This window comes from Amblyomma americanum, chromosome 7, assembly GCF_052857255.1.
Source record: "Amblyomma americanum isolate KBUSLIRL-KWMA chromosome 7, ASM5285725v1, whole genome shotgun sequence".
Taxonomy (NCBI): domain Eukaryota; kingdom Metazoa; phylum Arthropoda; class Arachnida; order Ixodida; family Ixodidae; genus Amblyomma; species Amblyomma americanum.
In genome coordinates, this window is record NC_135503.1 from 108638379 (window position 1) to 108700333 (window position 61955).

The 61955-nt window shown below is 48.6% G+C and overlaps 1 protein-coding gene across 1 annotated transcript; it reads left to right on the top strand.

The window, feature by feature from the left end:
* Positions 1-31273: 31273 nt before the first annotated feature.
* Positions 31274-37180, top strand: LOC144097996 (palmitoyltransferase ZDHHC20-B-like). The gene is made up of 4 exons (XM_077630571.1): positions 31274-31487; positions 33205-33418; positions 34192-34549; positions 36741-37180. Exons 1-4 carry the CDS (start codon positions 31274-31276, stop codon positions 37008-37010), a joined length of 1056 nt encoding a protein of 351 aa, XP_077486697.1. The 3' UTR covers positions 37011-37180.
* Positions 37181-61955: the final 24775 nt, after the last annotated feature.

The window sequence follows — 61955 nt, forward strand, 5'->3', positions numbered from 1 at the left end:
CCGGAATAGGGTGGCCCCAGCTGGCATATGACAGGGTTAATTGAAGGATATGGGAGATGCTTTTGTCCTGCATTGGCCGTAGTGAGGCTGATGATGGTGATAAATATGAAGATACTCTGGATTTAGTCCAAAACAACCGCGAATATACTTTGTGAAAATGTAATCTGTATTTATTCATATGTCGTATGAGAAAATTTGTTATTACTGTACTCTTTTTTTGCATTCATTCATTATTGATAAACATTCTGTTATCTTATTTCTGTTGTGTTGCTCTCATGCATACGCTGTATAATTTCTTTTGTATTTATTTATTGATGACCACTTCTGTATTGTTCATTAATTGTTATTTCGTTCTGTCTGCTGCTGCCATGTAATGGTTTCCTGGGCCTTCGTCAAACTGTTCGTACAACTTTTAGCCCAGGTGGCCATCCAGATACTTGCTGGAGAATAAAATATGATTTGATTTGATTTGATTTGATGTTAGTTACAACCGTTGTTTGTGTCCCTACATGCCGTGCAATAACTCCTAGGCCAAGTAACTGCGCAGAGAACATGACGGGCAGTCTGTTAGAAGAAGGCACAATGCAAGTAGACGAAGCTTGACGAGATAGTGGAAGCACTCGGTCTACCCAAAGCTTTTCAAAGGAAGTTCGAGCCGCGTCTCAAAATGTACCTCGGCACCACTTATTCCAACTATCCTTTTGTGTCATGGCATTTCTGGTTTCCGCATTTTGCTATTTTTCTCTTGTGACCGATTGGAACTCGTGCTCAAAATCCAGTAAGATACTCACTGAGAGATGATGACCTCTTTACATTAAAACCGATTGTCAGGAAAATATTTCGGCGTGATTTAATCTTTTTTTATTTTCCTGAAACCTCCCAATCTGCGCTTGTTAACTGCATCATTTGGTAGGTGGTATAAATGATTACTCATAGACAGCAACTCAAATGTAGTGTCTTTTTTGGATCTCTGGGTGATGAAAAGGTTCGTGAAACACACTGAGGACTTGACTCAGCTATATGTGAATACATTACTAATTTTCAACTGATTAGCGCCCCAATAAAACAAAAAGAAACATTCCATTATGCTTTATTACGTTAGTGAATATATAGCGCATGTAGGGTGTCGTCACTAGCATCCGCAGTGAATAAAGAGTAGCAAGCTGCTCATGCCTCGTATTCCTTCGTAGCGTGCTGCTTGTTTTGCACTTAATATTTTTATGAAACCAAGCTATCATAACTAACTATTCCAGTGAGGGAAAAGCTTTCGAAGAACGGAGCAAGAGGAAAGTCCTCCGATTTAACTTCCCCTAGCGCAAGGTGAGTGGTGTCATAAGAACAAGAAGGTGAGCTGCGTAAAAGGAAAAAAAAAAACGGACACGTTGAGTGTGCGTGCAAAGAGAGAGCGAGAGAAGAAAAAGTGGTATAGAAACCAGCTAGGTGGGACCCTGGCAATAAAAGCGACCCTCGCGCCCCCTCGCATCCTCTCACAAATCAGCGGGTCAATATTGCTTAGCCGCGAGTGCAGGGAAAGGCAAAGAGCTCGGGCCGGGAGTGGAGGAGGAGTTTGAATGGACGGCCGCTGAGCGCCTGACATCGATTGAGGGTGGGCTTTCCGGTCCTTTCACCGAGGCGTCTCCGTGATCCGGTGCGGCAGTAGGCACGTGGGGGATCGACTTCACCGTCCAGAGCAGAGAAGGGGAGAATACGTTTCTGCGCGTGTGGCGCGAAGCGAAGGAGGGGAGCGGGTATAAGAGCGTGAGGCTTGAAGGGGGGGGCTCACGTTGTCAGCAGGGGTGCCCTTTTGGCGGTGTGTTCATAAAGCGCGAAAATTAATCGGCTTGGTCTTCCTACACAACCGCTTCTCCCCCATGATCGGTGGGCGTGTTGAGGGGAGAGCTAGTCGAGGGAACAAAAAAAAACAAAGAAATATATACGAGACGAAAAGGGATTCCGGTCGTTGATGTGAAGCACAGACCTCGGCTGCAGGGAACCACGGTTATGTGTGTGTGTGCCATTGAACGGGCAGAAAATGAAATCCTTTAAACTGTTCGTATACAAAGTGGTCGCTCTGCGCTTTGCGGAAACCTTAGTAAGAAAATACACACAACCAAATGAAAGGAACAGGAAAAATTCATTAGTGCTAGAGCACCTGACTATGAATTTCTATTCTGAATAGTAGGTACGTGGAATTTGATAGTATGTACGTGGAACCGCCTGAAAAATGCTACCCTTCACAGCCGGTATAAGGCCACTAAAAATTTTTGATATCACACACCGTTCAACTGAGCGCACACCACGATTAATAATGACGTAAAGTGTGTTATTCAATTTTGCTTAGAGATTCAAAATGGAACAAATCAGGAGGTCCAATTACCTGATGCTTGGTCGGCTACTTATAATAGACGAATAGATTCCGGCCACGCACATTTCGGTTTCTTAAGCCTGTTTCACATGCAAGCGATAACGGACGCTATTCCTGCCGCCGCGGCGGAAAAAAGTTCTTTCGGGCCGTAACGGCGGCTGGCGCCGCCAGAGCGACGACGTTCCAAAGACTTGAAATTTTTTTTCGCCGCGACACACCCTTCAATCGCTCAATTCGCCCTCTCGCTTGCATGTGAACTAGCTTTCATAGCGGCTAGGGCTTGTTCAGGCGCAAACCTGTCCGTCTTATAATGGGAGACAAAGACGTTCTTTAAAGCGCACTTCCCAGCTTTTGCCTCACCATAAGCCCTGTACAGGTGCGGACAAAAGTAAACGGAGGACACTATACTGCGTGCTAACATTTTTCAAACTTTACTTCATTAAAAATTAATAACGGAGGGAGAAACAGAGGACAGGGAAAGGCCTTCGCATTTCCGCTCATCAGCAGACTTAAGTGCAAACGAATTTTTACATAGCCCCCGAATATTTCCGACGCGCGTTGCGCATAACTACAGCTACTATGACGCGGACGGCTTTTCGGCCGAACGAGCCGTATACGCTGTCGCGTAAAACTGTGAGATGTGGTATCTGCAGTCTGGTCGCGGAAACGAGATGAAGAAACATATAATGTTTCTTCATCGCTGATAGGGAAGTCTTGATCGCACTTAGAACGTAATAGTGTGCTGCATTTACTTATTACATCCGCACTTGTACGCTGCTCCGCATTACAGTGGTAAAATATAAAGTGATAAACACACAAAAACCGCTCTCCCACTATATTCGCTCTACACTCGCGAACCCACACTAGCGATCTGTGCCCGTTCGCTTCGAATAGTGAATCCTTTATGGCGAAATAAAAAATCAAAGGAAAGAACTTTTTTTCAGGCGATTTCTAAGCAACTAAACACGATCGTTAATTTCTGATACGGCGTTGGCCCGCTTAAGTAGTCAGCGGATTATTTCACCTTTCGGTGAGAGTCCACTACATAAGTGTCGATTTGCAAGAAATTCAATAAGGCTTTAAAAATAAGGAAGAACGGCATTAAGTTCATTAACGAGACATTGCAGCGCGACTTAGTAGAGCCCCACGGGTGACACGCGGAAGGCTCTGTTTTGGAAACAACAGGTGGCATGTGGTTGCCTTTTCTCCCTCTATCTATAAAATTATTTTTATCTTAATAACTACAGAACCATGTCCGCCTTTGATAAAGGCCTGTATAGCAGAAAAATGAAACGAATATTTCTGATGATGAAGAATTCTTCCGTGCATAGCTTGATTTTGATTAGTGTCTACTTCTTTCATTTCTTTCCACCTGGAGAGGGCAATTCATACCGCACACCGATAGGCTTATCGCGTTCTACAAGAAAGAAAAAATCGCCGACAGTTTATTTTACATTTAGCGTAGAAACGGCTGTTACAACTTTTATGAGCGGAATTCGGATTCATCGTCCGTTTTTATCGGAGTAATGAATCGGACACGTAGCAGGTGCAGCAGCGGGTTGAGTCTTCTCTTTAAAGGCTCTCAGTATATATCCAGATGCATCAGTTTTGGTATTCCAGGCCGAGCTGGCGGAAGTCGACCGCGCTTCCCTGTAAGTGAAATAAACACATTGTACGCAAAACGTGCATCATTACCATTATGCGGAACCAGCCTGCATATATGCATGGTTCACCCGTATCTGCGGCTTCCTTTTTTAATACTAATATAATAGTCCCACTTCTTTCCCGGTGAGGGGCCAGGCGCAGTCCCAGCAGGGATCCACATCATGCTGTCTGGAGCACGTTGGTTGTGAGCACCCGTGACACGTCCGACACGTGCGCGCGGCGACTGGAGCCGCTGCTGGAGCCCGGTCATGACGAACACGTGTCAGCCTTACCGTGCGTGTGAATGAAGAACGTCCGTCCGAACGACATGCGCGGGAGGTCCTCTCTGCTTGCAGTAAAGTGCACGCTGTATAGCGGGAAGTATGTTTCGACTCAGTGGAAACCTCAGCAGTCATACAGGCATTGCGTAATCAGGGGGTAGAAGAGCCTTATGTCAAAATACTGGAAGATATATATAGCAACTGCACAGCTACTATAGTCCTCCATAAAGTCAGCAATAAAATTCCAATAAGGAAGGGCGTCAGGCAAGGAGACACGATCTCGCCAATGCTGTTCACCGCATGTTTGCAGGAGGTATTTCGAGGCCTGAATTGGGAACAGTTGGGAATAAGAATAAATGGAGAATACCTAAATAATCTGAGATTTGCTGATGACATTGCCTTGCTGAGTCACTCAGGAGGTGAACTGCAAATCATGATCAACGAGTTAGACAGGCAGAGCAGATCGATGGGTCTAAAAATTAACATGCAGAAAACCAAGGTAATGTTCAACAGCCTAGCAAGGGAACAACAGTTCACAATTGGCAGCGAGAGCCTAGAAATTGTGCCGGAATACGTCTACTTAGGGCAGGTAGTGACAGCTGATCCGGATCATGAGAGGGAGATAACTAGAAGGATAAGAATGGGGTGGAGCGCATATGGCAAATTCTCGCAGATCATGAGTGGCAGTTTACCAATTTCCCTCAAGAGGAAAGTGTACAACAGCATAATCTTACCGGTACTCACCTATGGGGCAGAAACGTGGAGGCTAACGAAAAGAGTTCAGCTTAAGTTAAGGACAACGCAGCGAGCCATGGAAAGAAAAATGATAGGTGTAACGTTAAGAGATCGGAAGCGGGCAGAGTGGGTGAGGGAACAAACACGGGTTAATGACATCCTAGTCGAAATCAAGAGAAAGAAATGGGCTTGGGCAGGGCATGTAATGCGAAGGCAAGATAACCGCTGGTCTTTGAGGGTAACGGAGTGGGTTCCAAGAGAAAGTAAGCGTAGCAGGGGGCGGCAGAAGGTTAGATGGGCGGATGAGATTAAGAAGTTTGCAGGCAAAGGGTGGATGCAGCTGGCAAAGGATAGGGTTAATTGGAGAGACATGGGAGAGGCCTTTGCCCTGCAGTGGGTGTAGTAGGGCTGATGATGATGATGATGATGATGATGCACTGTTTGTGCCGCACGTGGCTGTCGGCGGTCCTGACACTCAGTGGTACTAGTCCAGTTTCTTTGGACCCACATGGCCAAAAAGCTGAACGCAATAAACAGTAATCGAAGGCAGACAAATAGAATTCATTGCTATAGTCACTGAGGTCTGCAGGCTAAACCTTCGGAGCATAACAGGGAAGGGCTGAGCGAGCTCAACGCGACCCATTGGAGTATAACAGCTCCAAACGAACCAAGCAAAACCATTAACGACCAATGACGCGCTCATGTACTTTGAGAAGGCTTTAATTATACATAAGCGCTAATATTGCCAGGTGGCGTTCGTGGCGCTCGGAAAGAAGACGACGCTCGTGGTGCTCTCGTTTTGAAAGACGTTGAAGTTCGCCGTCTCGCCAACTGAAGGACGTGCTGCCGAGCCCTGCCTTCTAACAGGTCCTCTCTTGTCACCAACACCGTGACAAATCTGGTGGAGGTGCGGGGTATCGATCTCATGTCCCGTACCCCAACCGTTAGTCGGAGCTCCAGTCCAATTCCCGTCACGACGCCTGTTCACCGTACTCGCCGCCGGATTCGAGGCTTACCCCCCGAGCCTGTTCCATCCGGTATGTCCACGGAGCAACCTGCCTTGAGCATCCCAATGCCTGGGGCGTCGACACCCTACTTCACGCTCCAGAACCCCCGCATCCCGAAGTCCTTCCACGGCGACATCTTTGAAGACGTGGAAGACTGGTTGCAGCACTACGAGCGCGTTGCCGCATTCAACCAGTGGGATGACGCCGCCCAGCTCCGGAACGTCTACTTTAGCCTGGAGGACGGCGCTCGGATTTGGTTCGAGAACCGCGAAGATCAGCTGGTCTCTTGGAGTGAGTTCCGGCGTCGGCTCCTAGACACATACGGCAGCTCGGATCGTCGCGAACGGGCAGAACGCGCTCTGCAATCTCGCGTTCAGCTGCCCAATGAAAATGTTGCAGCGTATGTCGAGGACATGACGCGCCTTTTCAGACGCGCGGACCCTGCAATGCCCGAGGACAAAAAACTGCGCCATCTCATGCGTGGCGTCAAGGAGCAACTTTTTGCCGGCCTTGTCCGCAGCCCTCCGAAGACTGTCGCCGAGTTCCTCACTGAGTCTTCCACGATCGAGAGGGTGCTTCAGCAAAGAGCATCCGCGTACGATCGACCCGTATCCGCCGCCTCCGTTTCCAGCGAGTTACCGTTCCACGGCACCGATGGCTCCCGGATACGCGATCTCATACGGTCGATTGTGCACGAAGAAATCCGGCACCTGTACGGGGCCCCTACCACAGCTCAAAGCTCCATGGCGACCTTTGTCCGCGAGGAGGTGCAGCAAGTGCTCCGGCCGTCCTTACCTGCCGGTGAGGCTCGTCCATCCCCTCCTCCTTTCGCGCCTGACCGTCGTCTCACCTACGCCGAAGCCCTGCAGTCCCCTGCTCCAGCACCGGCGTCCTTCGTTCCGGCTCCTGCTGAAGTGCCGGGGCCGTCTGCACCCGTGCTGCAGTACGTGGAAGCTCCCCGACCGTCCGCGCGCAAAGCCGACGTGTGGCGCACATCCGACAGACGCCCCCTATGCTTTCACTGCGGGGAACCAGGTCACCTGTATCGGCACTGCCCCTACCGCCGTCTGGGCCTCGAAGGGTTTCCCCCCGATTCTCCTCGACCCCGCTATGGCGAACGACCCAGGGCCGTCGCGGATTTTCTTGAAGACCAACGTTGGCAACAGTCTCGTCGCCAGCGGGCTCGATCCCCATCGCCCGGGAGTCGTCCTTCACCTTCTACCGCGAGTTTTTCCCGGGCGGCGCAAGGCCGGTCGCCCAGCCCACGGCGGGAAAACTGCAACCAGCGACCTTAGGGGGTGGGCTCGCTGGACGTCGTTCTGAGGGGGACCCCCCATCGCCGCGGGCACGACATGCCGACGCCTCGCGGGTTCCGAAGTCCGCGGTCACCATTCACTCCGACACAGCGACACTCCCTCGACATAACGACGCTTCGACGGTTCCGAGGTCCGCAGTACCCGTTCGCTTCGACACATCGACACTGACACATGACGGCGCCTCACCGATTCAGACGCCCGCATTCTCCGATACTTCCGACGCACTGACCCCATTAGAAAGCACACGCCACGCCGACGAACTACCGGTGGCACAGCCTGCAGACAACGACGCCTGTGCCCGATCATCCTCTCCGGAGCCTGCATCTCGTGAGCGGCTTTCCTTAGACATACCTGTGATGCTGGATGGTCGCCACGTTCGAGCGTTATTAGATACTGGTGCTGATTATTCGATTTTAAGCAGCCAGCTCGCCGCCGTCCTCAAAAAGGTTCTCACGCCATGGGCTGGCACACACGTTCGCACTGCGGGCGGTCATTTGATTGCACCTCTCGGCATGTGCACCGCCCGAGTTCAAATCCGGGAGTCCACATTTGTCGTCTGCTGTCTTGTTCTGAATAACTGTTCGCGCGACCTCATCTTAGGTGTCGACTTTCTGCGTGAATATGGGGCGATTATTGACCTACGCGATAACAAGGTCACGTTTTCAACTGAGAGTGCTGTCGCCCTCCCCAACGCGCCGCGACCAAGCCAGACACTTCGAGTTTCTACGGACACAGTCACCCTGCCGCCCCGAACCAGCGCCTTCATTACGGTTGAGTGCGAATCATTTCAAGACGGTGACGCCATCGCCGAAACCAACCTGTCATTACTGTTGACGCAAGGCGTGTGCGTGGCCCGCAGTCTGATCCATCTTCACAGTGGCCAGTCACAGGTACTTGCTACCAATTTTTCGCACGAGCATCGGCATCTTTTTCGCGGCACTTCCGTAGCCTTTATCGAACGCATCTCCGATGTTTCCGAGTGCTTCTCCTCAGAACCAGTGCAGCCTCCTTTTCCCCTCGAGAGCCTCGATGTCAACTCCGCGCTGTCAACCAGCCAACGGGAGCAGCTGTGTGCACTATTGCTCGAATTCAGACAGTGTTTCGCCTCCTCGTCGAAAGTGCGTCAAACTACCATAGCCAAGCACCACATCGTGACGTACGATGACGTACACCCGATCCGTCAACACCCCTATCGGGTATCGTCTACAGAGCGCGAAGTCATTAAGTCCCAAGTTAAGGAGATGCTCGAAGATGACGTTATTCAGCCTTCCAACAGCCCATGGTCCTCGCCGGTCGTCCTCGTTAAAAAGAAAGACGGCACCCTCCGTTTCTGCGTCGATTACCGGAAGCTGAATGCAGTCACGAAGAAGGACGTTTACCCATTGCCACGTATTGACGACTCTCTCGACCGCCTTCGGCGCGCTCGTTATTTTTCGTCCATCGACCTAAAAAGTGGCTACTGGCAAATTGAGGTCGATGAGCGGGATCGTGAGAAGACGGCCTTTGTCACTCCCGACGGCCTTTATGAATTTAAAGTTCTACCTTTCGGTCTTTGTTCTGCGCCTGCCACATTTCAGCGGATGATGGACACTGTCCTTTCTGGTCTTAAATGGCAGTGTTGCCTAGTCTATCTCGACGACGTGGTGGTTTTCGCCGACTCATTTAGTCAACACCTTGATCGCCTGCGGACGGTCCTCGAAGCCCTTCGTTCAGCTAACCTGACATTGAAACCCCAAAAATGCCACTTCGGTTACCAGGAGCTGAAATTTCTCGGCCATGTCGTCAGCGCCGCCGGCGTGAAGCCCGACCCCGACAAGCTGGCCGCGGTTGCGGAATTTCCACTGCCACGTGACAAGAAAGCTGTTCGGCGCTTCCTAGGGCTCTGCAGTTACTATCGGCGTTTTATCGAAAATTTCGCTGACCTCGCAGAACCGCTGACTCGCCTCACCCGTGACACCACACCTTTTGTTTGGTCCCACGAGCAAGAAATGGCTTTCGCCGAGCTCCGCCTGCGACTTCAAACGCCGCCCGTTCTTGCCCATTTTGATGAGCGAGGTGACACTGAGATACACACCGACGCCAGCAACATCGGCCTCGGCGCGGTTCTCGTGCAACGCCAGGATGGCGTTGAACGAGTCATCGCTTATGCAAGCCGCGCTCTGTCACGCGCAGAGATGAACTATTCGACGACAGAAAAAGAATGCCTCGCCATTATTTGGGCTGCTGCGAAATTTCGCCCCTATCTTTATGGACGCCCTTTCAAAGTGGTTACTGATCACCACTCCTTGTGTTGGTTGACCAACCTGCGTGACCCGTCTGGACGCCTGGCGCGATGGAGCCTTCGCCTGCAGGAGTTTGACCTCACCATTGTTTATAAGTCCGGACATAAGCATGAAGACGCCGACACCCTCTCTCGTGCGCCTGTCGAACTCGCAACCCCCGACACGGACGACGACATCAGTTTCCTTGGGGCTATCAATTCTTCTGATTTCTCAACCCAACAACGCGCCGATCCAGTGCTACGACCCCTCATCGATTATTTGGAAGGCCAGCCAGCCACCGTTCCTAAATGTTTTTCTCGACACCTGTCGTCGTTTTCCCTGCAACGAGGCGTGCTCTATAAGAAGAACCCTGGTTCCAGTTCGCGCGCGTATCTCCTCGTCGTGCCGACAACACTTCAGGAGGAAATACTTTCTGCGTGCCATGACGAACCAACCTCTGGCCATTTAGGATACTCTCGCACGCTTTCCAGAATCCGCCAGCTGTTCTACTGGCCCAAACTCGCCACTGTTGTCAAACGCTATGTGCAGAGCTGTCGGCAATGTCAGCGCCGTAAGGCCCCGACCGCCAAGCCTCCGGGACTCCTCCAACCTATTGCACCACCACGCGCCCCATTCGATCAGGTCGGCATTGACCTTCTCGGTCCGTTCCCTTTGTCCTCGGGTGGCAACCGGTACATCATCATTGCCACAGACTACCTCACTCGATACGCCGAGGCCAAAGCCTTACCCCGTGGCACAGCATCCGAGGTTGCGGATTTCTTCGTGCATCAGATCGTACTTCGGCACGGCGCCCCGACCTACGTCATTACCGACCGAGGAACCTCATTTACTTCCCAGATGATGGCCGAAATTTTTCAGCTAAGCGGGACGACCCACCGGAAAACTACTGCTTACCACCCGCAGGCAAATGGGCTGACAGAGCGGCTTAATAAGACTATGGCGGACATGCTGGCGATGTACGTCGATGTACAACACAGGAATTGGGATACGATCGTACCGTACGTGACATTCGCCTACAACACAGCAGTTCAAGAGACGACCCGTTTCACACCGTTCCGCCTCCTCTACGGCAGGGAAGTTCAGACGATGCTCGACGCAATGCTCCCTTGCGCAACCGATGACCATCTTTCTGCTGACGCTGAGGAGTTTACCCACGAAGCCGAGCAGGCTCGTCAGCTAGCCCGTATTCACATCACCCAGCAACAAGACAAAGACTCGCGGCGATACAACCTCCGGCACAGACAAGTCTCCTACCATCCCGGCGACCAGGTTTGGGTATGGATACCTGTTCGACGACGCGGCTTGTCCGAAAAACTCATTTGCCGCTATTTCGGTCCCTACAAAGTCTTGCGGCGCGTCAGCGACGTTAATTACGAGGTAGAACCGGACGCTGAACTTTCCCAGCAGAGAACCCGTCGAAAGCCCCGTCCAGAGATCGTCCATGTTTTGCGCCTGAAGCCGTATTTGGCACGGGGACCCACCCAGAATCTTCGTGCCTCTCTTGTGTGATTAATTGTGCTTGTGTGTGCTTGTGTGTGTGCTTGTGTTCGCGCGCTCTTCTGCGCGTGTTTTTTTTTTTTTTTAAGAGGGGAGGAATGCCAGGTGGCGTTCGTGGCGCTCGGAAAGAAGACGACGCTCGTGGTGCTCTCGTTTTGAAAGACGTTGAAGTTCGCCGTCTCGCCAACTGAAGGACGTGCTGCCGAGCCCTGCCTTCTAACAGGTCCTCTCTTGTCACCAACACCGTGACAATATAATACTACTATACAACTATCAGTGTCCATGTCCAACATTCTTGGACAAAAATTTTGAATATTGGATAACTATAAGTCACTCTTATAGAAATATTGAAGGTATTGATCCATTCTTCCGCTCTGTAACAAAATATTTCTTTTAAAGTTTTTCTGGCACTCACAGCGAGAAGTAAAGACTCACTTAGAAAACTAACCGGGGAATGCTTTTGACAATAGCAAAAATGTCAAGAGCAAAAAAATGCGAGCCTGGCGACGGGAGATCTGCGTATATATTGTTTGTAATGTTGAAGTGAAATCTTGCAATGTATGAAAAACTGCGTTCATGACTTCCTTCCTGTTCAAAAATGCTTTTGTCCCGAATCTTTGGGTATGCTTAAAGTCAGACGTGCCGTTTGAATTGAGTACAACCTTTCTGTGGGCTACATGGGGTATGATGAAAAAATGAGCGTTCCAAACTAGAACACTGACAGAATAAATGAAATGCAAACGGCATCGTTTGCATGCCAGTTGCATCCAAATAGCATGCAAATAGCATGCAAACGGTGGGTCTTGCCGGCACTTACAACGTCCTTCACTATATGGGCTCGTACATTGCTTGGTGTTCGTATATTATGACTCGGGTGACTAAGCTAAGCATCACCAGAAAAATACAAATAGTCTTCAAGACTATATCATGATCTGTCTTCAATATTTGATGCACAATCACGCGGCCTCATGTCGAATCTTAGGCAGGCCTGGGAGGCGGATGCTGCGACTGAATGCCCTCTCCTGACACTCAGGTAAGAAATGCCTAGTCACACCACCCATTCCACCTACCCTGACGTACAGTGACACCAAAAGGGCTCCAGATCAACCCTCCTCGACTTCAATGGCAAGATGTCTTTAGATATTGAACTGCCCATTGGCTCTTGAAAACTTCATAACATTGGCATCATTTGGCGCAGACAACTAAGTATTGTTTAATCAATATAAGTTTTGTTACATATTTCCCAGTCTGGTGGAGTACACACTTTACTCTGCGACGTGAAATAGTACTTAAAGATTCAAATTCGCCCAGATTAACGGTTGGACTATGATATGAACCTGCGAAAAAAACGAGATCACCTGCGAAGGGGCACAAATTACAAAGCTAGACAAACAGCTGGTGATGTATGTCAAAAAGCGATAACCCGGTTACCCCAGAATGCATGCGTGACATGCACAGGCGGGAAAAAGGAGTATAAAGCGATCCGCTGGGCACATAACGGCGCCGCATCAATCATGCATGGAACCTATTCTTCAGAAAAAGTGATTGTTAACCGCAAAGCTTGAGTGACTGGTGTCAATTCCTTGTGTCATGATGTAAAAAAGCCTCTACTTCTCATACCCGTGAATTTTTATCCCTTAACACGGAGAGTAACGTTGTCAAAGGCTGGCAGGCACCCGCACTTGTGGCAGCGTCTGCGGGCGGTAGATATTCGCATCAGAAGAGTTTTGAAGGGAAGTGTGATGCCGACTAAATTATTCCGGAGCCCTCCACTACGGCACTTCTGTCTTCCTTTCTTCTTTCACTCCCTCCTTTATCCCTTCCATTACGGCGCGGTTCAGGTGTCCAACGATATATGAGACAGATACTGCGCCATTTCCTTTCCCCCAAAACCAAGTATTATTATTATTATCATGTGTGATGCATTTGGCAAGCCGCTTGGTGGGCTTTGCTGTACGAGAATTAAAAATTTCGTCCCTGTTTTCTTTGTAACCCGGGTCCAGAATCCCGAATCCTTGCAGGGCGATGAAGAGCTATAATCTTGTACAATTCTGTTCATAAAGATTCATTACTATATGGGAAGGGGCAACATACCCCAGTAGGGAAGCCGCCTATATCTAAAATTTCAAGCATGTTCGTTTTTATGCTGAACGCGTTCCTATTCATTATTTCTAGCAGCAAAAACTCAACTAACTCCACTCAAAACTTCCTTGGGGCCACTTACATCCCTCTGGTGGAGTGCCCGATGTTCAAAACTGCCGCACACTGCATGGAGCCAACTGGGTATAGGAATAGTTCGTGGTGAATGTCTCAAGCGAATTTATCACGACAAAAGAAAAGAATCTAAACCGAATGGCACGGTCACCAGACGTTTTGTTCGCAAATTTTAACAGACCAAATCAAGCACAAAGAAACATCAGAGAAACAAAAACAACGGCTTGAGGCCGACCATTAGGTCGAAGCTTTAAAATTATATAACCTACGCGGGTACCATAAGCATACCTGACTTCGCGACGTACCCGCCCACCGTTGACGCGTATCGAAGAAAGCTCAGTGTGATTGAGAAAATTTGACACCGCAGAGGAACTATACTGCTAAGCCTGCAAATTCTGCTTATCGGAAATGGTGTTCAGGTAAATGGTTCCCTGTAAGCCTACAGTAACGGACAATTTTTCACAAAAGAAAAACAGTACCCCAGCGCGACCCTTTCAGCTGTTGTGCAAGTGAGAGGGAATTTAAGACGGCCGAAGCACTAACTGCATCGTTTTGCTTGAGGAACACTTGCAATAGCTAGACTGCTTACATTTGGACATGATCAAAACGTACAGCGTTAAGTGCTCATCACTCTTCCTGCCAAGTTGTTTCCATGGCTGCAGAATGAGTTTTCTTTGGCTAAAGAGAGTGCCTTCGAGACAACACCAGAGATTGACCCGTGAAGTTCTGTCAAGCACTGTCTCTCCTTGGTGCGTCCTTTTTTTTAAGCAGTGACGTTGAAAGAAGCCGCAAAATTGCCAACGCGATAACGTCGACGGGAACTGCCCCACCGCTGCGGGATGGCCCGAAAACCACCCCGCCGAGCATATGCCGCACACAGCATTTATTGCACTCACGGCGCGTTCAAGTGCGCGGAAATCCCCCGAACACGCCCCTCAGGCTCGTATCTGCAATGAGGGGACTTACAAATGCCAATAAAAAGGATAACACCCCATCGTCGCCCGACGCAGGTTGTCGATTCGTGCCGCTCCGAGCACCGACCCACCCGTCTCCGACGGAGCTTCGGGGACTGCGTGATGGCGCATCGCGAGAGGAGCTGAATAGGCAGAGCGGAAGCCAAGCGCAAGTTGAGGGAAAAACAGGGAGCGCAGCGCGAATTCGGGACACGGGCGCATCGAGGGGGAGAGGAGCAGGAAAGGAAAACGTGCGGCTTGTTGCCGATTCGGCAGGGTAGCGCCACCTGTGTACCGCTTCCCCAAACATTATTCACTGCCGGGTGGTGACGCGACAGATTACGCTGGGCCGTGAACGACTGCACCCCTCGCAAAGTCTGCAAGCCACCCCTCTGAAATTTGTCACGCTTCGCGCAGTTAGCGTCACCGGAAGTTGGCACACGTGTGGGTTCAAATAGGCGAGCTCAACTCCTCGTCACACTCGGCGATGATATAAACCGTAAGCTTTGAAACTCGGCAACGCTTGGTGCAGCTTATTGCAGGTGTTATTAACATGGCAATATTAATTATTATATTTGCTAGTGGTATCTTGGCTTGGGGGCGATCAGTGGCGAAGCATTGTCCAATCTCGATCACCTTAGTTTGTTCAACGAACAAACTCGCTGCACGAGCGGAAGCTTTGTATTGAGCCCCTCAAAACGCGGCTGCCGCGGCTGAAAATCGAAGCGACGATATCTTATTCAGCAACAGAATGCTACAGAGCCTCTCTATTCTGAATCACAACGATATGCATGACTGCAAAACGCGAATGGCTGGACAGTGGATTCTAACGCACCAAAAGATGCACTGTGCTCTTCGAGGCACTCTGGTGTCGAAGGATACGGAGTACTGTCGGGTTCGGCTATATGGGTTGCTTTACCGCGTACCAAAATCTTAGTAGGGTTTTTTTTTTCTTCCGTCTAAATATAGTCGACGTTGCCCGAATCGTGCCCGCTGTTGTAACTTCAGCAACCGAATGTTATAGCCACACAGCCTCAGAGGCAGGTACTGATATAGTAGAAAATAAAGTGTGTATTACTGCTCCATCTCCACTATAGTGCAGTTGCCCAGGTTCCTCCTCGTCGTCGTCGGCTAGTCTGCATGCCCATGTCATTGCATAAGGGCTGACAGTTACGTGCACATATGTACAAAGTTCTCGTCTTGGGCGCACGGCCATTATAACTTCGTCTCCAACCTCCAGCGAACGCAAACTTGAACAACGCAATTCAAACCGGAGGCCCTAAACTAGACCTCAATGCGGACTACACTTCCCCACAGCCAACAATACGCACAATCGCTAATGCACATGCGTGGCGTCATCATAGTGCTAAGAATACCGCGAATTAGCTATAGTTCTGATCAGTCATTGTGGGCTTCAGGGTGTAATTCTGTCATTCTTTTTTTTTTTGCCACTCCTGATACTGATACCTCTTCCTCGAGCGCACACTTCCATCCCGTATTTTTCTTCCGGTAGTTGGTGTCCATTTAAAGTGCATGTTGCGGGGCGCAGACATACACATATGAGACATGTAAAAATGATCACTCTCGGTAACAGTGGGCAGACTATTCAGAAGGAAGAGCGCCTTAGTGAACAGCTCGTGTAAGAACCTGCTACATGACTACACTTAAATCGTGACTTATAGAGCGCAAAGAAAGCAGCCAGGCATAAAATGTCCTACATTTTCTTTTCAACTAAACATTTAGGTGTATTCCATTCCACAGACATCGAAAACCACTGTGCTGTGCGTATCGTGAAGCGCAGCAAAGTAATTCTTTTCTCAGAAGTGAATAGGTTTGGGCACATTAGTTATTCATGACTACACGGAAAATATTGCACAGAAGCACAATCTGTTTCCGTTTAACAGAGAATTCTCCTCTGTGCACCTTTGAACCTCTGTGCACCTTTAATAAATTACCGTCTATATCAAGGAATGGTCAACCAGACCAAATTACGGCTGTAGAAGGCTTTATTTAAAGCAGCTGCACACAACGGTGCTCATGCGAAGCGATGTACAATAGGCTTGCTTGCAGCAGCGCTGCCGCTCAGTGAATGCGTAAAACTTTATTAAATTTCAGGCCCCCGTTCCGGCAAGATCTTTTGTGAGATCCGATCCGTGCCCATAATTGCCAGGTAGATGGTCAATGAGCCCCTGGATGATGCTGGAGCTGGGTTCCTCATGGAGCTGCGCTGTTCCTGAGGAGCTCAACAGCAGCTGCCTTCAAAGGGGCGTTGGTGCCCAAGATGCGAGGAGATGTGGGAATGAATGAATTAACACTGATAGAAGGTCACGAAATAGTTTTAAGTAAATCATAAAGAAAGGAACGGATGAAGCCGCAGCCTCAATCGTGCGCCTCGTGAAACAGCCCGTGAAGAGAGTGCTGGTAGTCACGGGCAATTCATCCAAATATTTGCTTGCGAAAACTGATTGCATAACATGATGACCCCTTATAGATCTTCGCTGTCTTCCTGCAAGGTCTCAAAGCCTTTTACCACGGGCCTTCACCGCGGACCATGCACGCACTCCGAACCGCTCTGGTGCAGCTCACAGCCGCCACTATCCTTTCCAGAACGGCCAAAACGCAGGCGTACATCGTTTGACGATTATGTTTCCACATACAAACGAACAGAACGTTTAGGTTCTCTTCTGCTACATAATTTTCACAGTTTTCCAGAAAAACGTCGTAGGTGCATAGCGAACCTGCTGATGGCGACGTCTTGGTTGCGCAGACAAACTTTTAGCCTGGCCGAGACTACGGGTTTTTCAATTTCAACTCATAAAAAGTTCATGCGCAGCGAGTCCGAGGTGATTTCTGCGTCTGCATGCGTCCGCAAGTCGCACGTTCTGCTGGCTGGAGTGCACTTTTAATTACCTGTCATTCTCTGAAACCCGAGCGCCGCGACCGAGGTGCCTTTGGGTGCATGTCCATAAGAACTCTGCTATGAAACTATCGTGCTCACCTGCTGGTCAGACCCCTCACCCCTACCCTGGCACCGACTTCCTTCGGCGGAAATATTGCTCTCTCCCTCTCTCGCTCGCCACAATACTTGCCACCGTACGCGCAGCGCGGCGAATTTGCTAGAAGCACGGCTGAGCAGTCGGCGCAATACTCGCATGCGCGACTCGCAGCACGAATGGAAGCAAGAGCTCCGGTTCGTTGGGGGATGGGGACGTAGCATTCATCACTTTCGTCGCACCACGTATATACTGTACGCCCTGTATATTGCGCAGCGCTCCTTTCTTGCTCCCCCCGGACCTCTGCACCAAACATGCTGGAACGCCGTCTCGCCCGCGTCCACGGAGTGATCGGAGGAGTATGGGGAGTATAGGGAGGGTTCGGGGAAAACGGGAACTGAGCGGGGGAGGCATGAGTGCTTTGCCGCATGGTTGGGCGCCGAGTGCGATCGAAAAGCGGCGCCGGCTCGACTCGCACACGGGAGCAGCGAGGAAGTGGGGATGGTGGGATGCCTAAGCGACGAGAACTCTTGGTTATGGAGTCAATGTGGCGTGCGATACTCGTCATGGCCCGCGCCATATATGCATCACCTGCCAGCCCCGACAGAGGCAGCGAAGGGGCTGCTCGCGGGAGCAGAATAAGAGGAGGAACCCGCCTTTTCATGCTTTTATGCTTTCCGGGTGATATTCTTTACTAATCTGTGTTTCTTTCGGAACGTGCGGGCGTTTCGGCTCCCGCACCTGCGGGATTTATATGGTTGTTTTATCGAAACTTCGCTTATTGTGTTTGTTTTGGGCATCTTTGGGTATGTGAACTTGTCTTGGCTATTTTCTTTGCCCTCTTACCGAGGCTCTTTCTATTATTTTTGCATTCTTGTTACTTTATTTCTGTGCAGGAACATTTTCTTAAATTTATATGTACTTACTCAAGCCTTTTTCCCCCCTTGATCATTTTTAATAAATGTTTGATGGCGCGCCTGAAAGCAAGCAGTCGCACACAAACTTTAGTCTATGTCGCTGACGGGCTGAACTGCATTAACCGGCATTAAGCAATCTGAAACCTAAAGAGGTTCAGTAGGGATGTGCGAATATTCATAATTTTCGAATAGCGAATCGAATATCCTACTTGGTTCGCTGAACAAATCAAACAGATCATCTGAAAATTTTTAGAAACAAATCAATTCCGATGACAAGTTTTCGAATAGTTTTCGAAAAATTGGCATCAAGTTCAAATAATCAACCCCATAGATTTTTTTTTCTACAACGATCTCACAAACAGAGCCCATGACTTCGCATAGCTTGCAGCCGCCATCAATTTATGAAGAGAGGAGGGTTCAGCTCCACGATGATGATGATGATGATGATGATGCATTCATGCCCAATAACGAAGGTTTTGTTGGCGCTGGAGTCCACACGAAACGCTTTTTTGAGACGCTCACTAAAGTTTTTATATTCCTGGATGGGTGAAAGAGGTGCGTTTCGTTTGGATACCAGGACACTGTGGTATTTTACTAATTGAAGCAGCAGACTTTTTGGCAAAATCAGCTGTAAATGCACGTGTTGCGTGTAGCGTGCCTAATTTTGTTTTTTCGGAATGACTCAATTTCAGCGTTTTCAGTTTATAACCGCCACGTGCAACGATCTCTTACTCTCTACTGTTGGCTACGAACATCTCATATACCCATGGAAGGCTCGGGCGTGTAAAACCCGGCAGTGTGAAATAGCGATGACAATCATGTGGTGCAGGATTCCCCGTTTAAATCTTTACTTATGTAGATGCGTGTTCAGTCCCACAAACCTTTTTGCGGCTTGTGGGGAAGTCGAAACATTAGAGCATTTCCTACTCTCTTGCGGGAGGTTTGCACATCAGAGCAGAGCACACCTAGAAATTCCCATTACAAAGTTGGGTCTCACTTTGTCGGTTCCCCTCCTCCTCTCTTACGGCGCGAGCGCCAATGGTTTTGCATTGCATCAAGTTTGCGAATACCTTTACAATTATATAACAGCTACCGGCCGATTCCCTTGCTAATTGTTTCCAAAATTTCCGCATTTAAAAAAGCGTTTGGGTATTTTCATATATTTAATTCTCAGATATTCTCTCCCGATATTTTGTTTTTGTCTTTTTCATTACTCCGAAATTTTATCAAAGGCACAATCATTAGCTTGGCACCAGTTTACCCTATTCTATGGGGTCTCTCCCACTGAACCCTGGCCAATCCTCAGTCGTGGGTATGTGTTATGTGACGAAGACAACAACAACAACATCGAAGGCTATACCTCCATCCCCCGTCTCTCTCCACTGAGGTTTATCTCCAGTTTCTTCGTTGTCGTCATGGGTAGCAAAAGGTAATTTTTCTATCGGTACGACGCGAGGGTCATTGTTATTAAGTGACTTATTGTTGCGTCACCACCAGTGAGGAACAGTGTTGCGTTTTTCGACAGTTTTGCTTTAATTCCATGAAGTATAGCGCCGCCGCTAGCGCTTCGTTGTCTCGCATGAATATTCGTTTTTATGAATATTCGAACAAGCAGAGGACAATCACACAATTAGTCGATTCGGTCCTTTCAGTATCCTGTTCTTATTCGATTTGAATTTTGACTGCACTGTTCGTATCCGATAACAGAGAAAGACTATTCATAGCCACTTTTGTTTCGAAAAAGTATGTTAGCACACCCCCACACTTTGCGCATTCTGTTTCCTGCACAGCCAAGTCCAAGCGTCGTATATCATAGCTGTTCCTGCAAACACCTTTGAGAGCGTGCAGACTTTGCGCCCGACTTCCTCACAGCTCTCTTTCAAGGACTTGCAAAGTGCCTTCAATGCATGCCTGATATTTGCCACCAGATTTCTGATGAACGCTCCATTTCTTTAAGCTTCAGATCGATCTTCCTTCATGACATCTCTGATGCGAGGCGATATTAGATTGCGATGGAATAAGAATATCAGTTCTCGTGCAGGAAGGTTTCCTTTACTTCAGTGCTTCTACAGGCAAAGCGTTGGATTGCACATCCCTTCGCAAAGAGTGACTCGCAGCATGCGAGGGCGGACTGAACGCTTGTTTCATACACAAGGGCAGTTTCTGAATCATGGCGCCAGCGTTTGAACGGTTAGGGCGCAGAGGGCGGCGCCCAGATTTCTGCGGTGTTCGACTGATGGGCTGTGGGGCTGCATACGGTTTCTCGTACTTTTCTCCAAATCTGCTGGCTGTCTTTGCGTAAGCCGAGGTTGGGAAAAGAAGGACAGCTTCTGAGATGTGCAAAAGTAGCTCACACAGTCTGTTTCCTGTTCTTACTTATAAAAATAAACAGTGACAAAATCGAGCTCAAAGATATTGATCACAGATATAACTTTCGTTTGTATCGAACAGTGAGAACATCCCCGTGAAAATCCTGAGCAAAAACGCAGCGCTATTGCACGCATTTATCCAGTTTGCGTTCAGTGGAACAATCGATATAGACCGTTGTTGTGGCGAGGAGGAAAACAGCTCTGAACTCGGCGCACGCAGCGCCAATGCTCCTCTCTGGCGTGTACGGGCAGCTGCGGCTCCAAGCCATGGTAAGCAGAATACGTATGTGCTACGCAGTCTGTTGTGCGACGAAGTAGCTGTAAAGCATCTTGAATAGAGACGTACACTCGTCTGGCTGGCACTGTGATGTTCTCGTCTGCAGCAGCAACTGTGAAAAGCGGAAAGAATCACGTGCAGAACGATTTGAAGTGATACAACAGCAGTGGTACGCGTGTATGTGCAAGCTGTTTCATCCGGAACTAATTCCTTCGGACGAAAACGATCGGCTTCTTTCGACTGCTAGCTATGTCGAATTATGGCAACCAACTATCCCAATTAAGAGTCTTGGCGAATTGCTAGCGCCAACCGAAACGGCTTCAGCCTATCGGCCGCGTCTCGCGTGAGCTCTTAATAGTTCGTTGGCAGCAAATGGATGGTCAGAAACTTAATAGCCATGCTTATAATTCTTGTTATGAGCGGAAGTTCCTCTCGGAGGCAAAAGTATGTGGGGTACCGGTTTGGGAAAAAAAATTATTTCAACGAGTTCCCCTGAAATTTATTAGGTATGACGGTGCATGCATTTACATCTGGTAGTAGCAATATTAAATTAATTGGTTGTTAATTTATTTGGTAGCAAGGCAGCGCTACAATAACTATTACACGCACCCTGTGAACTTATGGTGGCGTATGTACGGATGAATGTGAACGATAGCCATTCCTAGAAATACACGAATTTTTCGGCCTCAAACGAGCTAAAAAATAACCGCTCATAAAGACCACTTTCAGTCATGTCTTAATTGGCAAGAGATGTATCAAGAGGACTTCACATCGTAGGTACCCGAACAATGTGCTGAGTGTATGCATAATCTGTGTTAAATAAATGTAGTGTGGCTAAAATTGAATGGAAAACAGAGATAAAGAAATCAACTTCGCTAGATTCCAACTGCCCACACCGTTCTTCTAGTAGGGGAAACAAATTCACTTCGAATTGCTACTGTAGTACGTGCTGTATCGAACTACAATTGAAGCATAAGCCGATGTACAGCACAACTGCGCACAGGACACCATGAACACAGAGCCCAAAATGGTTGCATAACGTTCTGGAGAGCAAACACCCTCAGTTCCTCATTTCGCCTTTCTTTTAGCTGGAACGCAAGCTGTTGTGACTTTCCGTACGGCTTAAAGTCCCCATCCACTCCAAGCTTTCGTGCTGAGTTTATTAAACGACTGTATAAGGTATTTGTGTTTAAAGTGTATATTGTGACCCCGTGTGGCGCAGGGTTGTTTGAGATGTTTTGGAATAGATTCCGCGCCAAAATATAGAGTGGATTTCATGGGACTGAGAACATCGGTGAAAGGTAGACATAAGGAACAAGTCTCGTCAAGCACAAGCACGCAAAGCTGTGCGGTAATGCTGTTACTTCTTTCTCTTTTTTTTCGGGGGGGGGGGGGGGGGGGGCGTGGAGTAAACATTAAGTTGTGTGGTCTGCGGCACGATACTTACGAGCCGACTCATACTGGTTCTGGAATGCAGTTCTCGTAAAGTAGGCTCGGGCGTAAGTTAATTTCATACATATACTGGTATTTCACTTATGCTGGCATTCATTTTCGTAACGTTGTTTTAATGATGTGTAGAAAACCATTGCAGAAGCATGCTCTGCTGATATGCTAGTGCATGTAAAGAACAGTGTTTTACAGTAATAGTGACGTAGTGGCGCGATCCCTTGTTGGCAGGTGAAAATGTTTTCCATGTTGTCCGAGAATTGGATTCTTTTGAAAATATTCCCTGCTTGGTTTGGCAGTCTCGGTCAGGCTGCCTTCTGTGGGCAATGTTTCAAGGCAGGGCTGGATTTATGAGTGATTCTCGATGCAGGTAGAAAAAGAAAAGAAGGGTGGGGGGAGGGGGGGAGCTTCATATGTGCAAATTGTGCCCAGTTCGGCAGAAAGTGGTGAGCAGGCGTGGGCGTCATCGTCGCACAGGTATAGCGTTCATTTATTTACGTACATAGGACAGCAGATGAGCATGAAATACTTTTATTGAAAATAAATACTGTTGTTATTGTATTTACTTTCATGCCCTTGAAATGAATTTCAAAGGTAACTAATCCGTACCGAAATAATTCAAAATTTTCATGCAGCAAAACCTTGTTGACTCAAGCGCAATTATATCGAAATGTTGTCAGTTCGAAAGCTTTTAATGTCGGGCAATAAACTCCATTGACCATTGAGTTTGTGATCATCTCGAATAGTTTTCGTGCCGAAATTCAGCTATATCGGAATACAGACTTCTGAAATTCGAGGTTAAAAAAAAGGTCATCAGCGAGCGCTCTGCGTGGCCACGAACCATGCCCGAACAAACCAGCAAATAGGCGCTCTTCGACTCTCTATATCCCGCGACTGACCGACGCTTGGACTTTCTCATCCTACATTCGGAGGTTAGCGAGTTCACTGCGAATACAGGAAGCTAGGACGGAGTAAGTTCCCCTGGGCAGCGCTGACTGTGCAGACCGACTGAGGTTCGCGACATGGGCGAAGGAGCAGTTGCATGACCGCGCTTACCTCTGCAGCGGTCACGAACGCCCTGGGTTATTCCATAGTGCGCAGTATTACACGCAACAGATGCGCCAGTATGAAGGAGGGCCAAAGGCAAGAGCTCTGGTCGCAGAGGATTGCGCGTAGTTTCCATTGCCAGCCGAGTTGCACCCGCCTTAATCATATCTATAGGCGACAGTAGCAATACCATCCCCGAATATTTCTGACGAAACTTTCGGCCTTTTGTTAAAATAGCACATGCAACTTTGTTCACCCCTGAACCAGTAGCGAGCCTTTCGTAATACATCTAGTCCTCCTCCGCCTTTTTTAAATTGGTTTTTGGGAATGGAATGGCGCAGTATCTGTCTCATATTCGTTGGACTCCTGAACCGCGCCGTAAGGGAAGGATAAAGGAGGGAGTGAAAGAAAGGAGAAAGATGTGCCGTAGTGGAGGGCTCCGAATAATTTCGTCCACCTGGGATCTTTAACCGTCCACTGGCATCGCGCAGCACACGGGCGCGTTAGCGTTTCGCCTCCATCGAAAAGCAGCCGCCGCGGTCGGGTTCGAAGCGGGAACTCCGGATCAGTAGTCGAGCGCCCTGACCAAAGGAGGAGATGACAACAACTCCCATCTCCGCCCGAAAAATATATTTGGAGTGCTGCTTAGTTAAACGATTCGTATTTCACGGTTAAATCCATGAAGAAGACGTAGTACTCTATGTATTCCAGACACATTTACAAGCCGGCAGAATAAAAATGTGTAGCTGCGGCTTAATAGCAGTTTTGTCTGAGTGAAATTGCTCGAATAGTCTCAGAGTAGCAGGCAATACAGCCGTTTATGCGAGCGATTACTGTCGCCAACAAAAATTTATAGAACGCGTGCGCTCGAAAAAAAAAACATTTATTGTACTACGTACCGCTGCCTCACGACCTATATAGTCGCCTAGTATTGATACTGGGCTGTGGAGCAACAACGTCCCTCAAATTGCACGCATATCATTCGCTGGGCTCTCGTGAGTGCACCGAAATAATTTTTCCTCTTTAACTTTTGCTGCCGACTGCATTATATACCACGGCGGCTTGAGGCACCAAATATTTCGGGCGCTCTAACAGACAGATATTCGCAAGTACGCACACAGCACACACATACAGTTCCCGGCATACGCGCACGCCGTGAGCACCAACACAAACACCGGGGCCAAAAAATGATGGACACGACAGCGGCGCCGGCGCCCCAGCGTAATCGCTTAATCCCAGAAAGGAAGCCGCCGCCAGAAAGTCGCTCGTGAGCCCTTCGTCACCCGAACGAATGCGGTGCGCAATGGGGAACGAATGCGGCGTCGTTTGACGGTGCATGGCAGGCCACATCCAACGACGCTGCCTGCCGGCGCTCGCCCTGCGGACGGAGCGTGCCCAGGGCTTTTCCCACGGTGTCTCACCTCGGTGCCAAGCGTCGGTAGCTGCGCGGTGGCTGCGTCGAAGAGGAGGATTAGCGGGCGCACACGTGCGCGCGGTGATCGCGACGGCCACCGATCACTATTAGAGAGGCCGCAGCGCCGGTGGGGATGAATGAAACGCTAACAGGGAAGGGGAATCGGGCAGATATATTGAAGAGGCGGCCACATAGAGATGTCAGGGAGGGCGAACAGAAAGAAACAAAGCGCGGCCTTGTCCGGGCTGCTGACTTCTTTCTTGCGTGCGGCAAAAAATCCAAAATGCCGAAGAGTGTACTCAGAGATATTAGACGTCGTAACGAAAATGTGCAAATATATTTTGAACCAAATAAAAGCTAACACGCTATACATTTCAGCCCTTCCGAAACTAATTACGACGAACTGGGATAGTTTTTTTTTTATTTGCCGGTTTAGTTCGCGCCTCCCTCTGCTGACGTCTGCGGTGAAGACAAGAAAAAGCCTGGTTTTGAAGCGAAGTCTCGCAGCTGGAAAAATAAGAGATCTGGAGGCCTACGGCAGTTCCTGCAAAACGTGGACCACGTGACCAGTGGCGACCAATACCAGAAAGCGCTTTGTACTAAGGCCAGTTGTGCCTAATGGCCCCGGTCAACCTCGGAAACATTATCTTTGGGCAGAATGTTAACGGTGGATTTCCGGTTTTCTGCACGCTATGATGTCGGCAGCAAGATTCTGATGCTATTTGTCTGAGAAAAGTCCAGCATAACATTTTTGCCGCAAAAATAAAGTAACAGTTTACGTTAAGTGAAAAGCGGTTTGTTGTGCAGTAAAGAAGACTGGAATGCGGGCTCAGTGGGTTTCGGTATTGTAATCCAATATATCTGTCAGAGATCGATGAATCTCTCTCAAACGGCCGCTCAACATGACCCACTCCGTAAATTTCACTTTCCGGTGCCATGTTTGTTCTTCGCAGCACTGGAAGTGAAAGAGGGAATGCCACTGTTTGAGCTCAAAGGAGCGATAGATTATTGAGCGCAATGCGCGCGTCAGCTGGTCGGACGGCGCGCTTCAATGCCTTCGTGCCGGCACACAGCGGCAGTGGGATGCGCGACCTGATATACGCTTTTAGCTTTGGCTTCGATGGAAGGCGCGAGTCGAACCGACCTTCAGTGCGAATTTATATATGTTAATCAAACCATATGTGCATTGGTCCTGGCAAGAGCGGTATCGCAACAAAAAGGCAGAACTGAAAAGTGAAGGGGGATACAGCCAAAAGGACAAAAATTGTGACTTTAAATGCAACTCACGGTATCTTTTCCAAATTGCATTGACGCTTTCTTCAAGAAGATATTAGACTCAAAAACAATTGGTGGCAACTCGTTCCATTGTTTCACTGTTCTAGAAAAAAAAAAATTCCATAAAGGTTTGTTTGTTTTTACAAAAACCGGAGCCAGTATGTATACTGAATATGCCTTATTCTCCTTGTTATGACTAGCTGAACAATCGGCAGGTTTACGAGCAGGCATTCAGCCACACGACAGGTCTTGGCTTCTTGAAGTACACAGAGCTGTACACTTTGGCGAAGATTAATTTTATAACTATGGCACGGTTATCAAGCATCCCCGGCAACCTATCGGAATTATTCTTTATTTACTTATGGACACACGTAAGCAAGCGTATTTGGCACCTCACTGCAACATTGTTTCTTTGGTTTTAGATCTTAATAGTTTATGTCCCAAAACGACTCGGGCTATGGGGGACACACACCGTAGTCAAGGGTTCTGGATAAGTTCGACCACATCGGGGCTCTCTAAAGTGCATTGACCTCGCACTGCTAGCACACGGGCCTCTAGCATTTCGCCTTGATCGAAATGCGACCATTGTAAGTACATCAGTATACAGATAAGACGTGCTAACTAGCAGGCTGGTTAATTAATATTCAATAGTAAACTTTATAAGTGTTACTGATAGGCTCCTTTAATATACAGAGGCGTGAAGCTCACCGTAAGTAATACCGATACCAATTATGAAATTTCGAGAACAAGGTGACCTCCGGCGCTGTGGCCCAACACATTTTGGCTATTTCGACGATCGAGTTACGTGCACTGGAGGGATTGCTTCACTTGCAAGCTTCTCAAAAGCGCATGTATTTTCGTGCGATGTAGCCGAAATTTGTTGGGCCACAACGCCGAAGGCCATCTTGTTTTCGAAATTAAAAAAACTGGTATGGGTATTACTTACGGTGGGCTACGCGCCGCTAAATAATTAAGGATACTAACAGTAATAGTTGAAAAGTAATAATACCAGTTAACCAAGCTGCTAGTTAGAACATCCTAGCTGTATTCCGATGTACTACACCGTTGACAGTGCTACTATTGCGAAAAAAGCGTTCTTCTAAATCAAAAAGCCTATTTTAAAAACTGTGTAAAGTCTGTGTATGCGAAAAAATAAGTATAGACTGAAGGAAAGTCCTGCGTTTGTCTGTGGCTCTAAAGAAGAAAGCTCAATAAATACTGACATGCTTCTTGCTCTTTTGGGGTGCAGGGTGAATATGAACTGTAAAAACCTGCATGCATGCACCGAAATCTCACCTTGCGCACACACGCACGCACGCGCGCACACACACACGCACGCTCACACACACACACACACACGCGCGCACGCACGCACACACAACCTTAATTCATACATTCCCAAATACCATCGGGTTCGAACCCGCCGCGGCGGCTGCGTTTTTATGGAGGAAAAACGCTAAGGCGCCCGTGTGCTGTGCGATGTATGCACGTTAAAGATCCCCAGGTGGTCGAAATTATTCCGGAGCCCTCCACTACGGACCTATTTGTTCTCTTCTTTCACTCCCTCCTTTATCCCTTCCCTTACGGCGCGGTTCAGGTGTCCAACGATATATGAGACAGATACTGCGCCATTTCCTTTCCACCAAAAACTTATTATTATTATTATTATTATTATTATTATTATTATTATTATTATTATTATTATTATTATTATTATTATTATTATTATTATTATTATTATTATTATTATTACCACCGGGACCACACCGACAAGGTGACGTATTCTCCATAGCGCTTACATATGTCTCACCCTCGTGGCGTAGCTCATCTGGATACTAATCACTCCGACCAATAGATGAAAGCCGTTTTAATTTGCAAGACACGACGACGCCCGCGGCAGCGTGGTTTAGGCGCCAAAAATTGAGCTATGGTCGTGATATTCGCCTAAAGCAGAAACAGCTTGCAACGAGACGAATTCGCTGTATCGGTATGATCACCCGCGGTACAATAGTGGAACGGGCGAGGTTGGTCTCAGCAACCTCAAACTATATTCTGTATCGGTACGATGAAGATGAATTTCTATGGCGCAAGGGCATCTATGGCCAAAGAGCGCCATGGCACAAGGTGGTTTTTATTTCACAAGCTGGGGTCAACGACCTATTTCCCAAGCATTTTCCCCCTAAGAAGCCGAGCACCACACCAGGGGAAGCTTGTACTCATTGTTTTACCGGTGGGTATCCGGCGGCACTGGGAATCGAACCCCGCACCTCCCTCATGCGAGACGGGTGCTCGAACGACTACGCCACCGCTGCGGTGCTGTGTTGGTATGTATTTATTTTTCATCAGGAGACACACAAAAGAAATCGTCTGTTGGTTTAGCATTGCTGAGCACGAAATATTGCGCGAAAGCACAGCTAATTTTTTTGCAGGTGGGGACCACCGCCACATACCTGAAAAAGCTTTTGAGATGTCCACTGACCCAGGGAGCCAGTTACGCGCGTCTTGAACTTTTACATCGCCAATGCCAATTTACCCAATGTACGCCGGTGGCCTACGCTCCAGTGCCGCGTTTCTGCCACAACGTTGTCCTTGCCAACGCATGCAGTGCACATCTCCATGTCACTAGCGCCACAAAGCTCAAAGCGCGAATATTAATTTGATAGTAGTATTAGTTTATGTGCACTGCACAGCGCGAGAGTGAGTTGATCGGCTTCGGCGATAGCGTAGTGCTGTCGTGCAGTGGCCAGCGAAGCTGATTTGTTCGCGCCGCCGCAGGTTAGAATCCCAGTCACGGCAATATTCACTTTATTCATTTATGGCTTCCCCAAGGCCACCCTTAAGGTCAAGCTTCACACGAACCTGTGAGTCAGTATGACCTCGTGAAGTAGCGTTTTTCGCTCTAAAATGGCAGGAAGAAATATGTGAACGGTTTGTGCCCGTTTATCCCGCGCATCGCGCATGCATCGCCGGCTCTACGAGACAAGAAGGGTGCCCGAGTGCGCTCCCAAGCCGCGCTTCTTTCCCAGCGTGCACAGTGCGTGGCCCGATGCCTTTCTTTTCTCGCGTCCTGTACCACGGGGTGCCGGGGACGAGCATTGGTGCAGGCGACTTCCGAGTGGATTAGCGAGCCGCCACCGGAAGAAAGATTGGCGCTGAACTGTGAAAAAGAGGAAGGGAGAGGGCCGCGGGAAGTTCTACGGACGGTCGCGTGTCGGTCGCCACGCGCTGCGAGATCAGGGGGGTCTTTTCGGAGGATTATGGCTGTGGGATAGCGTATCGATGGTCGACTAATATGGTTTCCCGACATGCGGGGATTACGGGCAATGTTTCCGCGTCACACGGAGCTTACGCACAGTGAGGCGTGTCAATTTGAAGAGCGGCCAGACCGCTAAATAGAGTCGAGGGCCCGGAAAGGCGATTTGTGCCATCAAAAGATTGCGAAATCGCTGAGATGCATGGGACTGGCACGGGCAGCTCACTGTTTGCGTAGTGGGCGTGACACTGTGGCGCTTCCCTCAGAGCAAGGCATAGAATTTGTCCATCGATCAAAAAGATTCTGGAAAACAAAAGCAAGAAGTAAATGAAGGCGAGCTAGTGAATACTAATAATATTTGGTTTTTGGGGAAAGGAAATGGCGCAATATCTGTCTCATATATCGTTGGACACCTGAACCGCGCCGCAAGAGAAGGGATAAAGGAGGGAGTGAAAGAAGAAAGGAAAAAAAAGAGGTACCGTAGTGGAGGGCTCCGGCATAATAATTTCGACCACCTGATGATCTTTAACGTGCACTGACATCGCACAGCACACGGGCGCCTTAGCGTTTTGCCTCCATAAAAACGCTGCCGCATGTGAGTGCGAGGGCCGTGTGAGTGTTTTTAAAGCTATTCTACGATACCCATAGCGGAACCGTCACCCCGGCAATATGACCTCCCTTGCTATCTACCACTCTGCAATTTCGGTCGTCAAACTAAAGAAATCAACCTGAATGCCATTTTTTCGCGTGCAAATCAATCTTCTCGGTTTAGGAATTTTAAGCATGCACTATTACTTTATTTTTATTATATTGATCGCATAAGCTTATTCCGGTTACATGATTTTGTTGTTCGCTTCCCAAGTTATAGCCTCACAGAATACTGGAGGTAGCATAGTTGCATCACCAATGGGATACATCGCTAATATTTGGCTTACGACGGAGCGCAAACAAAATTTTGTTGCGTTAATCCTATAAAAGCATTAAAGTTCTACAATCGTTCTCGCTCTCCAATAATTGAATTCACATCTTTCATATTGCCCGTCAATAACTGGCCGAAATAAATTGCACCCTGAGATTTTTATTACTCCGTAACTACTGCAACCTTGTTTGTTTCTACTGACTCTTATATATACGCTCAATTTATTGTTTTTTTTATTTTGAGCCTATTATTGTACTGCGCCTTTTGAAGTCCCAGTCACTCGCTGCAATTCATTCCGGGGCTTTCTTAGCAGGATAATATCTTCAATGAGTTGGGTTGTGGTTATGCGTGGCGGGGTTAGCCTTAAATAGGATATTGTGGAGGCATATTTGTCGTCCCTCTCTTAGAAAAATTTGCTGATTGCCTTTAACCCTTAATGCAAACGATTGCCTGGAATACCTAAAATCGCCTCGGCGTATTGAATGGCTTGCAAGTAACTTATGTCACTGCCAGTTATTTTAAATAAGCCGCCAAAGTGGCTTAGTGAGTATGGTGCTGGGCAGCTGGCCCGAAAGACGCGGGTTCTATCCTGGCCGCGGCGGATGCGTTTCGATGGAGGAGAACTGCTAGAGACCCGTGTACAGCGCGACGTCGGATTATGTTAAAGAACCCTAGGTCGTCGAAACTATCCGGAGCCCTCTACTACGGTATCTCTCATAGCCTTAGTCGCTTTGGTACGTGAAACCCCATAAACCAAACCAGTTTTTTCAACACGCCCTATAAATGTTCCGGGAACGCTGACTAGGCAATTTTTGATGAGTAATACTAAGCCATCCCCACAGTTTAGCAGTCTCAGAGTAGATGCATACATACCTCTATGTGCCCTGATACGATAGATGGTCCTCGTCTGGAAGTATTCTGAGTGGTGCGTTCTTTTAATTAAACCCTACGGCGGATTTCGAAAGACTTCCTGTTGTACGGGGTTTACTGCATGAAAGTAGCCATGCTCCCTTCGCTCCTGACAGGCGCGTGCGGGATTGGACCGAAGAAGTAGAAGAAGAAGAGGACTATGCCCAGACGTTCGCCACGCTTCCACCATCCTTTGGTGGAATGGCTCCCCGTCGTGGCCGTGTTGTTGGTGTTTGGGGGCACGTACTACGTCTACGTGCACGTCCTCTGCGCCACCATGGTGAAGACGGTCGCGCTCCGTGTGGTCCTGGTGGTTGCCTTCCACGCGCTGTTCTTCCTCTGCGCCTGGTCCTTCGCGCACACCACACTCACGGGTACGTAAGTCCGCCCGCATGTGCTTGCCTACAGTGCTGTACGGCAGCTAGCTTCCACAACGGGGGAAGCCCGTGCCGTGTTTTGGATGGTATCAAGGGCTGGTGGCCGTCATGGCTTGACTTTCAGGGCTGTATGCAGTGTGTACGTGTTGGATACTGTTTTATAAAAGTCCAGCGTTCTTTTGCTTGTCTTCTATAGCGGTGATCACGTGGGCCCCTAGGGAAATATGGGTGATAGTGAATGAGATCCACAAGGGTAAGTGGATGATAGCGAATACGCCATTTGATCTCGTGTGAGCGGGGTGGTCCTTAGATTGAGCGCACATACTGCTTACAGGTGGCGAGTTTTCCTTTCAGTCGTAAAGGCGCCTATCGCTCTGCTTCTTAGCCCGTGCCCAGGGCAAGGAGTTCAAAAATTTTTTCAGTATCCCTAAATGGCACCGAGGCTTCCACTGTGTGTGTACTTTTCCGCAATGTCCAACGTAAAATGGGACGAAAAGGTCCTATTTGGCGAAGGATGGTTACAATGTTACTATGCCAGTCGACCAGCTAGAAAATGCTGCAACTGGTTCGGTGATTTTCTTGTACCTATTCCAAATCTTACAGCAACCGCTATTACAGCCACGTTTCCCGGTTTTAAGGGGTCGGCGTTTAAGTAACACAGCTTTATGCTGACTGGTCAGCATGCCGTCAGCTCACTTATGAGGACACTCGTCACGTAAAACGCCATTCTGTGTAGGCAGAAAAGAGTGACGTCACAAGTGGCAGCATAGAGACGTGACGCACACCGTATACCATAGAAGTCTATAATAAACCACCAATTCTTTATCGACTTCAGCTAAGAAGGTGTCGCTGAATCTCGCGTTACATATGGATAACCAACATGTTAACTTTGTCTTATTGTTAACCAAAGTTTCTGCAAAATTTTGATTGGCCATAGTAGCAGTCATCGTTTTCCTGTTGTGAAATCTCTCGGCAAGTTATTGCCATGTGTATGCGCAGAAAAATTTTCTTGCATCAGTGCCAGACATTGTACTCGACAAAACAAATATTCAACGTTGTCGGTGGTTATACATTGTTATATTGCCCAATATGGAGCTGAGGCATCTCATACATTGCATACTCGCCAAATGAGACGCTCTGATAAACAAAATGTAAAATTTCACACGGCGACTAAACACTACAAGTTTTATTTAAGCATACCTTGTGGTACAAAAGACCATGTAACATTTGAAATAATTTTCGATGGCATGTTTGATCCTGGACCCAGCGGCATTTGTGTGTACGAGGCTCTAGACAGGATAGTCGGGATTGAGGCTTTAGGCCTTCGGATTATCTGCTGCTCATGACTCATTTCGTTTAGTGGTATAATTCCGATTGAAGACTTTCTAGAATACATGAACGAGACACAGTTGTCACGTCTAATTCAGTATACCCGGTCTTCAAAGTGCATACAAAGGCAATCGTTTGCTATGTGCGTACATTTTTTGAGCGCCTGTTATTGCTTATTCTATTTTGCAAAGACAACACTCGGCCTTGTCGAATTTTCAAGCCATGCTGACGTAGTACATATATTCACCGCCTTCTTCAAGGAGCCGCTGCACTAAGGACCTAAAAAATGGGGGGGCTCTTTCTCTACATTCACTACCGAAAAGAATTTTCCGAAGTGTCCCTTCTGTACAACGTTATGTTGTTTACCACCCCTGAATGGCGGCAGATTTCGCCCCGATCCCAGTCTCCTTCAACGTCAGTGCGAGCGAGAAAGAGCGGCTGCAGTCACTCCAGGACTTCGACGAGAGACGACGCTACCTGGACGAGCTGGGCGACAAGCGAGGAGTCTTGACGCTGGGTCTGGACGGCTGCGTGCGCTACTGCGGCTCCTGCGGCCGCATCAAGCCTGACCGCACCCACCACTGCTCGTGGTGTGGGAGGTACGAGGCCACGCAGTTCCCCTTAAGTAAACAGCCGCGATCGGTGAGGGCAGACCTAGCAATTTTGGTGCCTTCGTGAGCTTACTGAATTTGATAGCAAAAGGTCGCCATGCCAGGAAAGGTCGCCAGGACTCCATGCCCAAGGTACGAGTTTAAGATGTGGTCAAAACGATTAACCTTAAATTGCTTTTGTTTAATGGAGATAAACCCTGCATCTTTCACATCAGGTGCATAAATGTCGACTGTCATTGTTCTACTTATCACTGAGTATAACGTTGAATTGTTTTGGTTTAATGGATATAAACCCTGCATTTTTCACATAAGGTGCATAAATCTCGGCTGTCATTGTTCAGCTTTTCACTGAGTAACGTTGAATTGTTTTAGTTTAATGAAGATAAACCCTGTATTTTTTAAAAAAGGTGCATAAATGTCGACTGTCATTGTTCTGCTCATCACCGAGAAGCTGCTAAGCGGAGGCAATGCATCACTGCCCGGCTGAATACGAAAGACAAAGACCACATTACTGTTGGCCAAAATAAGCTCAGCGGGTGTCTGAAGTTTAGGCTAGACGGACTAAAGAATTCACGGACCCAGGCTTCTACAAAATGCAAGCTTAACTAGTCATCCGTTATTTATAGTTACTGGGACGATTGCCTGCAGTCTTATCACGCAACTCAGTTGGGCCCCACATGATGTCGGACTCAGCACCTACCATGCGCCGTGGCCTCTTTACTTTCGGCGAAAACAACACTTCAAAACTCGTTGCTCCACAGATGTGTGCCGAAGATGGACCATCATTGCCCATGGTTCAACAACTGCGTCTCCTTCACGACCCAAAAGTCGTTTCTGCTCACCCTCGTCTACGGTTCTTTGTTGGCCGCGTTCACGGCGACCACCTCCGTGGTGCACGCCGTGATGTCCTGGTTCTCCTTAGGCTTTTCGCTTGCCACGCTCAGCGTGAGCGGCTTGGTCGCCGCCGGGGTCTACCTGTCCTTTGGCCTTGGCTGCTTCTTCAGCCGCCACCTGGACCACCTGCTTCGCAACATCACAACATTGGAGAACATGCGAGCAACGGTGTTCAGGGATCCCGATGACTCGTTCGACATCGGTCGCACCAAGAACATTGTGCAGGTATTCACTTGTGCTCTTCATGTTCCCTTAACTTCGTCAATTATCTCTGTTGCAATCATAAATACATGTATCACAAATCTTCTATACGCGCCAAAGGCTCATGGCACTTGTATAGAACTGTTGCTCTGCAGAGCTCATCATTTCCTGGTACAACGTGTATATGGTTGCAGTGAGCTGTAGGTGAGATTAAGTAGAAGAGATGGAAAATAGAGCCTTAACTGCAGCCCCTTTTAATTGTTCCTTACCTTGAATTCGCACAGTGTATGTAGAGGACTCGAGTCAGGCACAAACAAGACTAGAAAATTTAACATGCAATTATTTGAGTTATTTCCCGTCCGTGCTATTTAAATTATCCCGATAGAGCAATCAGGCTAGTAGCCCACATGACGGAATCATGTGTGCCTTCAGTGTGCAGTCAACCATGCGAGCTTCGGTGCGTTCTTTGAAGTAAACGAGGCATTAAGTGGAAGACTCATGCTCCGCGCAGTTCAGCTTCTGCCATCCATCAGCCGGCGTCCCACAGTATTACCCGTCTCTAGTTTCAGATTGCTTGGTCCAAGTGCATTTTGTCCACATTTCTGTTCTTCCTTACACCAACGCGTAGTGATATAACTTCACGCGTCAAGATTTACAAACTGTGCGTGGTACTTTAACTGCTAAGTACAAGAATTTCTTCTTTGAATTGCAATGTTTTCTGACAGCGACAATCTAAAGTACTGCGCTAAATTTTGCGTTCAGATTTAGGAAAAAACGCAGGCGTGTAAGCAATGTTGGAGATTACAGCAACGCAAAGGAAAAGAACACGGCAAAAGACGGACGCTGCACTGATAAATGTTTGGTCGTCAAAACAATGCATGAAATATGTCGTCTACGCCCTGTACTCTGAAAAAAAAATTTCAAATTAACCAGCCACGGTAGCTCATCAGCTATGGTGTTAGACAGCTCAGCTTATGGTTGGTGATACGACCCAGGTAGCGGCGGCTCATTTCGATGGGGGCGAAATGTCGTAACGCCCGTGTACTGACTCTTTGGTGTACACATTACACAACCCAACTTCATCGATAATAACTGGCTGCCTTCCCCGTGCGGCGTACTTGATGAGTTATAACCCAGTGTGTTTCAAGTCCACGTAAGAATCCACCAGTGAATGAAATGGCACACTAAACATTAAGATGCTAACCTTCTCTTTTAATTATGAGCATTGTTATTCTTAACAGTCAGCCTGAACAATAATTCTAAGTAAGAATATTTCAGTTACAAACATGAAATCACTGTCTACCAATACGTTCTGATTATGTGTTTTAGCTTGTACTACGTGGTTCATCTCATCCCTGCGCTACAATACAGTGCAGTCGAATCCCGCGCGAGTACAGTGAGCCAACTCGATTTCGATACCCTTGAATATAAGGAAATTTGCTAAATCGACGGTCGTTTTTGCTAACCTGTTGTCTCAGCACTTAGCGGCCAGCATTGCCTTCCATTTCCGCGAGACACGTTACAAGTATTCTAATAACTATTCTGCATAAATGGCACAGCTGCAGCCGGGAAAACATGGCTCAGGAACATACCCAGAAATACTGGACAGAAGCATTTTTCAACTACGAAGAGTTTATGAACGTAATTTTTTCGTGTATTGTAACATTTCACTCTAACAATCAATATATCCGCAGATATCCCCTCATCAGGCTTGCCTTTTGTTGCTATTAACGTTTTTGGAATCGTCAAAAACGTTCCCCATTGGTTTCTTATGTCAGTCTTAGCTACTGAAAGGAAAAATTTTAAAAGGAAGATTTTGCTACGCATATCAATAATACAGCATTACGTCCAATATTTACACAACAATAGCTTAGAATATTCTGACATTCAAAGTTTTTCTCTAAGAATGCTGGACATGAACGAGGATGACAACGAAGACAGGAGGGGGTCGTTCTCTCTCTTTGTGTCAAAGTTCTTATTGTCACTCTGGTAACTGCCAATTCGCTGAAGCTTGAGTCTTACTAGAGCGTATATATGTACTTGAGAATGGATAAGCACTGTTTTATTTTTCTTGCTTGTACGTGATCTTGGTAATAGGTTTTCGGGGGAAGGGAAATGCCGCAGCAGCTGTCTCACATATATCGGTGGACACCCCAACCGCGCCGTAAGGGAAGGGATGAAGGAGGAAGTGAAAGAAGAAAGATCTCCGTTTCAGGTTTTCGGTGCAACTAAATGGCTCTGGGCGTTACCGGTGTTCACGACCCCCGGGGACGGTGTTCGTTTCCCCACAAGGCTTCACCCGGACCCCAGCAACCTGCGGCTGCCCCTGGTCCGTGCGGAGAGGGACGCTCCGGCTGCATCGCCAGCGGGTGTGTGCCCTGGACATGCTCGGCGAAGAGGGAGCGCGAAACACACGCGCAGCAGGGGCGAAGATAACTCGCGGTGCACATCGGCACGAAAAAGCACTTTAAGCAATTCGAGCTGAATTTCTTTTTTCGGAGAACGGGCGGCGCGTAAATTTGGATCACCTGCATACCCGTCAGAAAGAAAATAACCACCCTCCCTTCAAAGCTTAAGCGAACTGGACTGTAACGGCCCCCCGATGGTAACTACATTGCACTACTTTGATAACTGATTCTATTTACTCCACTATGATTTTCTACGGGAAATATTAATGTGTAATTTTTGTTTGATTCGCGCCGTATGCTGAGTGGTACTTGCTTGAGAATCCGAATCTATAAATAAATTGTTCCTCTGTACCGTCACCTATGACACCTATGAACCTATGAAGAGATTTCAGATGTCTCATAAGGTCACAAATATTGCTTCTTCGTGCTATTTTATGCAATGGTTGTTCAGTTCTCTTGCACAAAATAACACGAAGTTGAAGATACATCAATGGACTGCGTGTCAATAAATATTCCCGGGGGGGGGGGGGGGGGGGGGGGGGCTCTTTAAGTAATAATAAACATGTTATCAGAAAACAAAGGCTCAATAAATGCTCATACATGACCTTAACAAATGTCCTAGACCAAATGAATCAAGGTGCTAAAAGAATCCCGCCCTTTCGGCTGCAGAAGTGTCCAGTTTACTGTCATTTGGAACACTTATCTAGCGGCAAGGACGTGGAAGCGTCACCTGGCGGCCCGGATCTCGGCAGTCGTGACCGTGTTACAGGTGTTCATTTCTGGCATGTGCAATCTTTATGCCTACTTGCCATGCCGTCAGGTGACGCTGCGATGGACTTCGGCAGACGCACTTGCGTCTTGGGCACGAACAAAACTGTAATCAGTGCATATTGATATGACCTAGAATACCAGATTTTAGTGCGTTTTCTCTCGGCACAGTGAAATTTCAGTTTATGCACAATCTATACTTTCGTCGCCCGCCACTCAGTTGGCTGGCCCAGCCCGCTGCTGCTTCCGGCCGCACTTCCGGTTTCTCTGGCCGGCGCCGGACCGACTGTTGTGAACAGGCTTCCAGCGCCTGGTACGGTTGTCGCCGTCTACCCGCGAATGCAGCCGCTGGTGCAACCTGGTGGGGGCCCTGCGCTAGTTGGGTCTAGGCCAGCTGCTCCCCAGCCCATGATCGGCGACCAGCTGAGGATGGCGATGAAACCACCAAGCACGCCGGCTACTAACGGCTGAGCCCTCCTAGAGACTGTTACACGATGATAATCTTTACCCGCGTAACTTACGCTTTATAAACATGTCCTTAATTGTTCCTAAAATAAATGTATACTTAATATTGCGCCAATTAATTTCCCCTCCAAAAATTGACCAGGAAATGCTGGTTGCTATAGGTATTCTCTTAATAGTGTTCCTATTACCGCAACTAAGATGTAAGTTTGTGTAAACATTCAACGTATTTAGATGGAACTCTGGTTTGTCATAGTGAATAAACATATATGTGGAGTAATGTTCCAGATATTAAAAGGTTGCTTGCGGAATCGTGTTTCAGAAACTCTCTGGAAGGCTAATCCACATACAACACGAAGCAACTCATGCAGAAGCAGAAACTAAAACGTGCAAGACTGCACCGAGGCTTTCCAGGATCTACGGAGATTGCTTCGTAACTAGATGAGCAGATGGTGCTGCGAACGCAAGCTCATGTCAATTCCAAGATCGAAGCTTATATAGTGCCACACCACGGATCTGTTTTTCAGAGCTCCCCGCTTCATTCAGAGGTTAATTTTCTTCAAAGTCACATGATATCCGGAATGCCCCGATATGGTCTTATTTTCTTATTCTATGTTCTTATTTTGTGCCATTACAGTGATTATGCTTTACTCGACTGAGCACCTGGAAACAATGTAGGAAATGCCCAGCCTTACTGCCTTGACTGCTGCACCTACTTTTGTGTTCTTTTCTCAAAATCATTTGCGGATAAGCATCTAGGCATGCTACTTTTGAATAATGAAGCATGGAATAGGAGCAACGCCGGAAAGAAAGTCTCGAAGTATACGGTGTAGCCTCTCAGGCTACACTCTGCTTGGTGGACTGTTCTAACGCTAGCGAGAGTACAGAGCTGGTGCAGTATACAGCTACATTGTGAGACCGGCGCAAAGCGGGCGCAGGCGGATGGAAGGGAGGAGAGGGAAAATGCCTTCCTCGCATCGCACTCGAAACGGAATTGCAATTAGGTCATCCCATTACGATTCCGGAGCGCGATCAGCGCCGGGGTCCTGCCGATAAGCGCGCTCGCGGCGGCCACCGCGTTAACTCGAGAGCACCGCCGCGAGCACGAATGCGCGGCCGCACACACAAAGCAGGCCGAAGATGGAAGGAACTCGAACGACACTCGCCTTCTCCACAGCACGGGATGCATCGCGAAGCAATTTGCCGGAATCGCGACCGTCTTTCACATTCCGCGCGTGCCTCGGAAACAGAGGCCCGCGAAGGCGTGTGCGGATATATATAAGCGCCGTACAGCGCCTGCGCCTTTAATGTCGAGTATACACGAATTACGCTTAGTCGCGTCTTCGCCGACTCGCCTATATACTGTATGCTGCGTCCGCCATCAGAGGAAGCGGCGATGTGCACGTCGCAACCGGGACGCCGCGCACCGCTTACATGGAAGTGTCCGATCGCCAGTTGCGATAGCGAGCTCCGGAACACACCGCGACTCCCTTTTGGCGCGAAGCGCGGGCAGGAAATGAGAATCTCGTTGAACGGCTCCGTGGGATGGTGCACACTTGGTTTGCAGTTGCGCGAACGAGGCGGCGAGCGACACAACAATGGAGCCTTGTTGCGGGGCGCCCTGCGACAGCCTGGAAAAGTCTGCGCCTTCGCTCCACATGTGGCGTCGCATGCCCTGTACTCTCGTCTCGCCACCCCCCCATCGCTCTCCAAGCCGTACTACATCTTGCCTCACTACCAACGTATTGTGAGCGCACGGCGCATGAAACGAGCCGTGATGCGACCGCGGTTGCAGACAGACGATCGCCGCGCCTCGTCGCGGGGGAGGCCTCGACACAAGACGTGCCGCAGCGGCGGCTCACTGCAGAGGGATCGGTGATGCGGGCTGTGCATCGCAGGCAGTCATTAGAAGGATTCGGATTTCCTTTTGTGCGCGTGCGGCGGCCGACCAACCTCACCGCCAGCAGCGTGGCCAAGAACTGCGTCCCTCCCCCGTGTCTCCCCGGTGGCCGCGTATGCGGTACTGGATAAAGACGCCGGCCTGTCTGTCAGGGAGAAAGCGAGGAAGAGGGCGGCCATTTTGACGCGGCGGTCGTATTATAAATAGCGCAAGATCGAGCTCACGCACAAGGCCCGTCTCCAGCGGGGGGAACGGGAGACTCGATATATACAGCGCAAGGAAGGCCGGATTGGCTGAGGTCTGAATGACGCGGCCCCGAGAGCTGGGGCGTTGTTTTGTGATGGAGATCTCTGACCAACGGCAAAGCCGTGTCAGCGATACAAACGGCTCCAGGAGGGGCGGTCTTTCGGAAGGCGGTGTAAGTCGGATTGATGGTGGGTTCGCAGTGTGCGCCGACGGCTCCAACCTCGACAGGATCGTCCTGGCGCTGCATGCCAAGGAATTGCTCTGAAATAAAAAAAAAAACATTTGCCGCTGGCGTATGCTTAAGGCCGTGAAATCAAACTTGTGGAGGGTTTCCGTCCCTTCATTTCTTTTTGCTTGTATGTATTCTGTCCATTTCTACGCATCCTCCTCCCAGTTATGCGCAATCTTGCCTCTCTGCGTGTTTTACTATTTGATTTGATTTGTGGGGGTTTAACGTCCCAAAGCGACTCAGGCTATGAGGGATGCTGTATTGGAGGGCTGTGGATAATTTCGACCACCTGGGGTCCTTTAGCGTGCACTGACATCGCACAGTACACGGGCCTCTAGAATTTCGCTGCAATCGAAATTCGACCGCCGCGGCCGGGATAGAACCCGCGTCTTTCGGGCCAGCAGCCAAGCGCCATAGCCACTCAGCCAACGTGGCGGCCCTGTTTTACTATTATGAATCGTGAGAACTCGACTGACCACGAAGGGATGTGGTGCGCAGTTTATTTTACTGGTATGAGCAGGCACTCACGATAATGACCAAGTAATTGAACTCCAGAAACATTTCGGGGTCCCAGCCTTAGGATTGCTTTCGGTTCAAAAATAGAATGGGGAGGGGCGGAAATTGTTAAATAAGGCACTACTACCACCGGACACCAGCTTCACTTGGACATACGCAGACAGCCAAACAATTTTCATTGCCACTGTGGGGAAGCAAGAGAATGCTAAATTAAGCACAATAGAAGTGACGGATCGCTATCGGGAAAAAGAATAGGTTATTCGAAATATTGTTTGCTAATACCACCAAACACGCTAGATGTGCTTCATAAAGGGTAAGTTTTATCTGCTCCTCAGTCGTCAGAGTGGTAGCCAAAAGCGCGCCACTGGCGCTCAATTCCAGCGAAGCGTGTAGTTTCTTGTCTAAGTTGAAAAGTCTCACTCCCCTGAAGCATTCTGCAGCACTGGCGACTACACTGAACAGACAGACTTCAGGCGAGGAGGTGCACGTTAGGACAAAGACACGAAAGAGCCAAGAGCGAGTGAAACGAAGGAAAGGATGCCGGAACGTAACTTTCTTTTTAGGAGATTGTGTATTATAGGCAGGAACTTAGTTGCCTCACTGTAAAGTTATACGATAATTTCGCACAACGGAGAATAAAAGACCAGAATCGAAGACAAAGTAAAAAGAGGCAAACAAAAGTACAGCACACTCACTTTATATTCCAGGCGTGCTTCATATGCTCGAAACAAAAATACGCTACATGGGAGTAGACAGGTAGTGCGCTCGGGGATAGCTTCCGCCATTTTTACTCCTTTCTGTTTGGAGTGTAGTCTACTCGGTTTTAACGCGATTGCGTGAAGGCTCCCGTTGGGCAGAAAATACGGCGTCGTTGACGTCAGCGTTGTGAACGAAAAATCCACAGACGCAACCTAGGTCACTTGCACACCAGATTGTGGGCAACCTGCCCGAATGTATATATTCAATGTGTATCATTCATTTACCACCCAGCTGACACGGTGCGCGCGCGTGCGTGTGTGCGTGTGTGTGTGTGTGTGCGCGTGTGTGTGTGTGCGTTTGTGTGTGTGTGCGTGCGCGTGTGCGCGCGTGCGTGCGTGTGTGCGTGTGCGTGCGTGTGTCTGGGTGTGTGTGTGTGTGCGTGTCTGCGTGTGTGTGTGTGTGTGTGTGTGTGTGTGTGTGTGTGTGTGTGCGCGTGTGTGTGTGTGTTCGCGCGTGCGTGTGTGTGTATGTGTGTGTGTGTGTGTCTGTGTGCGTGTGTGTTTGTGTGTTTTCCTGGTAACCTTTATACCTTGAGCTCGGCGCATGATGGCCTTAGTTTCCTATGTGTTATAATGCCCAACACAACACAATTCCTGGAAATCTTCCTACCGGATTATGAGTAAACTGACCACCGTGTGAGGTAGGCGTTAAATGAATGATTGATTGCGAATAGTTGCCTGGGAAGAGCAACGTTGGCTGCACAAGCCGACCGGTGGCAGCGCCTGCCACGGCCGCTTGATGCAAAGCGCGAAGCGAAGTGCATCGCTTCGCGCTTTGCATCAAGCGGCCGTGCACCTGCCAGCGCGGGGAAGTGGCGCATTTCTTAGCTGCTGCACCACTGCGCCCGCAGTGGTATGAAGACTATTAGGGATCTATGAATGCAAACTCGAGAATGATCTATTCCGCATATACGGCCATTAACGCTGTCACGTCATAGCCTTAAGGCGGATCTCATGTTTCCCCTCCAATTTTACTGCTAAGCTGTGTACTGGAAGGCCAGGAGCATCCCAGGTATTTTAAATCTGTGAAGGGGAGGAGGACAACCCTCATCGTGCCCCGGTAAGCTGGCGCATTAAATAGCTTAATTCCAACCTGCACTATAGGTAGCAGAAGCAAGCATCCATGGCGCCCTCTAAACTTTTAAGAAGGATGCTATGCGTCCACATTTCCATTTTTCGCAGCTCGTGTATGCCGGGGTATTTGCTTACTTTACGTACTGTCATTCAATAAAAGGCTTTTCAGATCTTAGAGATGGCAAAACGCCAACCTTTGCAAGGCCATGTTTTTTTTTCACACAATAGGAGTAGAACGATATTTAAGCCGACATTTCCGCCACCTTCGGCTCCCTGACGTAGGCTGAACTGGAGCGCATGAATGTTCATATCTTGTATTCGAGGTTAAACATTAAGTCGTTGAAAATGTGGTTTATGGTGACCCACATATGAAGATGTTCATATTGGGCTTTTGTTCATAAAAAAACCCACATAACGGGAAAACCGGCTCCGAAACATGTTGCACCGCAAAAAACATTATGAGAGAGCACCGCGAATGAAAGAAACAATGTCTAAGAAGTTTCTTACAAGGACGCACTGAGGAATCATTGCCACCTCTAAACCAATGCGTCTCAAGGGTGTGTCCTCATAATGCTTTTGTGGATGAGGGGCCAAGCTTTGCGATCTGCGCAAGCAAGAAGCAATGCAAGGAGCACAGGTTTTCTTGCTTATTTAAGGAGAACTTTATAGGAAACTCGATCGTAATGTAATGGGAAAAGGTTCGCCTATGCATAGAGTAAGAGCAGTTAAGTATGTCTGCAAACCAATCATGACATTGCCGCACCGTCTGACAAGTACTGAGAATCCGGGGTGTCGGTTTAGGCGTTAGAACGCTGGCACTTTTTTTTTTTCTAAAAGAGTCAACAAGCGACGTCTCCCGGTGATCGGCACCGTCGCCTTTTCACCGAGGCACAGCACTACGGCAGCCCACTTTGTATATCCGTCTACTTTTTTTTACGGAAAGCAAAAGTCGAGCACGGCAATATCTATGCCGAACACACACCAGATAAGAAAATTTGAGCCCTGAAACTTGAAGGAAGAACGCTTCAGGAGCAACTTGGTCGCTTTACTGTCGCCATAAAAGAGGCTCTCCCGGATCAAAAGATGCCGCTTAGTTGCGGTCCGTTACCGCCACTCTTCCTTACTAGCGCTTTTACACGACCTATTTTAGGTTTAAAGCCAATATGGCGCAGGTTAAAACAATCACCATAAAACTTTCCCACCTGGCAGCTTGACTGCAGACATAATGGTTTTATCTGCTTTGGCCGAGGCCCACGCTGTTAGCGTTGCGAGCCGGGTATTAATTTCCGCCTGCGCATCTGTTTTCAAGACACATTCTGTGTTGAAGTTTTTATCTTCATTGATGAATTGATGCAAAGGGATTAAGAAAGAGGGGGATGAAAAATATGCAGGAAGATAACACAAATGTCGATATAAAGTTCCCAGATGTCTATAATACGTTTGCGTTTAGTTTCGAGTTACCAGCAAAATAAGCTCTTGGCGTAGCTAGCCTTATTTACGCTTCAGTATTTCTTTACCGACGAGGATATTCGCCATCATGCGGTTATGAAGACACGTTATGCAGACTTCTGTTACTATTTGGAAGGTAAAAATAAAAACAGCTCTTCTTCGCTGCGCCGAAGCGTGCTGAAGAAGAAATGCAGTTTTCCGGCTCATGGGAAATGAATGCGCTGATGTTAAAGTTAAGCTTAGCTGGCTGATGTTGGTTGTATTTCTATCAAAGTAGACTTCTCCAGTATTCACATTGCAGCGTTGCTGCCGCGTTCAGTGTAAGCAGTGATATAACTGCACAGAAGGCTTGAGTAATCACTGGGACCACATCTCTAGGCTCGATGCAGGTTTAGCATTTCATCTTCGGTTTAAGGTCCTGCTGCGCCAATAAGGCACACTGTACCATAGGTTTCGGCTAGGTGTCGCTTACACTAAACTCTATACCTCCACAAGATCAGAGTTCCAGCTATTCTAAACTTTTCACGCTCAAATATCCCAGCCACAATTCACCGTATTCTTTGCGAGTGTCCTCACTACACTGTTGTGAGGACAACACTTGAAACTATACGATCACACTGTCAGGCTGCCGCCCTCCTCCCGAGAAATTCTCCTGGGCGCAAGGGCAGAACTCTTTCACGGCTGGCGCACGACGACGGTTGTTCTCATGTTTTAATGGAAGATGGGCCTAGTATCTATCGTTGAATCTCTGTGAGAGCTGTGCATAGCCTACGCGATTAATACCGGGGACCACACACGTTCATAGACGCGTGAGCCAGGACGTGCGTCGGCAAATGGCTAAAACCCGTCTCTGCAGCTGTATACGTAGACGGCACCATTTATACTACGAAAGCTGCATGTGCACGCGTGAGTATGTTAAGACGCGTGTGCATGGAAGCACATCTCCGAAGAATGTGTAAATGATGGATGTGCGTCCGTGTGCGTGCTAGAAAAGGAACATGCGCATCTCCATTTACCGGATCACTCTACTCGACTCACTGTGTTCTGTCACCATCACCTGCCATTCGCACTCTACCTTTCCCTTTTCTTCCCTCCCTTTTTTCCCTTCACATTTTCTGCGGCTGGCCTCTCCACAAATGCTCTCATTCAAATTTACTCTCTCGCTCTCTCCCCCAGTTTACCGAAATTTTGTGCGAGACCGTGCGACGTTTAGCGAAACGTTTAGTGATTTATTTTAGCGATGTTTAGTGAGACGTTTACTTGACTTTGTCGTGTGCTAACGCATCGTGTGTGCCCCCCCCCCTCCCATCGTCAGTGACACTAGCCCGTGGCATTGTGCAATTAAACTCAGTTTCTTGAGTTGATCTTGCCCGGAATCAGATGTAAGTTTTCAATATCCAAGGTTGTTGACAGAGTAGTTGGTTTGGAATTCATACACTAAATAATCCTGCCGCGGGCCCTTATGAAACACTGAATTACCAAGCAGCGTGAATGTCAAAATGTGCCCCAAGCGGGCCTTCTTGCAAAAGCCGACAGCACGACACGCACTAACCAAGAGCCTGGCACCCACCTTGCGTGAAGTTAATGATGTCGTGCTGTCAATGTAATTTGTGTCAAATTCATTCTCATGTACCGCTTATATAAGCTGCGGCTGCTGTGGTTACAGCTCGAGAAGAGGCAATTGTTATAAGGCTTTTTATTTATTGTAAGGCTAAAGAAGAAGATGCGTCTGATGATTTGAAAAGACGAAGACGAGGTGACAGTGTTCTCGAGAGTTTTTGCCAGCGCTACGCTTGTGTGTCTTTTGCCGATCTGATCCCAGACTGCTGCCGTTGCCGTTCCCGTCGCCCCAGTACCTCGTAACAAACCCCCCGTTACATTTGGTGGAGGTGCCGGGGAAAAACATCGGCCCTGGAGCTCCGTAGTCGTGCTCTCCCGGCGCGCACGATGCCTGAGGACGTCCAACACCAGGCCGTACAAGTGGGCCAGGCTGTCATCTGTGCCGGCTCTCTTCGTCAACGGGACCCGACCATTTTCAGCGGGACTGACGAGAACGATGTGGAAGATTGGCTCACATCGTACGAGCGGGTGAGCGTATACAACAAATGGGACGATGTGACGAAGCTAAACAACGTCATCTTTTATCTCGCCGGTGTGGCTAACCTCTGGTATCGCAACCATGAGGCAGATATTCAAACCTGGTCCATTTTTAAGACTAAATTTGCAGACGTATTTGGTCGACCGGCTGTCAGGCAACTCCGAGCCGAACAGCGATTGCGTGAACGATCTCAGCAGGCTAGTGAAAGCTTCACTAGCTACATTGAAGATGTCGTCGACTTGTGCAAGCGGGTCAACGCTCGTATGTCGGAAGCCGACAAGATCCAACACATCTTGAAAGGCATCGATGACGACGCTTTTCAGATGCTTCTAGCGCGCGACTTGCGTACCGTTGCTGAAGTCGTCACGCTGTGTCAAAGCTGTGAGCAGTTGCGCAAGCAGCGGATTCTGACACGCCAGCGGCCACAGCAGGTTGAGTCGCTCGCTGGGCTCACGCCTGCTCCTGACCCCTCGCTGCTACAGCAGATTAAAGACTTCGTGCGGGAAGAAGTGGCACGTCAACTTTCCTTTCTGCCGAGCGCTCACGACCGACCATCATATCTGACTCCAGCGCTCCGACATACAATTCAAGAGCAAGTTGCTGAGGCTCTTCCACCGGCTCATCCGTCACCACCTGTCACGGTTCCGCTGACATACGCTGACGTTGTCGCCAGACCACAACCTGTGGCGGCTCCGCTCACATATGCCGAAGCCGTCGCGAGACCGCCTCCTGTCGCGGCTCCAGTGACATATGCCGATGTCGTAGCAAGACCGCAGCCGCCAATCTATAGTGCGCCTCCGGCGCATTTGCGAGGGCCAGTGGCTTACCGACGACCTACTCCAAGGGTCAGCGATTCCTGGCGCACAACGGACAATCGGCCGATTTGCTTCTTTTGTGGTCTCCCAGGTCATGTAGCTCGGCATTGCCGCCGTCGTCTCCCGGACGCGGAAATTCCTCCCCAAGCTCCTGGGTACTGGCCCCCACCGAGTCAGTACTCTGTACCAGCTGCGCCGCCGCAAAGTCGTACTTCCTCGCCGGACCGTTCTACCCTCTCCAGCCGCCGGCCCTCTTCTCCACGACGCCGGTCTATTTCGCCTATGCGACGTCGCCCCACCGCTAACCAGGAGGAAAACTAGGCGCCGCAGTTCCTGAGGCGAGAACTGCGTCCACAACGAACTTCGAAAGGCCTCATCCGTCAGCCGCTAACCTCATTGAAATTTCCGTCGACGGCGTTTCTGTCATGGCGCTTGTCGACACTGGTGCTGCCGTTTCCGTCATGGACGCAAAGCTGTGTAGTTCTTTAAGAAAAGTAAGGACGCCAATTGCTGGACTCTCACTGCGCACCGCCAGCGCTCAGAACATCCAGCCGTCAGCAGCGTGTACCGCTCGCGTTGTAATCCAGGGGACCATTTATGCCGTCGAATTCGTCATACTGCCCTGCTGTTCTCATGCTGTTATCCTGGGCTGGGATTTCCTATCGCGCCATGCTGCTATCATCGATTGTGCTCGAGCTGAAGTCGAGTTCTCTCACCTGCCCGAAGCTGTCTTGGACACTGCCCCTCCTGGTGCCTGTGTTAAGGCCCTAGTTGCCGAAGACATTGACCTGCCTCCCTGCTCTTCAGTCCTCGTACCCCTCTCTTGCGGCCCTCTTCGCGACGACACTGTCCTCTTCACTCCGTCCCCTATCTTTCTGCACCGCAAGTGTCTGCCTCTGCCATACGCTGTACTGACTATATCCGCTGGCCTCTCCGTACTGTTCGTGTCTAACCCATTCTCGTTCCCCAACGCCTTGCGCCTAGGTGAATGTCTCGGCACGGTACAACCATTCGCGTCTCTGCTCATCCGCGAAGAGACGGACGACGCGCCGCACCTCTCCATAGCCGCACTCAGCCCACCTACTGCTGCGCCCGATCCCTCCTCAACCGAAGCATTCCTTCGCTCCATCGACGACAACCTTCCAGCGCCGCAAAGGGCACAGCTTCTCACTTTACTTAATCAGTTTCGCTCATCATTTGACTCACATCAAAGTTCCTTGGGCCAAACTTCCACTGTCACCCATGCCATCGACACAGGTGACCACGCACCGCTGCGACAACGTCCCTATCGTGTGTCTGTCGCCGAGCGCGAAGTTATTGAAGACCAAGTCGACAAGATGCTCCAGAGCGGCGTCATTCAGCCCTCAAGCAGCCCATGGGCGTCGCCTGTGGTGCTCGTCAAAAAGAAGGATGGCTCCATACGCTTCTGTGCAGATTACCGCCGCCTCAATAAGATTACGCGCAAAGATGTCTATCCCATCCCGCACATAGACGACGCTCTGGACTCTTTGCAGGGGGCCGAACTCTTTTCATCTCTTGATTTGCGTTCCGGGTACTGGCAAGTTCCTATGAAAGAAGCCGATCGCCCCAAAACCGCCTTTGTGACACCGGATGGCTTGTATGAATTTACGGTGATGCCCTTCGGGCTTTGTAACGCCCCCGCGACTTTTGAGAGGATGATGGACACCATTTTGCGCGGACTTAAGTGGAAGACATACCTTTGCTACCTCGACGACATTGTGGTCTTTTCCCCGGACTTTGACACCCACCTCTCCCGTTTGAAGCACGTCTTGACCTGCCTCTCTGACGCCGGCCTGCAGCTGAACTTAAAAAAATGCCGTTTTGCCGCTCGTCAATTAACCATCTTAGGTCATGTTGTCTCTAAGCAGGGCGTCAGTCCCGACCCAGCGAAACTTCGTGCTGTGGTTGACTTTCCCAAACCTACCTCCATCAAAGACCTGCGCAGCTTCCTGGGTTTGTGCTCATATTTCCGCCGGTTTATTCGCAACTTTGCGTCCATTGCTGCGCCTTTGACTCAACTGCTGTCTGGAAGTGCGGATTTATCACTGTGGTCTCCAGCGTGCGACGACGCATACACCACCTTGCGCCGTCTCCTCACGGCGCCGCCCATTCTGCGCCATTTCGACTCGGCCGCTCCTACCGAAGTTCACACGGACGCCAGCGGTGTTGGCCTCGGCGCTGTCCTCGCCCAACGAAAACCTGGCTTTGACGAATACGTCGTTGCTTATGCTAGCCGCACACTCACACCAGCAGAACGCAACTACTCCGTAACTGAAAAAGAGTGGCGATTGTATGGGCCCTCGCGAAGTTTCGACCGTACATTTATGGGCGCCCTTTTGACGTTGTGACCGACCACCATGCGCTCTGTTGGCTTTGCAACCTGAAAGACCCCTCCGGCCGCCTCGCTAGGTGGGCCCTTCGCTTGCAAGAATATGATATCCGCGTCGTGTATCGCACCGGCCGCAAGCATCAAGACGCCGATGCACTGTCACGCTGCCCCCTTCCAGCCGAGATCGCCAGCCTTTCCACCTCCGACGCTTCTCTGCCCTTGCTTCGCCTCAGCGACATGCCTTCAGCGCAACGCATGGATCCCTGGATCGCTTCCCTTCTCGACTTTCTCGCCAACCCGACGGCTGCTTCACCGTCACGTGCGCTCCGTCGCCAAGCTGCCCATTTTGCGATCCGTGACACCCTACTCCGAAGGTCGCAAGTGGCTGCTCGTTATTCCACGTCACTTACGCTCGGAGATATGCGCATACTTCCATGCTGCCCCCCACAGCGGTCACGCGGGCGTTTTCAAGACCTACACCCGCATACGGCTGCGCTACTACTGGCGCGGAATGTACACCTTTATCATGAAGTACGTGCGCGCATGCATTCCCTGCCAACGTCGCAAGACACCTCCCCATCGTCCTGCTGCTGAGCTGCAGCCGTTACCATGCCCTCCACGCCCGTTCGACCGCGTTGGCATTGATTTATACGGTCCGCTTCCATACACTGCAGACGGCAACCGTTGGGCTATAGTAGCGGTGGATCACCTTACACGATATGCCGAAACTGCTGCCCTTCCGGCTGCCACAGCGACGGACGTCGCCTCCTTCATTTTGCACCGATTCATCCTTCGCCACGGTGCACCTCGTGAACTGCTCAGTGACCGAGGCCGCGTGTTCTTATCTGAGGTGGTGAAGGCGCTTCTCAAAGAGTGCAACACGATTCACCGAACTACCACCGCCTATCATCCGCAGACCAATGGCCTCACTGAGCGATTTAACCGCACACTCGGAGACATGCTCTCCAAGTACGTCGCTTCTGACCACACGAATTGGGATCTCGTCCTTCCATACGTTACTTATGCGTACAATACCGCTACGCAGTCTACCACCGGATTCTCTCCTTTCTTCCTACTTTACGGCCGCCAACCCTCTGCTACTATCGACACTATCCTCCCTTACCGCCCTGATGAATCCGAATATCGGCCTGTTTCCGACGCCGCGCAACACGCCGAAGCCTGCCGCCAAATTGCCCGGTCACTCACCACTGAAACCCAGCATCGCCAGCGCTCCCGCCTCGACCAAGACCAAACCCCACCGAACTACACTTCTGGTGCACTTGTGTGGCTCTGGATCCCTTCAGGAACTCCCGGTCTCTCCTCAAAATTTCTTGCGAAGTACCATGGTCCCTACCGTGTGCTGGAGCGCACCTCTCCGGTTAATTATATCGTGGAACCCCTCACGCCGTCTCCTGATCTCCGCCGCCGAGGACGGGAGACCGTTCATGTCCAGCGCCTCAAGCCCTACTACGACCCCGCCGTCTTGCCATCATCCTAAGTCGCCAGGATGGCTCCTCTTGTCCCCGGGGTGATTGTAAGGCTAAAGAAGAAGATGCGTCTGATGATTTGAAAAGACGAAGACGAGGTGACAGTGTTCTCGAGAGTTTTTGCCAGCGCTACGCTTGTGTGTCTTTTGCCGATCTGATCCCAGACTGCTGCCGTTGCCGTTCCCGTCGCCCCAGTACCTCGTAACAAACCCCCCGTTACATTATTTATTTACAAAAACTGCTGTCTCGGAAGGGAGACATAGCAGGGGTGCGTACATACATTAGTAAAAACAAATAACAAGGGTAGCATAGAAATAGATAACATAACGGTATTAAAAACAGATCAACCGGTCAAATTGTTAGGCACCTGAACAACGAACCCTTCAATTGGCAATGCGCGAAGTGAGCCGTCCAATCGATTCCAAATTTCAACAGTTAGCGGGAAAAAAGAAAATTTAAAGCAGTCTATATGTGGTTTGAAAGGAACAATGTTTAGTGGGTGATTCCGTCGGGTTGCACGTGCGCTTGAGGACACGAAAGAGGAGGGTGCCTGAATGCGAGATGACGTGTGAACGATCTTGTGCAGCATGATGATGCGTTCACGTGTGCGCCGATGTTGTAACGTTTGCAAAGATAAAGTGTGCATATGTGAAGAAGGTGAAAAGTTGCGATCGTACCGGCCAACGATGAATCGTATTGCTTATTTTTTTTAACTGATTCTAAACGGTCAATGTTGCGCGCATGATGAGGGGACCAAACAGTTGAGGCGTACTCCAGGATCGGTCAAACTAGTGATTGGTAAGCAGTTAATATACATTCCATCGTGGCATTTTTTAAGGTTCGTTTGGGACAGCCAAGTTTGCCAAGTGTTTTCCCAAAAATGTTATTAATATGACCGTTCACTTTTACGTTATGTGAAAAAATAACACCCAAGTATCTGAACTCGCTGACATAGGTCAAGTAGTTATCGTTATTACTGTAAGAGAAATGCAGCGGATTCTTCTAGTTACCGCACGCCATTGCAACTGTTTCAGCGAAATTAATTTTCATTTGCCATGCGTTACTCAATTCACAGAACAATGAAAACACTTTGTTCAGTTCCTGTTGATCATGGGCGTTAGCAACATTACGATAAAGCACGCAGTCATCGGCACATAGGCGTAACTTCACTGCGGTGTCGTTAATAACATTTGCGACATCATTTATAAAAATTATAAATAATAAAGGACCAAGCAGCGATCCTTGGGGCACACCTGAAGTTACAGTGACTGACGATTACTGTGCATGGTTGAAAGTGACGAACTGGGATCTTAAGTGTAAGTAGTCGGTTAACCAGTCGAGTAACTTATTGCCTTTACATATGGTAAGTAGTTTACGAAGAAGCTTGTTATGGCAGACCATGTCAAATGCTTTGGAATAATCTATAAATATTGTATCGATTTGATCGCGGTTATTTACTGCGGAAGCTATGTCGTGAGAAAATTCAATGAGCTGAGTGAGAGTGGAAAAACCAGATCGAAAACCGTGCTGACCGTGTGAGAGTAGATTATGACAAGTTAAGTACTGAACAATGTGCTTGAGAATAATGTGCTCAAGAAACTTTCAGCAAGTGGAAATTAGAGAGATCGGTCGGTAATTTCTAATTTGTTGTTTATCGCCAGATTTAAACACCGGGATCACATTGGCAATTTTCCAAGCCTGGGGAACGGAGGATGTGTCCAGTGATTTATTGAAAATGACTAAGATAAAGGGCCCTCCATTCCAAGTGCCTCTTCAAGAACATATGTATGGCATCCGGTCCCGCACTTTTAGTTGTGTCAATTTTTAATAGCAGATTGTGAACCCCAGCGTAACTTACTTCGAGGTTAGGTAACTGTGTTCCGAGCTATGAGCGAAAGGAGGATTGTTACCATCATCAAGATGGAAGACAGAGTGAAAGTAGCTTGTAAAGTCTTCAGAAATCGTTACGGGATCAGAGCAAGGCTGATGGTTGATAATGAAGGATACACAGTCACGGGAAAGGGGTAATATTGCTTTCCAGAATTTCGATGGGTTTTCTTTCATGAAGGTTGTGTTGAAGTAAGTGTTTCGCTTGTGTCATTTTTGTTTTTATCTCAGACTTGAGTGAAAGAAGTAGTGAGTCGCGGTTTTCGTTTTGTGACCGGCTGCGCTTGCGCATACGCTTGATGCGTATTATGAGATGAATTATGTCTCTTGTGTACCATGGATGCTTGGGGTTATGTTTCACACAATTGGTGGGGACGAACTGATCGAGCAACACAGCTGTGTACTAAGCTGTGAAACTGCTCTAATAAAGCATCAACATCGCACGTTTCACTACCAGTCACCAAGTCTCCGAAAGACGACTCTAGCAGTTCAACAATAGCATGGTCGTTAGCACGGGTAAAATCTGTAACCATATTGAATGTCGGCTTATGGGGCTTACATACCACGTTAAATTGCACGAAAACACCCTTGTGATCTCACAGTCCGTCGACTACGTCACACTGAAAACCGCACTGTAGCAACTGTTCATTAACAAAAACGAGGTCGAGAACAGAGTTTACTCGAGTTGGACATTCAACCACTTGAGTTAAATCAAATGATATAGCCATATTAATTAGGGATTCACAAACAGCCTTGTCACGACCTGTTGAAATTAACGAGTTCCAATTGATACATAGAGTATTAAAATCACCTGTAATGATCATTTTATAATTGTGGAGCCTGTGTTCCGCTATGTACTCTGTAATGTGCGAGAAAATGTTTTCAGAACCGGGCGGTCGGTATACAGCACACACAACTGTCACGAAACCAGAGATGTTTATCCGGCACCAAACAGACTCAGTATTCGGAAGTTCTGGGAATACAAAAATTGCAATGCCTTTTCTAATAAACAGAGCTACACCCCCTCCTTTAGCGAACTGCCTGTCGTTTCTGATAACCGAGTAATCTGGAGGCACAAATTCTACATCTGATATATAGTTGTCCAACCATGTTTCTGTAACGCAAATAATTGACGGACTGTAGCACTCTACAAGCTAATTGAAATCTTCAACCTTATTGAGCAAGCTTCGAGCATATATGTTCAAAAGAGTTAGTTTCTGCTCATTGACGAGTCACTCTGTGTCCGTAGGCACTGCAGCACGTGGAGCCTTAACATGCCTTTTGCAAACAGCATCCCAAGTGTAACGAACATTGTCGACTATCAGGGAATCGTACTGCAATCTATACTTATCTGCTCCTTTGCGGATATCAACCGAATTGTCCCATAGAGCCTTTCGAATTTGCCGTACACGCGCAGAAAAGTCTTCACTAATGTACGTATCAGATCCTTTTAGTTTTCTGGCGTTTTTAAGGATAGAAAGCTTGGTTCTAAAGTCTAGCGGTTTAAAAATTACAGGTCTCGTCATTTCATTTCTTTGCATGCCAAGCCTGTGACAGCGTTTAATATTTTCACATTGGATTCCAAGTTTGGAAGGCAGCAGCTCCGATACAGAAGCTGATAGCTCCTCACAAGTTTCTGTTGATGGCTCCTTCAAGCCGTAGATGATTAAATTGTTCCTACGGGATCGGTCTTCCAGGTCATCGTTTTTCGGTCAAGTTTAGTGATGACATCTTTAAGGTTCTCAACAGTTTTTCAAGATCATGAACGCGCTGAAGAGCGTCGTTTGCAGTTGAAGCCAAAGTCTCTATGCGCGTAATACGCTGTTCAAAAGAAGCCATTCTAGAGTGGAGCGCGGTAAGCTCTGCGCTGATTCGGGCTTGTCCGGCTAACAGTTCTGTTAGCATTTCCTCTGACTTTGGGCCTGGATTAGTCTGGACATGGCCAGACAGTTGCAACAAAATTCTTAAGGAATGCAGTACACAATAAAAAATACACAGACAGTGCTGAGGGTCTGGCAGCAGCAATAAGAAACGAGTATCGGTCCTATAATATTTGAAAGCGTAATTGTGGCCTACCTGCAAAATGAAGCACACATGTTTCCAAGAACCGTTTGCCATACCGCTGCCAGACCCACTGAAGAGGATTGGCCGGTGCGTCGCTTTTATGTCCCGTCGGGTCCGTGTCGATGACGTTCCGGTGTTTTGCCATGCGCAGTTGAGACAGGCGAGATCGAGGGAATATGAGGCTGTGGATGCATTTCCATCTATCGGTTGACAGCAGGAACTGAATGGCGGGCCAGTGAGGGTGCAGTTTTCGCGAAGAAAGCTTGAAGATGAAACATTGCTCAGGAAGTATGGGCCAGTGATGATGGCGGCTATCTGCAAAATGAAGCACACATGTTTCCAAGAACCGTTTGCCATGCTGCTGCCAGACCCATCTTGCGACAAGCTGGGTTCTTGAAAAAGCATGCTTAGTCAAATAGTGCCACCGGCACAAGTGGTGCCGACGACTGTATCTCGGAACAGGAGAAGGTCTCGCAATATCCAGAATGCTTTGTTCTGGTAAGTGACTTTTCGAACAAATGTGCAAGCTCAGATTTCGAAAATGATCTTAACTGTTTGGTTAATGAAAAGAATGCGTCTGTCTTGTATAAAAAAAAAACTTCTGTAGTTAGTTACAAACCTGGATCACCGCGCCCCACCCCCCAAAAGCAACCACACAACCAACTCATCTATCCATAACGAGCGATAGTATGCAGACCAAGGCTTAATTATTAAACTACCATCATTCCCGTTCCTAGTGGCTGGTTGCATTGCAGTGTGGCAGAATTTTTTTTTTGCTTTAACAGGAGGGATTAAGATATCTTTTTAATTCGGCACTCGCAGTCCTTTTTCGTTAATTCGTTTTCATAAGCAAAAATGGAGCTGAGGTGACGTAGCAGGGTTTTAATTGAAAAAGTGGGACCTCTGGTAGCTTTGTCCAGAGCAGCCATTACAGGTTCAAGTGGATAAGATTCGCGATGTTGGAAATGATACTAAGTAATGATGTTAGTGTTTAACTTATGGCGTGTTCACAAAAAGCGCATGGTCGCGTAATGAGTATTTCGTACACTGAGTCATAGAGCGTTGTGCAGGCAAGATGAAAGAATATTTACGAGCAATTTCAAACACAAGGCTTCATCTTTGAATTTACACGATGCAGGCTGTGGTAGCAGTGTAACGGCAAAGACTTTGGTGCTGAAACGCAAATTTTCGCATTCGCGCCAAACTGAGTTTATGTGGTGTCCGTTTGGTTTCCTTTACCGAGCTTGTAGCGCTTACCTTTCGTAAATCTGACGGTACGTCTAATGCAGCTAAAGGACCTGGGCGCAAGTTCTCCAGAATGCTTAAAGACATGCTTCAATCCATAAGCGATATTTAAAAGGGCGTCATTATCATGAGACTAAGTGTACTACAGGACAAAGACCTTTGTTCTTGCCGTCCAGGTAATCCTGTCGCGTGTCAGCTGCGGCCATCGTATCCCCGCAAACTTTTTAATCTCATCCGCCCACCGGACTTTTCGTCGCCCCCTGCTACGCGTGTGCAATCTAATGGAACCCTCTCAATTAGTGTTAATCACCATCGGTTATCTTTCCTCCGCACTTGTTGCCCTGCGTACAACTGAGGCTCCGAAAATGTTGTAAAAGGGTAAACGTGAAACCGGCTGTGCTCGTCTGAACTGCACTTTGTTCCCTTTCCATTGGCAACAATTCGTACTTGCGCAACCCGTCGCGAAACTACAAAGCAGTAGGCCGATATTTTCACACTATTTGTTTGTCTTAGATTTTAGTGTCACTTCACCGTTTCTTCAAGTGCACGTGATACAGCCTGCAGTATAACAGCCCAGCGTTACTACGGTGACAGGCGACGAGTTGCAAAGAATGGCGCATGCACGACGGGCACGCGCATGGAGCTCCTGGAATCCGAAAGTTCTCTCCGTCCTGAACGCCCTTATTCTGCGTGGCGACGACTGGCAGCGGTTCACTTTAAATATCGGTGCCTCTGCCAGGACTGGCGCATAGCGCAGCAGGCATCTGCATACGACCAGTAGGGAGCCCCACTCAGCGCAGTCGAGAGCCGTTACAACAAGCAAGGAGGCTTTCCGGTCGTTTCTCGAGGTTCTATACATATTTTTCTAGTTCTTTTTTTTCCTTCTTAGAGCGCACATGGGAAGCCGGGAGTCCCAGTCGCAGCCGCAGTTCGTGCTGTAAAAGAAAAAGGAAACGATCTCAAGAAAGCGGTACAGGGTGCAGAAAAAGAAACGACATACTCGTATAAGAAGGCACGAGCGCCACCTGAATTCCTCGCGTGCGCCACGAACCTCCTGTCACCGGCCCCGGCTGACGGCCCTCCGAAAGAAGAAACGACGCCTCCACGCTACCCGCCGTGGGAAGACATGCTGGAGTAACAGCGTAATAACGCGCAAAAAAAAATATGACTTCCAGCTCTACAGTTCGCCGCCACAGACCCACCTTTAATATATCAAGGAGCGTACGAGATAATGCATTGGCCACCGGAATGCAGCAATGCGCTTGTGACCCCTGTGTTGGGTTGTGTTTTTCTCTTCTTGGTCGTATTCCGATCTGCTTTGCGGCCGCTATTAAAGTGATGTTGCCCGTTTCCATGCTGAGCGGCGGTGACAGCGAGGCCAGTGTGTTTGCGATCACGTGACCATCTCATGCACACATCCCGTCACTAGCGTCTGGCGTCAACTTCGTCTCCATCGTGTAGTGCGCGGTGTCGCAAGAAGACCTCACCAAGCGTCTTGATGCGCCACAGAAGGAATCAAAAAGAACCTGAAATGACTGGATGGAACAATAGTAGGGAAATCGGTTTGTTGATAACTCAACGCTTGCAGAGAATGCCCTTTGTATCCTACCCTTTTTACTGTTTTAAGTATAATTGGACGGCATGGCATCCTTTGCGATTGCGCAGTAGTAGCCGCCGCTGTTCTAATAAAGCCGCCAGTGGCGACGTGGCACATCAGTCCCGTTGCGGGAAGGTCATGGATGTAGCCTGGGAAGACTGTCGCGCTCTGAACGCTGGAAGTATTCGGGAGGCCAGTCGCAAACTTGCGATGCGTCAGAGGAAAATGTCTCTCGGGACAATGCCTGCAAACGGGCTGGGCGATAAGGTGTTCAAGTTCGTGCCTACACAGTACTCATGCCTTACAGCACTCACTGTGTCCTTCCCAAACCAGAAACAAACCGTGATACTCTCACGCTTTGGAGCAGCATTAAAAGTAGCGCAAAAATTTCAAAATCGCAGTGCGAACTACCTAGCGATAATCATCCGCACTATAGCACGGGTTCCATCCAGCGCCATATAGTTTTGCTGCTCTTGTATTGAGGCATTGTCTTCTGATGCTTGCAAATGTGATAAGTTTGCTTGGAAAAGAGCATGTGGCCAACCTCCCCCCCTCCCCCCCCCCCCCCCCCCCGCCCTCGATAGATAATCTATCCTCGAGGGACCTAAGTTCCCCTTGTACAGTAAAGCTCATTGTGGCCCTTAAATTTCGGGGGGGGTGCCTGTTCAAGCCCATTGTGACAAGATTTAAAAGCGAAGACTCCTTTCCCCAGCCATGCAGAGCCAGGCCAGACACTGAAATGTATAGGAGTCCGTAATAGCTGAATTATTCAACACGACATTTGTACCGTTGCCTCCCAAAGGCCTAACGTACATAGTCCTTCCATGCCCAGTAGTGTAGACACCTGCGCTTTGACTGAATGTTTTACCTGTTTTGATCTTAGATGGGGTCAGTAGTCACTGAAAAAATATCTCACTACTGGCTGATCACCTTCAAGTGCAAACTCGCCGATGACCTCGTTACGCGATTCCTCAAAAGGCGCCGTTACAAGCCGTACTTTACACGAGCAGTCACACACTGGCAGCTCAGCCATATCAGTGCATCAGCCAGCAAACCGACGTCCCGTCAGCGGAAAGCCTCTGCTTGGCACATGTTGCGTAAACAGAGGCCACGCTGTTGTCAGCCGTCCCCGTTCCGCTTGCTTCTGTCAATGGCACGGGGAACAGGGAGGGGCGCGAGAAGTTGGCGATGGCGGAGGGCTCACTTCTGACTCCCGGACGCACGGAGAGGGAACTCATTAGGACCCGAGCGGAACTGAAGTCTCGTTTGGTGCTTGTTGGCTGTCGCCCGTTGCCAGCCGTCCTCTAGCGTCACCTACGCTGCCGACTCCGGTCTTCGCTTTCCTTTCCCTCTCCGTATGAGAGGGGCGCCCACGGCCCGCAAACAGATGCTCGTCACAGTCTGGCCGCGGTGCGCGAGGCCATCTATAGCGAGCGGTTCGGGCTCGCCTGCCCGACAAGGAGCCGCCTTTTTTACGAACCCCAGCTCATCACGGGCGCACGCTGCCGTCGTTTCCCCAGGCACTCTGCCGCCTCCTTTCACCGAGCAGCAGTATACGCGGTGCGGGTTATTGTGAAAGGAAATTGCTTCCCCCGTCACAGCGGGCAGCAGTTTTTGTTCGTACTTGACTTCCCAACAGCTATGGTCACCTTGGACACCAAGAACAGCCTTGCGCGCCCTCCACCGCATCCTCCAGTCGGGCCTTCAACCACCCTCTGCTACGGGCCGAGTTCACAGTGACGAGTGGTTCTCGGCAGAAGAAAATTGCTACTGCTGCTCACTGGGGACATGATTGAATTAACCTGTTTTGATGTAGATAGGGCGGGGGGGGGGGGGGGGGGGGGTTAACCCTTGTATGATGGGCGGAAAAGGTGTTTTAAAAAGGTGGATGAAAGGAAAAACCGAAGGTTGTGTGGAATTCTTTTCCAAGTTGTTTCTGAAGCGGTTCTTAAGCGTCTTCTGGACGTTTGCCTAGCTATATTCACGTAGCCACTCTTCCTGTTACATGGTACACTGAAAATGACAGAGTGGATGTGTCCTGTCTTGATAGAAATGAGAATGACTGTGCTGTCAGGCTGCATGTGAACAAATAGTTTCTGACTAAGTGTGAAGCTCACCCTGCACTCTTAGTCTCACTACTTTTGACGTTGGCATCGATTATTGCTTTGCACATGGCGCGGCGAAAACGAACGCGATGGGCGCACCTATGGGGAACTAGGAATGAGTGTTTTGTTTTCCTCAGGCTTCAGATGCGATTAAAAATTGAGTTGGTACTTAAGGAAATCTAAAAAAAAGAAAGTAATACCAGAAAATCTACATAAGAAAAGCGGTTATGCGCAGAGTAGGCGGAAGCAGTTTACGGTTATATATCTGCACGATGTTGCTCTTGAAAAGACTTTTCAATTGAAGCATTTTTCTGCAAGCAAAACTAAAAACTTGGCGCCAACGGATTCCGCATTAATTGTGGCACACTTGGCACAGTCGGTAGGCTCCGCTTCACCGTACATTGTGCGTCATATTTTCCTTTTCTTTTTGTCACAACTATGATCGCTAGCTATGGTGACATATAACAGAAAACTACAGTACTGAGAACAAATTTGGTCGCACATCAATTCTCATTATATGCATGCACATGAAACTAGGTAGAAATTATGGATATAATCTCTTCGTCAATGCACTCGTACGTGTGCCACAAAAGTCCACTTTAACAACAGCTCTGAATAAAAATAAAATAACCAGAAATCACACTTGTCCTTGCCGTCAGCCGGCAAATTTTGGTTCTGTTATTTTCAGCGCTCTTGGTACATGTTTCTGCTTAATTGTTGACAATTACGCATCAAAAACTACTCACTAAGAGCCCGATTTGTAATGCTTCATAAGCCTTCACGACACATTTGAACACAATACGCACAGTGCAGTCGAATGCATGCAATGATTTTAATTGTACCTCATAGCGTCACTCTACAGTGCACCTAAGAAATTGTGGATAATGCAGATTGTCTTGTGAAACTAACACTAAAAATTGACTGCCAAGATATTTAGCTCCACATCACCCCTATCAAGCGGAAGTTGTCTGAAGAAAAGGAGCGTGTTGTACGATTTTGTGGAACAGTTTATGTTTGCTTGAATAACTGAGCAAAGTGATGCGGAAAATGTAGTTGCTGCCCTTGTTCTGTTCACCTCATTCTGATACTGTACTCATCTTTTCATTCTGTTTTTCCATGCCCTATTTGATATTTTTATACCTGATTTTAATTGAAATTAAATACACGTAGATGAAGATTCTCATTAGCAGTTCACATTTTGTACCAGCAACTGTGAGTCATATTTGCCTGACTGGTTGCAGGACCATAGCGGCTCTAAGAGGTACTTAACCATCCTAACGTACGGGTTGCTGCTATTCGCTGAGCCGATGTGTACAAACTGACTTTTTGCTCGCAGTTTTTCATCGGAGCATTCATGGCACAATGACATTTCTCACTTAAACGTTGCAAAAATCAGTAGCCGACCTTGTCGTTGATACTACAGGTGTAAGCATGAAATGCATTGCAGGTAAAGCGTAGCGCATTCCACGACCGCACATCCTCGTAGGTGGCGGTAGCCGCTCTCGAATATCGGCTGCTGAACATGCTCTGTTTCTCCCTGCTATTGTTGCTCCAGTTAAGCAGTGCACATTTCTTTTCCCTGCAGCACTCTAAACAGGAATACGTCTATATGGGAGTAAAAAGTGAGTAAGCTGTCTTCTAGAACACTCTCTTTTATAAAAAGGAGTGCACTAGAGGGCAGCTTATTCCCTTTTTTTTCTCTTTTCTATAGTGTTGCTACCACTATGACGGCTTGAAGAGCCTCTACGATCAGCCACTTTTTTTCAGGGGGACTGTTCGCTTGCCTGACTTTGACGCTTTTCTTGCTTGCGTGCTGCCGCATTCACCTGCGTGTTTAAAACGGCGCTCAGCATCCCTTGCTGCTCTCGCCGTATAAGGCTTCATAACTCTCGTCCGTTCTTCACCACCCTTAGCGACGCGTGTGGTCGCTTCCTCACCTTCGTATGCGGCTGCGTAAAGGCGCCGTTGGAGA

Excerpts from the sequence above, each read along its gene's own strand:
- LOC144097996 (XM_077630571.1), top strand. The coding sequence starts at position 31,274 with ATGCCCAGACGTTCGCCACGCTTCCACCATCCTTTGGTGGAATGGCTC. Across the intron at positions 31,488-33,204 it reads CGCGCACACCACACTCACGG|ATTTCGCCCCGATCCCAGTC; the intron begins GTACGTAAGTCC and ends GAATGGCGGCAG. Across the intron at positions 33,419-34,191 it reads CACTGCTCGTGGTGTGGGAG|ATGTGTGCCGAAGATGGACC; the intron begins GTACGAGGCCAC and ends GTTGCTCCACAG.